This window comes from Haemaphysalis longicornis, unplaced genomic scaffold (assembly GCF_048455015.1).
Source record: "Haemaphysalis longicornis isolate Haplotype H1 unplaced genomic scaffold, Haemaphysalis longicornis Haplotype H1 scaffold_1, whole genome shotgun sequence".
Lineage (NCBI taxonomy): Eukaryota > Metazoa > Arthropoda > Arachnida > Ixodida > Ixodidae > Haemaphysalis > Haemaphysalis longicornis.
The window spans coordinates 82,084,402-82,156,490 of record NW_027526203.1 but is presented as its reverse complement, the minus strand read 5'-3'; the positions used below and the strand labels follow the sequence as shown (position 1 = coordinate 82,156,490).

At 48.6% G+C, this 72,089-nt stretch overlaps 1 long non-coding RNA gene and 1 pseudogene across 1 annotated transcript; both read right to left on the bottom strand.

Moving 5' to 3' along the window:
* Positions 1-39,038: 39,038 nt before the first annotated feature.
* LOC144138430 (E3 SUMO-protein ligase ZBED1-like) lies at positions 39,039-40,711 on the bottom strand (annotated as a pseudogene).
* Positions 40,712-57,850: 17,139 nt separating this feature from the next.
* Positions 57,851-66,714, bottom strand: LOC144177803 (uncharacterized). Its single transcript, XR_013323860.1, has 3 exons — positions 66,449-66,714; positions 65,611-65,730; positions 57,851-58,558 (listed from the first exon to the last, which is right to left on the bottom strand). It is a non-coding gene; the product is annotated as an uncharacterized LOC144177803 (long non-coding RNA).
* Positions 66,715-72,089: the final 5,375 nt, after the last annotated feature.

Here is a 72,089-nt window from a genome sequence, read left to right as displayed (position 1 = left end):
CCACCAGCTCAAGAAGCGTCTTCTTTGTCATCATTGCATCACACGGGATACCCTTTGAAATCAGCCAGGCTAGTATGTGAGGCTTGCGTGAGGGCATGTTCGGGACAGGCTCCAGGCGCCTGGAGTGGTAGGGCGCGTTATTCATGAGGACAACACTACCCTGGGGCAGCTTAGGGAGAGCAGAGTCAAACCAAGCTTCGAAATGCTCGCCGTCCATTTCCTCGTGATAGTCTCCCGACTTCGTTCTTTTGAAGACGGACAGACAGGGATCAACAAAGCCGTCCTCGTTGCCGATGTGGGTGACTATCAGCCGCGCTCCTCTTCCAGATGGCTGTTTGAGCCCAGTTGTGAAACCACGCTGGAAAGCGTCCTGAGGCGTTTTCACTGTCTCGTCCCTCCAAGCCTTCGTCACGGTGTGGCCAGAGTTTACGCAAGGTTCGTCTGTGTAGAACACCTTGCGGTGCTGCTGCCTGTACTTAGCGATCTGACGAAGGTACCTCTGCCGCCAAATCAGCACGTCCTGACACTCGATCATCATCGAGTTTTGTTCGCGTTTATCGAAGACGAATCCGATGTCACTCAGGAGGCGGCGGATGGTCCACGTTCGTAGGCTGGGGAGATGCTCACTCCTCCGAAATTCTTCCGCAATCTTCTGTGGAGTAGGAGGCTCGTTGCGCCGGAAGAGATAGTGCACAATGTTTCTCACCGAGCACTAAGTGAAGCCGTCATAAATCGCAGTGCGGCGTCTATGGTTCTCGCTTCCGGGCCTTTTCCGCGAAGGTGGTGTCAGCTTCCCGCCCGTCGCCTTCGCTTTGGATTTGATGTCCAAAATCTTCCAGAAACTGACACCGGTGTACTCACTTGTCGTGCGGCAGGTTTCTTTCACGCCAACGTGCGGGTGCTCCTCTCGCAGCTTCATGGAGACGTTCAAAACTGTATGCTGAAAGAACAATGCCGCTGCAGTTATACCTGTACAGATGCTTCGGCGTTGATGGGCTCTTTGGGGGAGGTGAACTCGCCCCAGACCGCAAACGCGACGAAGAATGGAGTCGAAGAAACAGTAACAAATGCGGCTGCAGGTGGCACTGCGTAGTCATGCCTCGTACGAGACGTCCATGTTGGAGAAAATGTTGGGACAAAAATACATTTCGCGAAGCAAAAAGGCCACTATACGCCATAGGTCGGCGTACTCACTCGTGAGTACACTCATTTGTACTCATTTGCACTCAAACGCACGAGTGAGTACACACCCAGATTAAAAAATTACGCCCACCTCCCCTTTTCTCCGGTGTGTGCAAGTTTGCCGCGCGTGTGGTGAACTTGGGCATCGCATGGACCTGTGTCCCCAACCTGAGGACTCCAAGTGTCCAGACTGTGGCCAATCCTCGCCAGCCAAGGACCACGCGTGCCAACCAACGTGCAAACTCTGCTCACAACCGCACACCACAGCAGGCAAGGACTGCCCGCGCCGCTTCCGGCCAACTGTGCCGACCAACAAGACACGTCCTCTCACCGACAACCAGGTAAGCTGGTCAGCTGTAGCTGCGCGCTCTCCCACCGCTCATTCCTCCCTCCAACGCGACACGCCCAATTTCCTCTCACTCCCTACCTCGTCTCACTCACTCCCACTCTCACTCCTCGTCCCACAACCACTCCGCGATCTCATCAAACAACTGCAGGAACAAAACGCTAAGCTTCTCAGCTGAGTGGAAGCAATGGAAGCAGAACGCGCTGCGCTACCTCATCCACCCCCGCCGGCTACCGAGGCTCCCACTCCCTTAACGAGAGCCCAAGTAGAAGAAATGGTGAACACGCAAATCACAGCTCACATCGTTCCATATGTCGAGCAGTATATAGAAAAATCCACGGCGTCCCTCACTAAAATGATCACGGAGGCGGCCGACGCCACCCTCCGTCTTCTCACGAAACGATTCTCCGCCCTGGAGCAAACTCTCCTCCTCGAACACCCACCCCAAGCCAAAAAACAAAAAGGACAAAATGACCCGTAGGCACACATTGCAACACCCTCTAACTATATACCAGTGGAACTGTCGATCATTTAAAAGCAAGAAAGCCTCCCTTGAACTCTACACAGCCACCAGCCCCGCGGACGTACTGGCGCTTCAAGAAACGGACACCCCATCACCCACGCTGCGCGACTACAACACCTACACCAACCCACCGCACCAACGCACGGCAATATTTGTCAAGCGTACCCTTCCGGCCCAAGTGATACCCACGGCATCCCCCATCGATCACGTTTTGGTCGAGCTCATCCCTCACGACAAGCGGGAAAAAAGTCTCTTTATCCTGAACCTGTACAGCCCCCCCCACCCAGCCTCTCACGGCCATAGAACAGCTACTTCATACAGTGGCCCGGCTCACCGGAAACAATCAGTGCATACTCCTCGGGGACTTTAACGCGCCGCATGTTACGTGGGGATATCCTCACGCATCCAAGAAAGGAACGGCCCTCCTTCATGCTACGCAAAATTACCATTTTATCCTGCAAAATGACCTCACCGAGGCCACCAGGCTCGGAAACAGCGTAACGCGAGATTCCATCCCCGATCTCACGTTTACACGACATGTCCCACAAATAGACTGGGAACGCAAGCCGGACACCTTGGGAAGCGACCACTTCATAATTGCACTATGTGTCTCCAGTCATGCGTCCCGCCACCGCACCGGAGTGGCACGACTAACCGATTGGGAGGCCCTCCGGAAAGCTCCCCTTCCTTCCATAAAACCTACGGAAGACATTGAAGAATGGAGTCAACAACTGGCCGGCCTGCAACAGACTTACACCAAGAACATCATACTCACACAGGATCTACCAGCAGCCGATACCCACCTTGACCACCTGTGGGAAGCCCGCCGTGGCTTACTGAATCGATGGCGTCGCAACAAGCACAACCGCTCACTCAAACGGCGCATCGCAAAACTTACACAAGAGGCGCTCACGTACGCCCAACATCTCCAAAACCAAAACTGGCGGACGTTTTGCGACCAACTGAGCGGATCCCTCACAACAAAGAAAGCATGGAATATATTTCGGCTCCTGTTGGGCAATACGCCATCCAAAACCGCCACTTCTCAATACATCACCCGCCTCATTCACAATCACTCTCAACCCCCGGACCAGTTGCTTTCCTCTCTTCAAAAGAAGCTTTTAGGCTCCTTGCTAACTCCGTCGTCTGCTTCCCACCCTAATTACCAAGGGGCTCCCAACCCCAACCTTGACGAGCCATACACACGCGAGGAACTCTTACAAGCACTGGCAAGGTTAACACGCAATTCGGTGCCGGGGCACGACCAAATTACATACAAGCTGCTTCGGAACCTGAACGACGAGCACTTGGATTCCCTCCTTGACTGCTACAACCGGCACTGGAAAGAAGGAACACTACCCTCGCAGTGGCGACACGCTGATATTACCTTACTGCCAAAACGAAACAAGTCCTTGGGGTTCGACAACCTACAACCCATTTCCTTAACCTCATGTGTGGGTAAACTATGCGAACATTTGGTCGCTCGACGCCTTACAGAACTCCTAGAAGATACTGGCTGCTTTCCCCACACCATGTTCGGCTTCCGGGCACATCTGTCTGCTCAAGACGCACACCTACAATTGAAAGAAACAATCATTGACCACCTCAGCAAAACGAGCCCAAGCTGCATCGTAGCCCTGGACATAGAAGGGGCTTTCGACAACGTAACCCACACCGCCATCCTACAACAACTCCAAACCACGGGATGTGGAAAGGCAACTTACAACTTTGTCCGCGCCTTCCTCACAAACCGGACGGCTACCTTACACCTCGGACCATGCAAGACAGAGAAATTCCATATCCCCGCCCGGGGAACGCCCCAAGGATCAGTAATCTCCCCTTTGCTATTCAACATCTCCCTATTAGGCCTTCCGGAACAACTTGCACAGATACCTGACCTACATCACGCTCTATATGCTGATGATCTCATGCTCTGGACCAACACAGGCTCCGCAGGTTACCAGCAAGACAATTTACAGCAAGCAGTCGACGTCATCTCGCATTACCTCCGTACGTGCGGTCTCTCATGTGCCCCATCTAAACCTGCCCTCCTCGTTCTCCGAAACAGGACCCGAGGACGACCACCGAACCCGACACCGGACCCCACAATATACATCGGCAGCCAACTGATCCCCACTGTCAAGACCCTGCGCATTCTGGGGGTTCACTACCACCACGACGGCTCCGGAGCTGCATATCTCCCCAGACTACAAACTACTGTGTCACAAATAACGCACCTGATTCGACGAACCTGTTCGAGAAGACACGGTCCCAGAGAAGCCGACACCTGCCGCATTCTCCAAGCAATGCTAACCAGTCGGATTACATACGGAGCTCCATACCTTCTCCTCAAACCGCGAGAACTGGCCAAAAGTGACATTCTAATTCGGAAATCCTACAAGACAGCGCTTGGCTTGCCCGTGTACACATCGACCGAACGGCTACTGCAGCTCGGTCTCCATAATACTCTCACCAAATTGATGGAGGCCCACATAAACAACCAGTTGCAACGACTGCAGCTCACCCCAACGGGCCGACACCTGCTGCATAAGCTCGGTCGACATGTAGAGCAGACTCCCGATACCCCCCAACGAATAACCACTGCTCAACGCGCGAACATACGGGTGCTTTCCATCCCACGTCATATGCACCCCACGTACAACACTGGACGACGACAGCATTGGACCCGTCTCCTTCTTCGAAAGTACGGAAGTGATTCAACTGCCCTTTACACCGACGCCACTCCCTACCCCCGACAACGAGCACACGTAGCTGCCGTAGTGCGCTCCGACGCCACCACCCTCGTTGCTTCCAGCCTGCAGACAGCATCAACGAGCACGGCAGAAGAAGCCGCTATAGCCCTCGTCATCGCTCACGCTACGACTCCAACTGTCACGGTGCTCACGGACTCTCAAGCTGCCTGCCGCCGCTACGCTCAAGGCAGAGTTTCCACCCTGGCACTCCACATCCTGTCCCAACGCCGCACTCTACCGTTAACCCGCATCGTGTGGACACCGAGCCACACATCCCTCCCTGGGAACGAAGTGGCTCACGCCACGGCCGGCGATCTTCTTACCCGGGCCCTCCCACACGAGGCCTGCCGCCCCAACCTAGACCATGGTCCCCCTGCTCTGACCCCTCTCCAACAAACCTACACCGACATCCTGTACCACTACAGGGCCTCCCGACGCACTTACCCCCCTCCTTACACTTCGCTCTCCGTTCCCGACGCCCGCATCTGGCGAAGACTTCAAACTGACACATACCACAACCACGTCGCCCTCCACCGCATCTCCCCCACCTGCTATGCACCCAACTGCTCACGCTGCGACACTCCCAACACGACCCTGCACCTTGTCTGGATGTGCCCACTGAACCCCTAACCACCCGATCCCCCTTCTGTAGAGCGATGGGAGAGCGCGTTGCGCAGTTGCCAGCTCGAGGACCAGGAAGCCCTGATCTCTCGGGCGAAGGCGGCGGCGACCCTCCGCGGCCTACCGGAATTGGCGGTGAGCGCGAACACTGGCGGCGCTGCGGAGCACGCCTCCGTGACGTCAGCTTAGGGATTTTCGCATTTGTCGTCTGCTTCAATCAGGCTCACTCTACCTGCTGTTTCTTTGCGCTCGGTCAACGTCCGATGCTTGACCGCACCAGAATTGGCGTGTGGGTAACATTTCATCATAATAATAGGCTTAAAGTGTGAGTTAAAGTATAGTTTTAGATACCGCTACGGAAGAAACATTGCCGGCGTCGCCCCCTTCCTTGCGAAGCCGGTCGTGTGCGTAGCGCGATGAGTCGGAGCTAGGCGTCAGCTTCTGTATTAAGCAATTTTTCGAAAAGGGAACAGTCAGCTGCAATAATAACCGACAGCAGCGAAAATGAAAGACCAAAACAAATTCTGGCCTTCAGGGCTATCGGCTTTGGCAGAAGGCATTATGATTTCCGGTAATCATATGTATGGAAAAACAGTTTTTGCGACCTTGCCGAACGCTCGAAAGTATCACGTCACATTGTATCACGTCACTTTAGTTTGTCATGACATAAAAGTTTGCCGACATGCACTATAGGCTGCAAAAACTATAGGTTGAGTTCCAAATAACCCAAACAGCGCTGGTTTTGTACGAGGCTTCTAACCAGTAGAAGGTTCATTGAGCAAAACGAGTCCCGTCTACGTTAAAGATGCAATAACACTCTGTTTGTTCAGACCTGGAGGGATATTTCGGTACATTTTCCACAGCCATATCCTCCCGATATTCGGATATGCGTTACAGGAAAACTGCACTCAAGAGGAGGAGGAGGAAGGCGAGGAGGAGAAAACTTTATCTAACAATGAAATCGAGCTGGTTAGTGGGCCGGGTCCTCAGTCAAGGACAGGAGAGTAAAAGCAATTTTCTTTAATTCTTAGAACGCCATCCCGAGTAGAATAGGATTTGTTCTTTGCGCCTGGAATGGTTGGAAAACAATAAAGACCTGCCTAGAAATATTCATCGGTTTCGATTCTTGTGTTATTTGCAGGTATACTATTTATTGCGTTAGTTAGCGAGTATATAATGCCTTCAACACCGTAATCATGTCATCATTGTTCGGGTTGAGAGTCAGTTCGTTATGATAACAATGGTATGATAACAAATTCTGGGCACAAAAGCCGCCTTCGAGTAATGTGGACAACGTTGTTTGGGGTGAGATCACGGTGGCGCAGCACAAACCTCCTCATTGTATTTCCATGTGAATAAACAAAGCACGCTGCGGATATGCGCATTCTTGTACGCAGCCGTAGTGAAAGCAAATTTGTGAAAAAGGGAATGTATGCCATACAACCTAAGCAAAATATACACAGTATCTTTGTGAGACTCCCAAACACCCCTAAACCTCCTGATAACACGTTTGGGATGGTGCAGAAAAACTAATGCGTCGGGCACAAAAAAAGAACAAGATACATACATCTGACACAAGAAAACAACAACAAAACAAATAGAAGACAGCCGTTTTATTTCCTGCTGTACGTGCGATGCGTGTGTAGGGGCCCGCGCGGCTTGGTAGGCAGCATTAGAGTGTTGGGTCTTCATATGAGCACCTCAAAAATTCTGCAGGGAAGCCTTCGCATTTTGAATTCTTATCGAGGGGCTCTGAGCGTTGATCCTCGCGAATAAGCTAGAAAGGATGAGTTACGCGCGATCTTCTGACCGATGCTAGCAAGAAAGTCGTTCTCTATCTCCTCATGTGTTGCAAACTTCTAGGGGATACAGCTTCAAATTATTCAGATGCGTCAGAAGCTGGCAAAATAACTGAAGCACTAGAAATGCAATTTTTAATGCACTACAGCAACAAAGCGGGAGGTTTCTAGCACAGACACTGCTGCCCCTCACAAGCGGAGTGTAGCAGACGACCGCGGCGCGAGTCCCTAAGCTGACGTCAGAACCAGGGGGCGCCACTCAAACATCACACCGCCAATAGGATGGCCACCCACCGCTCCTAACAATTTCTCTCCCCCTCCCCTCTCCCTTTTTCTGAATAAACGTTTTCCTCCTCCTCCTCCTCCCGCCTCCCCTCGCGGGAACCCTGGTGTGATGCGACGCTGAGGGGGGTTCAAGCGCAAGGGGAGAGCAACCGTCGACCGAAATGCCGCCGGAGAGCGGCACACCGGTTATATGCGCAGCGCGCCCGAAGGAGAGGTAACCGCGGAGAGAGCGAGTGCCGCGGCTATGGCGCAACACAATCCAACACAATCCACTTTAATCCAATCCAATTCAATACCAATCCAAGCCAAGCCAAGCCAATCGAATCCAATCCAATGCCCCTCACGAGAGAGTGTTCGCTATCGGAGAGGAGAGGGGGAGAGTGGCTGCGGACAACAACGGACGCACGCGGACAACAACGGACGCACGCAGGAAGGACAGGGCCACCGACAAGAGATGCTCTGAGCGACGCATCTAAAAGTGAGTACGATGACGAGTGAATACAGGGGTAAGTCCACTACTCGTGAGTACAGTACTCCTGCGTGCACTACTCACGAGTATGAGTACTCATGAGTACAGTATTCATGAGTATGAGTACTCATGAGCACATAGTATTCACTGGTGCAGTGTACTCATGACTACTAATCGTGAGTATACAGTACGCATGAGTACATAGTCCTCATTTGTACATAGTCCTCATGAAAACAGTACTCATGAGTACAATACTCATGAATACTGCATTTTCGAGTGCTTGCACTCGTGAGTACATGCACTCGTGAGTACAGTAGTGCAAACAAGTTCTATCACGAACTCGAGTCTGGACGCGGGTGTACGAGTCGCAAACATTTAGCGGTGCCGCTGTGCAGCTTAACTCTCAAGGATGGTAAAATCCGACAACGAATAGTGCGCCGCTCTCTTTTCCCCAGTACCTGTTTGACGCTTTTTATCGTTTTAAGTGCGAATGCACTTCTTAAGCGAGCCTGAATCGTCCGCCGCCGTAGTCCGCATAGCAACAGCCGCGGGTGCACGTGCTCCTCGTCTTCCTTAGCAACGGGGGGAGATGGGCGCGCGCTGCCTGGCCGCTGACATGGCACATACCCACGTTTGGGGATTGGCCAGGAATCGGGCGTGAGAAGGGCTAATGCACCCTCTTAAAGGGACACTGAAGTGAATTTGTCAAGCTCCCGTTTTTGCTTGCACTGCGTAGACTGGCTCAAATTAGCACACTTTTCATCGTTTATCCGGTTGACAAATCGGTAATTATTTTACAAAGCGCGAAAGAAGAAAAACTACCATGCGCGGTTTGCGGCGGCCACACCAACTAAGGCTGTGACGTTGGGAGGAGGGGCGCCGTGATTGGACGATGCCCAAGGTTAGCAATCACACAAGTTTCGGTTTCGGTTTCGGTTCTGTAAAACATGACCAATGGCTTTGTTGGATGGGCATTCTCAATATCTCAGTAATCACCGTACCACGCTTCTGCCATGTTGTCGGCTGTAAAATGCACAAGATAAGCCTCCCAGGACGGCTTGTAGTCGTAGCATTCACTAGCCGAGACCTACGCAGTGCATGAACGCCCTCCGCGTACCCGCAGATGCCCAAATGTCATGCGCTTTTCCCCCATATTTGGAGCTTGCCTCCCTCATGCCTGTATCGTAAAAAGCGTGTTCGCACCAGGCCAAGGGTCTGTTCATTCTGGCCTGTGCCCACTGCCTGCAAGCAGTCGGTGCTTATGGCAACAGCACGCCAACGAGAACTCGCTAGCGTGCCAGTGCCATCCTGCGCGCGTTTTGTGAACTAGTTCGTGTAGCCATGAATGTTGCGGCCCCAAAAAAGGTGAACTCAATATAGAAAACATCGGCGGAAAACAAAAAAGTTAACTTACAAAAAAAAAAAGCACGTACCCGCGGGGATTTGAACTCGTGACTCGCAAAACATTTGGGGTGAATTTCTAGCGCCCCAGACTACTAGGCCACGGAGCGGGAGGGGAATGCCTTGCTAATATAGGGTATATATTGTACAACCGGTTTACACTTTTATTTAGTTTTGGCATTTCAAGCCGCTTAGGTGACTATTTGTTATACTGCGATCGTGCAGTAAGCGTCGCCCGAGTTTCCACAGTAGCTCACGTCTAGCAATTGCATTTCGTAGGCGGAAAAGCGTTCGCAAATGCGTAGTCGTGCTGCTGACCGCTGTGCTTGTTCGCCCAGCGCAAAAAAGTGCTTCCCGCGCCCTAGTTTTACGCTGTACGGTAAAAATATCAGTTGATTTTATTTGCTTAGTACCTATATTGACTTCGCTGACTCTTCTCCCGCCTTCAAGAGGCCTTATATTTTCCTACTGGCGTACCAGTCAGCGAAGCGTCGCATGTGCAGCGCTTGTGTGAAGCGACCTTGACTTGGAGCTAGATGCAGTGTACAAACAAACCAAGTAAAGAAAGGCATATTCTTCCATTCACAAACGTGTCCTGGCTTCGTTTCAACTAAGCGAACGAATTGCGACCAAGCAATTTTTTTTTAACCTCCTTGATTGCGACGACCCGCCGGCGGCCGGCGGACGAAACGCTGGTTGGGCCGACTGACTCTGTCGGCCGGGGAGCCGTGCAGTAGCGCAGCCGTGGCGCAGCCAATTGCCAGCTCATCCCCTCCTGACGTCACACGAAAACGCCACAGAAAATGGGCGAGCGTAAAGAGAGGAGGACAGCGTTTTCGAATTAGTTTTTCTACTAAATAAAATCGCGTAAACGCGCCTAGAGTGGTCGAAACATGGCCTGGAGACTCCGGACTAGAATTTGCGCTAGTAATCCCGCAATGTTTACATATCACTTCAGTGTCCCTTTAAAGGAGTACTGACACGAAATTTCAAAGCTGAGATCCGCTCTATCAAGTACAACGACAACGCAAATAGGTGTCTGTGAATAAATGCATCTTTCTTTCTTTGTAGTTGTGTGTGTGTGTGTGTGTGATCTCTCTTTCGCGAACATTACCGAACCGCGCAAATTCAACTCGTGCATTCGCTCTTTCACATTCTTCCCCTCGGGGAAATGCGGGGAATTTTTTCGGTGGTCGCTCGTAGGCGTCGCGGTGAAAGGACAAAAACGAGGGGGTGCGGTCCTGGCGGGAAGCGCAGCCGCAGTTTCTCTGTTGCTACGGCCCACGTTGATCGGCGCCGTTATTTTTGTTTACAAATACGCGGCCTGGGAACGCGTAGCTGCTTCGTTTCGGTTGCTCCCTTCCTGTTGTTTTAGGGGAGGCGGTGGGGGCTGCTAAGAATGCATGCACTACACTCACCGAAGTCGCTCTTTTCCGGTCTTCAGTAGTTTCCGTAGACGCACGTCACGCTGTTTAGTCGTTTCGTGAGCCGAACATATCATTTCAACAGTCGCGGTTGATTTACGTTATTCACGTCAAATCGACTGCATGGTTTGTGTCACCGAAATTGTCCGCACCACGGCGCTGTGTCCATTCAAGCGATAATTTTGCTGGTGTACGTGCACCCATATGGTTTTATTAGGCTCCCGCTTTGAAACGTTTTGCTCAGGTTTGGTAGGGCTATGGCCTCGTGCAGTCCTTTACAAGTGAGCATATAGCCCCACTGTGCAGGCGCGGCGGTGGAATTTGCCCCTGCAATGGAAATACAATATCCGAGTACACCGAAGTACGTTTGTGGGTTGTTAATCGGACAATGCCCAATTTAACGAGTGCGACGCCTTGTTTCGACTCGCATATTTTTAGAAGAGCTCTGGCGCCTTGCCGCTGGAGGAGCGCTTTGCTTTCGAATGACTTTTCTTTCGAATGCCAACCTGATGCGCCGCTTCTCGTTTATGCCAATGTGTAATGGGGTATCTGACAACGATGACGGTGTATTTCGGTGCTTGTTCTTTTCTTACCTTCATCTGCTGTTTACTGGCGGAGCGACCACCCTTCGCTAGCAACTATTTCCGCGTTTAAGCTCGCACTGTGGAAGGCGTCGTGAAGGGGCCGTTTTTATATGATGAACGCCAACGCCAGACGTTGGATTTTTTGCTTCAGCTCGCGTCATGGAACGTCTTGTAAAACATGTTGCTTGCCCATAACGACGCCGCCGCACTTTTTGATCGGTCGCTGTTTGCTTCATCAGTGCTTCTCGAGACAAGAGCTGCAGATTTTCACTGTGCAAGAGAGAGAGAGACAATTAAACTTTATTGTGATACGTATTTAGGAGGGGGCGGTGACCGGTAGTTGCAGTTTGCCGGTGACCAAGGCAGCCCGTTCCGTCAGACTTGTTTGCATCTGCGGGTCGGAGCTACCCAGCGCCGCCTCCCATTGCTCGGTGGTACGGATTAATGGGAAGGGGTCATTGTTGCATGCCCACATGGTATGGATGATGGTGTCTTTCAAGCCACATGCGGAGCAGTTGGGGGACTGATACAGTGTGGGATGAATTAGGTGCAGTTTGGCGCGACAAGGCAAAGTATTTGTTTGAATGAGGCGCCATAAGCGTTCTTCAGAGTGAGAGAGGGTAGGATGAGCCGAAGGGAATATGCGGCGGGCGAGGCGGTAATGCTCAGTTATTTCCCGATAGCTAAGGAAGCTGTCTTGGGCTGATCGGGCTCCGTGTAAGGGTACGAGGCTTGGGCCTGCTCGGACAGTGGGTTCTTGAGCTGCTTTGTTGGCTGCCTCGTTGCCCCCCAGACCTGTATGTGCAGGAGTCCAGATCAGCTCCACGGGGTCGGTAGGGGGATTTTGAACAAGAATTGGTAGCGCCTGAGGAGAGATGGTAGCTCTGGCAAAGTTTTGAATGGCCGTTTTCGAATCAGAGATGATAATTGTGGTGGTTGGCCGTTGCGTTAGTGCTAGGGCGATTGCCGCTTCCTCCGTCGTTGCCGGATGACGGGTGCGTATTGTGAGGGAGGTGAGGGGTGGGTAGTTAGGGCTGAATATTGTTGTGACAGCGTACGCGTCGTGATGTCTATAGTCTGCTGCGTCTACGTAGAGGGTGCTCGGCTTAATGGGATATTTCTCAGTCATACCCCGTGCTCGCTGTTCTCTGCGTGTTTTGTTGTGCACTGGGTGCATATTGCGTGGGAGAGGGCGGATGCAGAGGTGCGCATGAATGCTTGGAGGAATGGGGACTTTGGGATCAGTGATTAGCGGAGCTCGCAGATTTAATCTATGCATGATCTGTCGACCAGTGGATGTTGTCGATAGGCGCTTAAGTTCATTGAGTTGATGGGCCTCGACTATTTCTTCTGCAGTGTTGTAAACGCCCAGCTGTTCTAATCTGGCAGTGGGAGTGCTGTGGGGTAACTGCAATGCCGTCTTGTATATCCGGCGAATCAGACAATTAATTTTTGCCAACTCTGCTTGAGAGGTATTGAGGTATGGCAGAGAATACGTAATACGGTTTATTACAAACGCCTGTATGAGGCAGATTCTCTCTGCTTCTTTAAGGCCTTTGTTGCGAGCGGAAATTCTGCGTAATATGCCCATGGTTGGAGTTACCTGGGATTTTAATTTTGTTATAAAGCAGGGGTTCGCGCGGTTGCGCTGGAGAGTAAGACCCAGAATTTTAATGCTTGGCACCTCCAACACTTCCACGTTCCCAACATGGGCTTTTATACTGGGAGGCGTTTTCGAACCCGATTTAGCTGGAAGGACAAGTAGTTGTGATTTATGTGAGGAGCATTCTAATCCGACCTTGCGAGCTTCGTCAGTGTACGATTCGGGCACCCGTTTGTAGGGTGTCTTCGATTTGGCATTCACTGCCCCCTGACGCCCACAGGGTAATATCGTCGGCGTAGATGCTGTGTCGTAAATTGGGAACCTGCGCAAGTTGCCGAGGGATGTTTAGCAGAGCAAGAGTGAACAGAAGTGGTGACAGAACTGCGCCTTTTGGCGTGCCTATAGAGGGAGGAGTTATGGCGTCCGAGGTGATGTCACCAATCTGGAATATTGCCGTTCGAGCCGTTAAGAAGTTTTTGATATAATTGTCAAGCGATTTCCGGGAGCTAGTGATTCCAAGTTGCTAAGTATAGCTAAATGGGATACTCTATCTAATGCTTTAGTGAGGTCTAGTGCGAGTATGGCCGCTGCATCGACCTTTGAAGGGGGGATGATTACGTCATGGAGCAATTGGAGATGCACATCTTGCGTGGAGAATCCTGCCCTAAAGCCAATCATGGTGTTGGGAAGTGCACCTGTTTGATCTATGTGTTTTATTAGTCGTGCGTGAATAATGTGTTCCAGCACTTTGCCCATACATGAAGTTAGAGAAATTGGCCGTAGGTGTTTTAGGCTGAGGGGCTTTCTCGGTTTAGGAATAAGGGATATTTTAGCATGTTCCCACGCGTGGAGTAGGCTTTTGGAGGAGGAGTAATGATTATAGTATCGGGTTAGCGTGGTAATTGAGTTGTCATTGAGGTTTCGTAACATCTTATTGGTCACGCCATCCATACCTGGCGCAGACCCTGGACGGAGACGAGTCAGGGCTGCTCTGACTTCAGCTTCAGTTATATCGACATCCAACGCGCTATTGTCTGGTCCTCGATAAGGAGGTAAGGGCTCAGATGATCCCTGGGCTATGTACACACAGGGTTTGGATTTCTTCTATTAGTTCTTGATTGGTGCCTGGGTAGTTTTGGGTTATTTGTGTTAGGCGATGGTGATGTGCCGTTTTTGACTGCTTAGGAGCGAGCATGTATCGGAGCATGTATGCATACGGAGCATACGGAGCATGTATGCGCCCATGTGCGACGCATGCCAAGATTACCCCACAGTTGGTCACAAAATTCACCCCACTGTGCTTTCGCCAGCTCTGCAGCGTGAGACTCAATCTTTTTGTGGAGCTCTCCTATTTTGAGATGAAGACGCCGATTTTGTTTCTGGCGTCGCCATCTGCGTTGCAAGCTTGTGTATGCCGCCCACAAATGGTGTAGGTGTGCGTCCACAGTTTCCGCTGGGATATCCGGGTCTAGTGGTTGGTCGTGGTGTCGTTTGGTTTCGACTATTTGGTTTACCCAGCTGTCCAGTGTTGCGGTATTGATTTCAGCGGGAGTATTTTGCTCGCATGTGCGTCTAAACGCATCCCAGTTGGTGATGTATTGTTGCCTTAAACGTGGTTTCAGGTTGGAAGAGAGGGAGATGTTTAGTTGGACTATGTAACGGTCGCTGCCCAAAGTGTGGGATATGCAACTCCATTTGGCGTTTTTGATTTTGTGTGTGAATGATAAGTCCGGGGAAGTGTCTTTCTGCGCGCTATTTCCAATTCTCGTGGGGATAGACGGATCGGACTCAATCGTGAGCCGTTGGGTCTGCGGCAGCTCCCATAAGGCGACCTTTTCGCGTAATTCTGGTATAACCCCACGCCGTGTGGGGAGCGTTGAAGTCTCCCAGGATGGCTAGGGGGTTGGGACCCGCTGTCTGCGTTGCTAGATTAAAGAGCTGAGAGAAATTGTGTGTATGAGCACGAGGGCTGCTGTATACGTTTAGTATGTACATTCGGGAAGCAGTGCGTTTAGGCGGATATAGCACGACAATATCGTGGGGTAGTTTTATGCTGTTGAAATGCATACATTCTGCAGGCATGTTTCTATGCACAAAAGTGGCTGTGAATGGGTTATAGGGACATTGAAATGTTTGATATCCTAACAGTTTGACATTAAGGCCTGGTTCTTGAAGAGCAATTAATAAAGGGGTATCTAATGTGTTCGATAGGAGCATTTGTAGGTGTGGTCGTTTTCTGGTGTATCCCCTGCAGTTACAATGCCAGATTGTAATCATTTCATTGAGCTTGACCATTGAGGAAGGCTAATGATGGGGGTGCGCTATTGGCAGGTGCACCGACGTTGGCAAACTGTTACATGCAATTGTGCATTTCGGCTCTAAGGTCTTGAATGGTAGCCTGAATTGTGTTCTGATTATTTAAGAGAATTTGGCGGAGTTGAATGTATTCGTGCTTCTGTTCGGCCAGAGCTTGTTTGCAGGCGTCTTCTACAGTGGCTATGCGACCCTCGACATGTATGGGAGATAGAGGAGCAGTCTCGTTAGACACTGCTTTCTTTTTGGTAGGTGGTGGTGGACGGGAACTTTCGTGAGCAGCTGCTCCTGTCGGTTCACTTTGAGGGGTAGTTTCTGTTATGCTAGCAGTAGTCTGTTTCTTCAAGGCTGCATTTTCGCGTTTGAGCGCTGCATTCTCCTGGCGTAACAGGGTGATTTCCGCGCGGATCGCTCGAAGCTCTTTGAGAAGGTCAGGATGAGGGGCGGAATGCAGCGTGGGGTGGATGGGAATTTGAAACTGTTGTGAGCTACTGGGAGGCGTGCGCGGGTAGCTCACCTGTTTTCTTTCGATGTCTTCTTGTTGGGGTAGTTCTCGTTGTGAAGTACCCATGGTTGCATTCCGCTTTCGGGGAGAGACGTCGGTAGGAGCCTGATGTGTCTTGCCCGGAAGAGGGGGGAAGGCGTCCTGAGTAGGTACTGCGTTGTGCCACGGCCGCTGGATGAGCCGTGGCCTTTCATCCAGTGGCCGTGGTTGTGCATTGCCGCCGCCTGTGCGTAGGTGAAGGGAAGGCGACGTGGTTGATAACGTTTTGGGCAGTCCACAGTTCCAGTGAGATGATGGCCTTTACAGATGATGCACCGAGGTACACATTTGTAGTTCTCAGGGGCAGGTTCCGCAGGTGGATCAGCGTGGAGGAGCCTGGGCGTTGGGGCACACGTCTCGGCGATGACCTGGCTGCCAGCATGCCGGGCAAGCTTCGGACTTTCTGCGAAATGGTTTGCAGCGATACGTTGCCACCCGGTAGCGGATCTAGTAGGAAACTTTGGTGCCATCGAACAGAATTTGGGCGATATTGGAGATATTTAGGCGTTTGGCATCCAGTATCCGGAGGTCAGGTTTGAACTGGCAAATACTGTTAAGTACTTGTTTCGGCGTGTTGTCTTCGGGGATATTGAAGATCACCCCGGTTACCGTGTTGGCTGGGGCCGTTACGTGTGTCGAGACCCCATATTGCTGCCCTTTCTGCGTGAGGGAAGCGATCTTCTCGCACTTTCTAGCACGTTCTTCGGAGGGCGTGCCAACGATGGCAAAGTTGGCTCTTGATTGTATGCGGACCTGGTCGTCGCTAGATGGATCAAGGCCCGCGTGCCTTTGAATGGTATCTGCCAACGTGGCTAGAGCAACTGTCTTGAGCGCAAGACCACCACGCGGGCGAAGGATTATTTTGATATGATTTTCAGGCAGTGGTTGAGCCTGTGGTTTGCGCCGGGCTGGTCGACGCCGTTGGTGTTGTGGGGAATTGGTGGGAACGCGGTTCGCACTTGCCTGCATGGCAGTTTGCTGTGCTTGGAGGGCTTGTTGCTCTCGGCGAACGGTAGCCCAGTCAGGGTGGGCCAGCTCCGCCGGGTCGATGTCTTCTCCTTCGACGATGCTTTCCATTGGGGGCTCACGCGGCAACTGCAGAAAGCTGCAGTTTTCGGTGCAGAAAGCTGCACCGAAAGCTGCCGGCTAAGTTCAGAGGCGCGCTAGGCCTGTTAGGCTTAGCTCACCGGAAAACGTGGCACGGTATTTGAGAAGCAATATCTCAGCATCAAATGGTCCGAAAGGTCAACGGTTGGTGGTCAGGGGGTTCGTGCACCTTGCTGTATCTTTTGGTACCACTCACGTTGTTGTGGGTAACGAATTCCTGCACTTGGAAGCGAAAAACACAGAGCCGACGTGGAACGCATGTGAGCGCCGCGGCACCCACAGTGACGTCAGCGCAAGCTATCACTACCCCGAAAAACGCGTCTGCAAACTTTGTTTTCGAGTTCATAAAGCAAGGCAGCGAAGTTGGGCAGTGCTGTAACGGCTGCCAAGCACCGGCAGAAACTGGGTGCACTGCAGCCCTCGACTGCGAGCGGTCCCCGCTCCACGCCCCCTCCCCCCCCACACACACCCACACCCACACCCACACCCACACACACACACCCACACACACACACACACACACACACACACACACACACACACACACACACACGCACGCACGCACGCACGCACGCACGCATACACGCACGCACACACACACACATACACACACACACGCAGACACGCACACGCACACGCACACGCACACACACACGCACACACACACACGCACACGCACACACGAACACGCACACACACACGCACGCACACACACACACACACGCACACACACGCACACGCACACACAGTTGGGACTGAGCCATCCCAGCTCAGTCACCACTGTTGCGACGTTGCCCTGCTCAGTCCGCTATCAACGCGGCGCAGAGCAGAGCGACGAAGTAGTCGAGCCGACTGTGATTTGAAGCTGCATTTATATATACAAAGGTAGCAAGAGCGTTAGATGGCTCAGACAAAGGCGATAGCACTTCTCAACTCAGTGCCTCCGAGGAGATGCCGCCGCACCACCGCTGCTTCCGGGCTGGTTTTATAGCCCCAGGGTTCCGCTGCAGCCGCGTGGAGTTCGAATGCCTCCAGTCGGGACTACCCAGACAAAAAGTCCAACAAGACTTTCCTGTTGGGCTGACAGCCCGCCTGTGGGGCCAATAAGAAATTCTGTCGGCACTCTATCGTCCCAGTAGCCCAGTCTTCCAACAGGGAGCTTAACCTTGATGGCGTTTGTGGGGCCAATAAGAAGCTCTGTCGGCACTCTATCGTCCCAACAGCGTAGTATTCCGACAGGGAGTTTAACCGTGATGACGTTTACCGGCTCGCCAACAGGATCAGTGAACGCCAACAGACGCCTTGTTGGTAATCAGCGGCGCGAGCGCGCCATCAGACAGATCCGACAGACGCCCTGAAGATGTTTTTAGGGCCTAAACAGCAGTGTCTATGTCTGGCATAGACGCTAGACGTCACCGTTTGTGTTCTGATTTTTCCCTTCAATAAGTAACAGTCAGACGTACGATAACATAACGATGTCAAGATATGCTTTGGCTCATACCACGGCAAGCACAATAGTTTGTTGCTGCAGCCTCGGTTGCTCTTCTTCAAGAACAAACTGAATCGGCTGTACAGCTTTCTTCGAGGGCGTGTATGCAGGGGTTCTATCTTCCTTTTTTGCGAAGGCCGCCGGGGGCGGCCCCTGTAAAATCTTTTTCGTTCGTCGCTGCCGTCCACAGTACCTGTTTGCTGTACCTATTAGGTCGCCGCCACCGCATGCTTCGGTCGCTTTCTAATATTGCCTTGCTTTATCCCCACTTGTTACAAACTCAGAGGTTTTCGCACTGTTAGCAGTCGTTTTACACGACGGGTTTGATGTGCCTGACATAAGATGAGATAAGAAGATAAGATAAGAAGTTTATTCGTCCAAATAAAAACATACATGTGCATATCCAGCCAGCATAAGCCCTGAAGCTTGTGTGCTAGGCTGGGCAGTCTCGGTTCAAAGCAGTTAAGCCAAAAGCCAGATAATCTACTGACAAGGAATGCAACCTACAACATAAGCATACAAGTACAAAAACCGTAGAACCAGAAGACAAAAAACACAACCTAGAACATACGCATGCAAATACAGCCTATAAAGGGAAGTGTTCTTTCTTTCAGAGAACACACAGTCAAAAGTAAACTACAATCTGATCTTATACAGGAGATAACAAATAACATGCCCGGAGTGACATCGCTTGTATTATTAGCGCGACGTTGCTTTTCTGCAAGACGGTGCCGGACAAACAAGCGTTATCAACGCCAGAATTCTAACGGCACATTCCATTTCATTCCTGGCTACCGTGGCTTGCGCAGAAAAGCTCGGGTTGACCTGCGATAGCTTTTCTCGAGTCAAATAAGGGAGCTTTGGCTCAATCGCTTGCAGCGCTAGCAATGTGGCCTCGTCTGCAAGATCGGTGCGTGAGAAACAATGATGATGATGGTTGGGTTTTTATGGCGCAAGGCCGACTAAGGGCAAAGAGCGCCAGAGAAAAGTTTATATAATTAAGTGGTTACCACAAAAATACAGGTTAAAAAAAAAGGTGTCATTCGAACATAGTAAAATGATGATGATGATGGTTGGATGTTTATGTCGCCAGGAAAACTGGGGCAAAGAGTGCCAAAACAAGTCATATATGAGGGGTGAAACCTTAAACAACAACTAAGTCAGCAAAACAAAGTAAAATCACAAGACGACAATGAGCATGGCTGGTGTAGAGGGCCAGATTTCATGATGCGTGATAGGAAATGAGGTTTAAAAACTTGACCTCTGACAAATACTCAAACACACGTTTCACAGAAACAATGGCATCGTCACCTAGAAAAAACAATGGATGTAGGGGAATATGTTGTCTGTAGAGTTCTCTGAAGTGTTTGTGTCGTGTTGTGTGAAGTGCCTTGCATGTGATTAGTATGTGCACTACGGATAGGGCCTCTCCGCCCCTGCTGCACTGGGGTCTAGAAGATACCGTCAGCAGATACGAGTGCGTCGCATGGGTGTGCCCTATCCGCAGCCTACCCAAAGTGACTTCCGTGTGTCTGTTGCGTGAGTCAGCTGTGTACCGTCCCAAGTGTGGCTTTATTACATGTAGTTTGTTGTCTGTCTGTTCGTCCCAGTGTGTTTGCCATGTTCTGCGCAGGTGTTGTCTTATGTGTGGCTTGAAGTCTCTGTAGGGTACGGTTGTTATGTCTACAGTGTTCCTGAGTGCAGCAGCAGCAGCCCTCTCGTCTGCCAACTCATTCCCAGCGATCCCAGCGTGTCCTGGAACCCAGCAGAGGAGCAGCTGATGCGTCTTTGCATACACAGACATGATAGTGTTAAATACAAGATTAACTATGTGGTTTTTGGGGGGGTGTATGCGATGACAGTGCGCGAACAACGCTCAAGGAATCTGTGTAGATGATAGACTTCGGAATTTGATTTTCAAGTATGTGTCGTACAATCAGCGAAATCCCATACGCTTCTGCTGAAAAAATTGTCGTGTGGACGCTCATGGTTCTGGCTGCACTGAAATTCGGACCATGAGCAGCGCAGGAGACCATAGTGGAGGTTTTAGACGCATCACTGTAAAATTCTGCAAGTGGGTATTTAAACTGCAGCGACAGAAAGTGCTGCAGTATTGCTTCTCGCGGTACACGATTTTTGTCAAGTTTCATAAAAGAAAGGTCGGAGGACACAGGACGAACTTTCCAAGGAGGTAAAATGTCTGAAAAGGATGATCTGTACACGTCTAAAAACGAAGCGCTCAGATCCGAGGCTCGCTCTCTCACTCTAAGTGAAAAGGGCAGATGAACGGATGGGCGATTTACAAAGAGCACAGATGTGGATGTGTCGTTAAAGACAGGATAAAAAGGATGGTTATTCAGCTATGAAATTTTAAAAGAATAAAGTAAGTCCATATACGTCCGTTGGTTCTCAAGGCTCCATACAGGCTCACGACAGGGCTAGTGCGAAAAGCACCCGTGCAAGCCGTAGCCCCAAGTGTAGCACTGGGTCAAGCATTCGCAATGCTGTTTTAGTCGCCGACCCATATACCACACTGCCATAGTCTAAACGAGACCCAACCAAAGCAGTATAGAGCCGTAGTAGGAGTTCTTTGTCGGATCCATACGATTGATGGGAGAGAACCTTAAGTATATTCATTGTTTTCAGACATTTATGTTTAAGTTCCTTGATGTGTGGAATGAATGTGAGTTTCTGGTCAAACACAACACCTAAGAACTTGTGCTCCTTGTTCACAGGAAGCGACACGCCATTGAGAGTAATGTCTGGTCCGGATGGACCCCGCGCTTCCTGGAGAACACAACACAGGAGCTTTTTGCAGGATTCAATTTAAACCCATTCCTGTCTGCCCAGCCGGCAAGCTTCTTGACACCAAGCTGGACTTGACGTTCGCATATTGACATATTACATGATTTAAAAGATATTTGCACGTCGTCTACATACATAGAATAAGAGATTGTTGGTGGCAGTGCCTTTCCAAGAGAGTTCATCTTGACTATGAAGAGAGTGCAACTCAACACGCCACCTTGCGGCACGCCATTTTCTTGGACATGAACCTTTGAAAGTGCACAACCAACTCTTACTCTGAACGTTCTCTCTGACAAATAACTAACAAGGGTGTTCAACATATTACCCGAAACACCGAATGACCTGGGGTCACTAAGGATCCCATAACGCCAAGCCGTGTCGTAGGCCTTCTCGAGGTCGAAAAAGACAGTTAAACAGTACTGCTTATGTACGAAGGCATCCTTGATGTATGAGTCAAGTGCAACCAGTTGATCGTTCGTGGATCGCCCCACCCTGAAGCCTGCCTGGCAGCTCTCAAGAAGACCGTTGTACTCGAGGAAGTACACGAGCCTGCGATTTATCATCTTCTCGAAGAGCTTGCACAGGCAACTCGTCAGGGCTATTGGACGGTAACTTGAGGGGGACGACGGGTCCTTTCCCTTCTTCAAGAAAGCCACTACAATGGCCTCCCTCCAAGAGTGTGGAATGTGCCCCGAAAGCCATATTTTATTGTATAGATGTAGAAGTGCTTCAAGTGTGTCTGCGTGTAGATGTTGTATCATTGTATATGTGATGTTGTCTGGGCCTGGAGCTGAGGGTTTACACGTGCTCAGAGCAGCACTCAGCTCATGTAGTGAAAACAGGGAGTTGTAAGAAGTCTGTGATTTGTTGTTGTCGTGTAGGGACTTCTTTTTACAAGAGGCTTTATGTTTCAGGAAAGTGTTCGTGTAGTGCGCTGAACTGGACACGTGTTGGAAGTGTTGTGCGAGTGTGTCAACCTGCTCTTCCAGTGTGTCCCCTGTTGTACTGACCAGGGGCAGGCTGTGTGTCTGTTGTCCTTTGAGCTTGCGTATACGTGTCCATACCTTGCGTGTGTCTGTGTACGAGTTTATAGATGTTATGTATGAGCGCCAACTATCTCTTTTTGCCTCACGGCGCACACGTTTTCCGAATGCCTTGGCCCGTTTGAACAAGAGGAGGTTTCCCGACGTGGGGTACCGACGGAGGATACCCCACGCCTTGTTCTGGGCCTCTCGCGCCCGCCTACAGTCCTCATTCCACCACGGCCTCCGCAGGTTGCGCGGGGCACCAGAGGCGTGGGGAATGGACTTTTCGGCGGCGTCGAGGATGTGCGCCGTGAGGAGTTGTGCGGCTTCATAAACGTGTAGGTGTCTTATAGTTGTGTAGTGTAGTTTCGATGTCTCGGTAAATGTGTTCCAGTTAGCTCGTGCTTCATTGAACCTATTATGGGAAGATGAACTGCTTGGGCCTTTACCTATGTATGTAAGTGAGGTGGGGAAATGGTCACTGCCATATGGGTCAGTTCCCACACCCCACTCGAGAAGAGGAAAGAGAACTGCGGAGCCAATAGCCAAGTCAAGACATGAGTATGTGTTGTGTCCTATGTTTTGATATGTAGGCTGTTTATTGTTGAAAAGGCATGCTCCAGAGGATGTAAGAAACCTCTCTATCAGGCGACCCCGGGCATCCGTACGAGAAGAGCCCCAAAGAGAATTGTGAGCATTAAGGTCGCATGTTAGAATGTATGGTTCGGGGAGGTGGTCAACCAGCGCTTCGATGTCAGAGCTCGAAAGTGTACCATCAGGAGGAATGTATATGGAGCATACCGTTATCAACCTATTAAATATTATTAAGCGTATTGCTACAGCCTCAAGGATAGTGTTTAAAGTGACAGGGTGGCATGCTGAGGATTTCCGGACGATTATGGCCACACCGCCAGAAGAGTGTGTGCAGCCATCCCTGTCCTTTCTGAAGACCATGTAACTGTTCAAGAAATTTGTGTGCTTGGAATTCAAATGTGTTTCCTGAACACACATTACACTTGGCTGATTAGCATGCAGTATTTCATACACATCGTCAAGATTTTTAAGAAGGCCTCTACAGTTCCATTGAATTATGTTTTCTCTTCCTATTATTTAGTGTGAGAGCTATTGGAGTGTGTGCGTTTGTTTATGTGTCGTCTTTCGGGGCTGTGACTCTCGCCTTTTTTGGCTTGTCGGGAGGCTTTGGCGTCGGGACGCGTTCCTTGCGGTGCACCGCAGGCAAGAACGGCACGACATCCATCTCATCGTCCGATGACCTGGGTGTGCCCGTCGAATCGGGCCCCCCGGACCTGGCCCCCCCTCGGGAGCCCTTCGTTTGAGCCGCCACCGCCGAGGGCGTCCGGGGCGCCAGAGGTGGCACGGGCGGTGCGGTGGCGGTGGGAGCCGGTGCGGGGCCCGTGGTGTCCATGGCACTCTCCAACGCACTGGAGGACGGGGAGGCAGGGACGGGAGCGGCACCGGTCCCGACGGAAGAGGTTGCCACCACAACCGCTGCTGCCTCAGCAAGCGGCGTGGTGGTGGGTTGGGCTGCCAGAGGCAACCCAGGGGGTGGGGGGGGGGGGCGGGGGAGGGACCAGGTCAGACTCGCTGAACTGGGTCCCTGTGGAAACCAGACGCCGCTCCGCCCCCCGGCGAGCTGCGTCGGCGTACCTCCCCAGAGGGAAAGAGGCGAACCTCTTCCGCGCCTCTGGGAAGGTGATGTTTTCTGTGACCTTGAGATTGAATATTTTCTTTTCTATTTGGAACTTTTCGCATTTCCTGGAGTAGGCCGCATGTGGGCCCCTGCAGTTTGCACAAGTGAGGATGTCAGAATTACAGTTGTCGGTGGGGTGGTCCTGCGCGGCGAATTTCGCACACGTTGTTTTGCCGCGGCAAGAGGTTGTACTGTGCCCGAACCGCTGGCACTTGAAGCAACGGCGCGAGTTCGGAATGTAAGGACGAATGGAGCATCGAATGAAGCCTGCATTTATATATTGTGGAAGTGCCGAGCGGTCAAAGGTCAGGATAATGTGTTTGGTGGGAATTATCTTGTCGTCCCTGCGCATAGTGATGCGCCGCACAGCTGTGACGCCCTGATCCTTTAGACCTTCGAGAAGGTCGGCATCTGTTTCCGTCAGGAGATCTGTCTCAGAAATCACACCCTGGAAGCTGTTTAGGCTCCTGTGGGGCGTGACCCTGATGTCCAGATCATGGATGCGGGTTTGTGCAAGAAGAGTGCGGGCTTGTTGTTCAGCATTGAGTTCTACAAGGATTTCTCCGGTCCTGAGCTTTTTAGCTCGATATTTGCCACCTATGGTGCCTTGCAGAAATTTAGAGATCAAGAATACGGACATGGAAGCGACAGGTCTTGCTGAGTCAGCTGACTCAATCACAAGAAAACGAGCATAGTTATTCACGGTTGTTGACAAGACAGTTGTTGAAAGAGGTGGGAACGAAACTTCGGTGTGGCCCCTTTTCGGGGGCCGATCACGTTTGGGGGGGCGGGTTTGGAAAATGCCATATGATACATTGGAAAGCAGGGAGACGGGTTATACTTTCTTCTTTGACCTTACCCTGGTAGTCAAAGAGGTCCCGGAGCTCCTTGCCTGGTAGACAGACAGGGAGCCCATCCGCCGGAGCTTGACCTGGGCTCCTACTGCCACCGTTCATGGTTTCTAACCCTCCACCTATAAACACATCACCACGGTTGGATCCAGCTTATGTTTGGGGGCTCGGGGTCCGCGGTATCGCCAGTACCGTCACCAAGATTGCTCAAGGTGCCCCGTGCGGGGCGCGTGAGAAACAAGCATTAGGACAGCCAGAAGTTCAGAAATGCAGCATAAACTAGACACAAACAAGATTCATTGACACCTTACGTAAGTATAGAATTGTTTTAGGCACTCCCCAAGCGCCCGCTGCATAAAGTATGAGCAAAACATGAAGGAAACGACGCTACGAGCAACATTGAACAAGCTGACGGAGCAAGAAAGCTCAGCACCAGGTGTGTTCAAAGACGACATTAGGCAAATTAAACAAAAACTGGAGGTTAAGGAACGCTATCACGGAGCACTCGTACGTGCAAGAGTTGACCAAAGGAAGGTCGGTGAACGGCTAATAAGAGGGCCTTGGGACTCGAAAAAGCACATGCTAGGCGAAATAATATAGCCGAAATAGAATGGAACGGCATAACATCTGGAGATAACAAGCACATCAAACGTGCTTTCTGCGAGTATCATCAAACGCTCTTTTCTTTTCGGCCTGTCAACAGTGAAACCTTTAAGAAAGAATTTTTAGACAACATGCCGAGGCTCGACAATGAGACGAAGGAACGATTGGAGCAGTCAATAACATCAAAAGAAGTAGGAGCAATCGACAATCTAAACCCAGGGAAGTCTCCCGGCCCAGATGGTTTAAGGGCGGCATTCTACAAGGCGTTTAAAAGTGAAATAGCGCCGTTGTTAGCGGCGGTTTTCAACGAGGCTTATGATTTGAACTTTCTGCCAACGTCCTGTGGATCAGCTCACACAGTTTTAATTCCAAAAACAGAAGATATAGGAAAACTTAAGAAAGTCACAGCATATAGACCTATCTCGCTTACCAATGTCGATTATAAAGCATTTATGAAAATTCTTGCCAATAGGCTTCAAGGTGTGATACATGAAATAGTAGGCCCTCATCAAACATGCGGCATACGAGGACGGTCCATATGCACTAACATTCATAAGGCTAGGTGCGTGCTTGAGTGTAGTGACGCCACGCGAGTGCCTGTCGCTATGCTTCAGCTCAACCTTGAAAAGGCATTTGACTGCGTGTCACATGAATTGTTATTCAGTATTCTGGATCATATTAATGTTGGTTCTGTTATCAAGGAGGGGGGGCGCTCCCGTACCAGAATTGCAGTACGCGGTTGATTGTGAACAAGATATTGGGAGCGCCCATTAAAGGGGCACTGAAGTGAATTTGTCAAGCTCCCGTTTTTGCTTGCACTGTGTAGACTGGCTCAAATTAGCACACTTTTCATCGTTTATCCGGTTGACAAATCGGTAATTATTTTACAAAGCGCGAAAGAAGAAAAACTACCATGCGCGGTTTGCGGCGGCCGCACAAACTAAGCTGTGACGTTAGGAGGAGGGGGCGCCGTGATTGGACGATGCCCAAGGTTAACAATCAAACAAGTTTCGGTTTCGGTTTGGGTCTGTAAAACAACATGTTTGACATTCGATGGCGTCGTTGGAAGGGCATTCTCAATATCCCAGTTATCGTAGTACCGCGCTTCTGCCATGTTGTCGGCTGTAAAATGCATAAGATAAGCCTCCCAGGACGGATTGGAATCGTATCATTCACTATCTGAGGCCTACGCAGTGCACTGAACGCCCTCCGCGTCCCCGCAGACGCTCAAATGCATGCGCTTTTCCCCCATATTTGGAGCTTGCCTCGCTCATGCCTGTATCGTAAAAAGCGTGTTCGCACCAGGCCAAGGGTCTGTTGATTCTGGCCTGTGCCCACTGCCCGCAAGCAGTCGGTGCTTATGGCAACAGCACGCCAACGAGAACTCGCTAGCGCGGCAGTGCCAGCCTGCGCGAGTTCTGTGGACTAGTTCGTGGAGCAATGAACGTTGCGGCCCAAAAAAAGGTGAACTCAGTATAGAAAACTTTGGCGAAAAACGAAAAAGTTAACCCATAAAAAAAAGCATGTACCCGCGGCGATTCGAACTTGTGACTGGCAAAACAATTGCGGTGACATACCTAGCGCACCAGACGACTAGGCCACAGAGGGCCGCTGGCGGCAATGGAAAATATCAGGTACATAATGTATAACCAGTTTACACTTTTATTTAGTTTTAGTATTTCAAGCAGCTTAGGTGACCATTTGTTGTATTGCGCTCGTGCAGTAAGCGTCCCCCGAGTTTCCACAATAGCTCACGTCTAGCAATTGCATTTCGTAGACGGGAAAGCGTTTGCAGATGCGTAGTCGTGCTCCTGACCGCTCTGCTTGCTCGCCCAGCGCAAAAAAGTGCTTCCCGCACCCTAGTTTTACGCTGTACGGTAAAAATATTAGTTGATTTTATTTTCTTAGTACCTATATTGACTTCGCTCACTCTTCTCCCCCTTCAAGAGGCCTTATATTTTCCTACTGGCGTACCAGTCAGCGAAGCGTCGCATGTACGCTTGTGCAGCGCTTGTGTGAAGCGACCTTGACTTGGAGGTAGATACAGTGTACAAACTAACGAAGTAAAGAAAGGCGCATTCTTCCATTCCCAAACGTGTTGTGGCTTAGTTTCAACTGATCGAACGAATTGCGACGACCCGTCGGCGGCCGGTGGACTAAACGGTGGGCCGACTGACTCGGTCGCGGAAGGTCGGCGAGCCGTGCAGTAGCGCAGCCAATTGTCAGCTCCTCTCCTGCTGACGTCACACGAAAACGCCACAGAAAATGGGCGAGCGTAAAGAGAGGAGGACAGCATTTTCGAATTGATTTTTCTATAAATAAATTCGCGTAAACGCGCACAGAGTGGTCGAAACAGGGCCCAGGGACTCCGGACTACAGTTTGCGCTCGTAATCCCGCATTGTTTACAAATCACTTCAGTATCCCTTTAACGTGCAACGCTCTGTGCGCCAGGGCTGCCCGCTCAGTCCACTATTGTTCTGCATTTACATTGAGACGTTATGTTTGCGAGTTTTAAAAGATGTTGATATTCGGGGGTTCCGCCTTCATGAGTCAGAAGTCAAGCTTTTGGCGTATGCAGACGACATTGCTGTTCTCTGCGAAGACAAGTTCAGTATTATCAGAGTAGTGGACATAACAAAGCTATTTAGTGCAGTTACCGGGAGCTCAGTCAATTGGGGAAAGGGCCTAGGATTTTGGCACGGCGAATGGCAGTCAACCCCCGGCACTTTTGCCAACGTCAGCTGGGTAACGACCCCAGTGAAGTACCTCGGTGCCCGTTTGCAGTTCTATAGGGACCGTGAGCCGTATTGGCGTGAACAAACCCAAGAGATTCGCGCAAAGGCGGATAAGTGGAAGGGGGCTTTTTTGTCAACATTTGCTAGGGCAACGGTGTGCAACTTGTTTTTCATTTGTAAATTGTGGTATGTAATGCAGGTACTGCATTGCTCTCGTGCGAATGTGCAAAAGCTGCATCGGGTGTTTGCGGTTTTTGTGTGGGACTCAACCTGGGAGGGGTGCAGCCGCACCAACCTGTTTAGGAGAGTGAAAGATGGGGGACTGGGGCTGGCGCATTTATTTGTGCACCAGCTGGTCAACAGATTTCTTTTCTTAAGGGATGTAAGAGACCCCTTTCTTCGAACAGTATGTCAACTGAGGCTGGGCAGGGTACTTCCTGACTATGTTGTCACCACCGAGTACCTGGCGGGGGGTATTTTTGGATTTTTTAAAAAAGTAGTTGGGATTGTGAACTTTTCGAGTGCACGTTTCTCTCAAGATTATTTAAGCACAGTGAAGCGGAAAACCTTGTACAATGATATTGTGGATGTTGTCTTCCCTGTGCCCTTGTACAGCGCTATGTACATACTGTGGAGGACCCGGCCAGGATGTGCTCAAAAGGGTGAAAAGAATGCAAGTACAGCCTGGAGTAAAGTGTTTGTTCTTTCGGCTACACACGGGAACATTATTAGTCCGGACTTTTATGGAAGAAAGGGGACTTTTTGTGCCATGGGGGACAGATTGCTTTAGCTGCAAATCGCCGGAGACGATAGACCACGTTTTTTTGCATTGTTGGGAGGGCGTATATTTTTGGGATGTTTCACAGAGGACACTTTGCAAAGACTTCCCGCTAAACCCTCATGGCATACGGTATCTCTCCGTAGACAAAGAGGGTGGAATGCCTTATGACTTAGTCATGGCGCTGGGCCTCCACAGCATATGGCGCTCACGCACAGCCCGTTCCGCAAAGCAGTACTTCAGAGAAAGTGTAGGTCGTTATGCGGAGGTAATTAAATCTCAAGAGGTATCGCCTGTGTGGCTGCCAAAGATTGAGCAGCTTACGTCATTGAAAGAGTTTTAAAGGACATCATTAGGCTTAAGTCGGGCCACCTCACCACGTGTTTGTCGTATATTATTTACGCTGTTGATCTGTGATGTGTTGTGAATTGTCGAATCCAGGCAATAAAGAAAAAAAAAAGCTGTGATAGCTGAGTGGTAACGCGTCCGCTTACTGTTTTGGAGGACCATGGTTCGATTCCTCGTCGAACCTCGCTTTTTTCTTTTCTTTTCGGCGAGGGTTTTATTAGCTCCTTTTTTTAAGACCAGGGTAAGCGCCTGTTCTTTGCTTTCGATCACGCCGACATTTACCACCATCTTCCTAAACCCAATTTAGCTTGCGTTCTCGCCGCTTCTCTCTTGAGAAGCCCGCCGTGAAAACAAAACCAAAACAAACGTAAACTTCTTTACAATATCAGTATATATGTCAGTTACTTTATGTGTGTTCACTTTTGCGTTTAAAAACCTCAAATTCAAGTTATAAACACCTTTCAGACTTTGAAATCAGAAAGATAGTTACCAATATTACAGCACTTACACAATTTCTGTCAAACATGGAGGCAATAGAGGTGCTGCTATTGAAGTCTGGCAACTATCTCTCACTTTTTGTGTGTTTGTTCATGGCGTTTTGTGCCGAGTGGTTGCTGGCGCAATTGGTTCAGTTTTATCTCTTTCAAGCTTAAATCATAGGTATAAAAGCTTTATGGGTGATGTCTACCCTTCCAACCTACGCGTGTGTTGAACATGGGGACCCGGGAAGAACGATCATCGCCGCATAAAATACTGCGCGTCAAAAGGGGATGACATTGCGTCCGAACAAAGCGTGGTGTTTCTCCGCGAGATGAAGACGACAGTGAAGGAGAATTGTACGTTGGAAACATCGTTTTTGCTAGGGTGAGTACGCATTTTTTATTATGCTGTATTTGGTTGGAACGAGTTCTGGTGTTTATGGGTCAGTGGTTCACTAGACCCCCATCTCATTTGCTCTGAGAGCGTTCGTGATTAAGTATACTTGTTTGGCGCCCAGTCCACCGTTTCCGCAGAAGTCAGCATCAATTTACGCTGAAGCTAGACCTCGGCTACGATGCTCGCGCTGTAGTATACGGCTGCTAAAAAAAAAGCGTACGCTTGATTCCTTAACTGGCGTCTCGTAGGTGTTGTGAAGTCTCCCCTCCTACCCGAATTCCGTGCAGTGCGCTTCGCAGCTATTGCGCTCGCGAGACCGGCTGCCGCCGTTGCGACCTCGCGGTCTTCGGGCCGCGATATGCGTGCCGTTTTTGTGACGCTCGGCAACAGCGTCGTGAAATTGCCGTACTCGCTCGCCAACGCGCCCCGACAGCGTACGCGTCGACCGGGTGCTGGCGGAGTTGTGGTGGAAGAAAAGCAGGAAAGAGATGAGGACGCAGGAGGTGTTGTTAAACAGATGAAAATTTGCAAAGTGCAAGGGGAAGAAAATAGTATGCAATGGCAGCAAACGGTGACAGAGTTCGGGCCGCGCGCCAGCGAGCGAGTGCGGCGATTTCACGACGCCTGAAGTTGCCGAGCTTCACTAGTCCGGCACGAATATGACGACGCCCGTCTGAGAGTTCATAGAGGTATAGAATTCGCATACGTGGAAATTGAAGGTGAAATGCGTGCATGTGGCCTCGCAGGGAATTAGCATAGTCTGGGGGTAGTGGGGGAGATTTCACAACGCCTACGAGGCGCCTGCCGATTTCGTCAGAGTAGCTCGCGGGAAGTCTGGGGCTCGATATCAGAGGCATATGTATTGTTTAAATTATTGCAGAAAATTGAGCGAATTCGCAAGTTTCCATTTTCGCAAAACCGCAGGCCATAAGAGACTAGCAAGAAAGCTGTAGGCACTCACTCAGCTCGATTTATATTGGAGAATTGAACATGCAGAAACAAGCCAGACATTGAAGTGTAGGAGCCCAAACTATCACACACCAGTTCCGATTGAAAGCAAGGGATACAGATGGGCTGCTAGCATGCGTTCCTGGCAAATTAGCTTAACAGTGAACTTTGCATATATCATGCACACCCCACTCACAGTACCTGCGGGTCTAATAAATACATTCTTACTGCGACCTATATTTCACTTTGGGCGTTACGGGAATGTTCTTAATTAGTGCCTTGGAGGTTACTGTCTTTAAACGATTAAATATCTACTTGATGTAAGCATTCGTGCTTTGTGTGTGCTCTTCTTGAACAATTGTCAGCACACTCACAGATTATGCACCTTCAGGTGCTGCTGCTGGCTGTACTGGGTCGGCTGCCTTTCAGTCCAGTTTCAAAGGCTTTGCCAGGGCCTCCCCTGGCCAACCGACACTGCACCTGCTGTACCCAAGTACTGCCTGGCCTTTCGTTGGTGCTCCGTACACTTTACCGCCAGGAATAGTCATTCCTTCATCCATCATCTGGCCGCTTGGACCATCCGTTCAGAAGCCAGCGCATTTGCTCGACACATCGGTCCAGGCACTGCTGCCATATCGGTGCACCCACCGATTATGTACTTTCAGGTTAGTTATTGCATGTTGTGGAATCTGCCATGATGTATACCTGTTAGCAGTGCTGTGGCGTCTGATTATTTGAAACATTTTCATGAAGCAGTGCTGTGCGTTTGAAGCGTGTCATTGCTTAGCAGAGATATTGAAGATAATCTGGGGCCGTTGACTAAAGGGCAAGAAGAGAAATTGAACTGACTTTGAAGGAATCATTCGTATGTAATCAAGCCAAGCAAACATTTAGGATCTTTCGATATGGTTTTGAACTTTCAATACAAACTGGTGTGGAACTACTTTCTATTTTAAGTAAGCTTACAATTTTATCTACTTCAGATCACACTGGTATTAATCACACTATACCGAAAAGTACATCCCGCAGTCTGTAGAATTCCGACAGCACTTTTTTCGCAGTCTCTCATGACAGGCACTATTCTCAATGAGTGGAGGATAGTCGAGGTAGCACTAATTTTTAAATCAGGAGTCGGTACTTCACCATTAAATTTCCCTAACAAGCACCATATGCAAGGTCGGGAAACATTTCATCCACTCCCAGGTCGCTAATTATTTATAAAATCACAATATCACATTCGAATATCACCACGGTTTTCACAAGGGTTACTTGAGAAACACAACTTTCAGGATTTGTTCACGATCTGCATTGATCCATTGACACAGGCTTACAAACTGCGGTAGTTTTTCTCGATTTTTCTAAGGCATTCAATCGCATTGCACACCAGACTACTTCTCAAACTTCACCCTAATGTCCTCACTTGAGCGAGAGATTTTCATTCTTATCGAATGCAGTTTACTTCTCCTAATAACTATATACTTCTTTTGCTCGTGCGACTTTTTTTGTCCCCCCAGGCAGTTTGCTTGATCCTGTCTATCTTCCATGTTGCATATCCTCCCATGTAGTTCTATTTGCAGACAATGTTGTAATTTATCACACAATTTCTTTCAACTACTACCGTCAATGCTTTCAATCTGATCTTAACACAATTAACTCCTGTGCTGACAATGTCTAATGTCGGTTATCTCTAAAACAAAGTGCATGACTTTAACGGTGGCAAGTCTCGAATTGTAAATACTTCCTTCATTAACAACAGCCTGATTACCCCTTGAGACAAAGGTGTTTTGGTAGGCCGGTAGGGGAGGGGGGATTGCATGGTAGATTTGAAAAGGTAGATCGATTGGGAAAATAAGACGTGTGATTAATATTTTTATGTGTACTCCAAAACTCGCTTTATTTCATATATTTAACCCAGTGCAGTGGCTAGGGTGGTGTGGTGTGGAGGCAAATGTCGGTTAGATACCGCTTGGTGTGGCCGCTTTTCAGATGGAGGCAACACGTGAAGACGCCTGTGGGTCGAGATTTCGGTGTGCACAAAAAATACCGAGGTGTTCAAAATTAATGCGAAGCCTTTTCCTACAGTGCTCCCCATATCCCAAGTGTAGCTTTGGCATGTTAAACTGCCATTTTTTTTTCATGTCTTTGGAATATTACCTGCTGCTGTAGCAGGTGCAACATAAAGGTGAAATGATACATAACAGCCATACAATATGTTTCCAAGAGCTAAATAAAAAGGCCATATTGAAGTGCGCTTATGGGTCTATCTGATAGCAGTAGTGAAAGGTTATATACTCTGGTGCAGGTTAAGAACGGCAATGGCTCATGTAGTGTAGTCCAGTGTTTGATTGAATGCCGTGTAGGCAGGTAAAAGCATTATTGGAATGATGAAACGTAGGTCACTGACCAAGTCAAGACAGCCATTTAACGTTTCGGTGCTTGTTCACGGTGAGCATGTGCCGTGGAAAACGGAGCTATATATTGGGCATTACGTGGCGCAATGAGTTCGCATAGATATGGTACAGATTGCCATCCATTATGTTGATACTGTTGGGCGTCGCCTGAACGATGAGGGACTCGAGCAGTAATCGAGAAGATAGATTGCACTCAGTTGTCAGTAATTTCGCCTTGTTCCATTCGAGCACGTGTCCCGTCCTCTCACAGTGCTCTGCCAGTGCACTTGTTTTTGCATGGCCCTTGTTCACTTCGTTACAGTGCTGCGTTAATATTCTGTGCAGATTGCCCGTTTCGCCAATGTACACTGATTTGCATTCGGTGCACGGAATCTAATTAACAACACCTGGAAGCTTGGAGCGTGAGGGGGGGTCTTTCACGCTGACAATGTCAGAACGCAGCTTGCTAGTGGGCACATGCAGGATGTATGCACTGCGTTTCTTGAAAATGTGTGCGAGAGCTTCGCTAATGTGTGGGACATATGTAATTGCTGCAGGTTTTGATGCAGTCCTTGTGGCTGCCTAAAGCATTGTATTCAAAAAGAAGCGAAGAAGGCGATTAGCAGGAATCCGCATTGACATTAGCAGGCAGAAGCGTCCACAAGGCCTGCGTCAAAACGTGCTGCAGTTCTCGTCTTTCACATCAATGAAGGTTTTGCACGCATTTTCAAGAAACACTGGGTGCACATCGTGCACGTGCCCACTAGCAAGCTACGTTCAGGCATTGTCAGCGTGAAAGACCCTCTCTCACGCTCCAAGCTTCCAGGTGTTGTTTATTAGATACCGTGCGCCGAATGCAAATCAGTGTACATTGGCGAAACAGGCAATCTGCACAGAAGATTAATGCAGCACCGGAACGAAGTGAACAAGGGTCATGCAAAAACGAGCGCACTGGCAGAGCATTGTGAGAAGATGGAACACTTGGTCGCATGCGACGAGGCGAAAGTACTGAAAACCAAGGGCGATCTTTCTTCTCGATGGCTGCTTGAGTCCCTCATCATTGAGACGATGCCCGACACTATCAACAGAACGGGCGGCTACTTGCAGCATATCTATGCGAACTCATTGCACCGCCTAATGACCAATATATAGCTTCGTATAGCTACAGCACATGCCCATTGTGAACACGGTACCCGTATAGGTACAGAAATGTCAAACGGCTTTTTTGACTTGGTCAGTGGCCTATGTTTCATTGTTGCAACAGCTCATACAGTGTATCACTCCACCGAAGCGACATACCCGGAAAAGGAGATTGCACTTATGCGTGACATTGTCTTTTTTTGTCATGTAGTGCTCGGGTGAGCACGTGCACCTGAGGCCCATTTCACGGAAACCAGCTTACGCTACTACAGGCTAAAGCCTGGGTGAGGGTGTGCTAATGTGTTCTGTTGGCCCATTAGCATTTATGGATTAGCTCGTGCTATTTGTCAGCTTCATGGAATGCTCTACAGGCACCCTTGCAACGTTGCACTTAACTGTAGACCAGGGTGCACAGCTTTCCATCATTGCATACATTTCACACCAACCTCACAAATTGGACCATTTTTCTAAAATCTTTTGTGTTGGAATGGATACAGGCATAAATATGAAGTAGCTACTTCAATTTTCTGCTCCAGTATTTGTAGATAGCTACATGTCATTGCTGCCTTTTTTTTCTTTTTGGGTCGCAGCTGTATGCAGGTTGCGACACTTGGCTGTGCAAGGATGCCTGGGGCACAATGTTCCGAGCTTCAACTGATTCGATGTTTTTCCGGCTTGCGGCAAATACGTTTTGGACGGTGGAGCAGATGCGAGACAGGAGCGTGACTGGGACGCTCTCCAACAAGAGCAAGTCACAAGGGGAAACGAAGCCCAAACCAGCCCTGACACCAGAGAAGGTCGCATCCCTGAAAGGTATTGCATGTGATATCTGACATTAGAACTCATAGCTAACTCATAATTTAGCAAAAGCAAGCATCCCCTAATATGAAACTTCTGGCACAATAAATGGTCTCACATTGTGCCTGAATGCTAGTCATAAATAATGGTTTGCTGCGGGCCCAGTATGTGTTAGCTTACAAGAAAAAAAGCTGCAGGGTATTAGTTTATTCCCCAGAGTGTTGCTTTTTACTGGCAACCTGTTTGGCAATATTTGTTACCCTTTTACCACATTGTCTTTTGTTCACAAGGTCATTGAACCCTTAATTATTTTATCTACAGCTCTTTTTCAGATCTATGTGGCCAGGACTGCGTCTGCGGAGCCCTCTGAAGCCAGGCTAAAGGTGGTGCGAAAGCACCTTTCGCAAAAGCTCGGCAACATGCAGCGCAAATAAATGAGTGAGCAGCACAAAATGAACTTCTCTATTTTTATTTTACTAAAAGGCCTACATGCTTGCCAAACTTGTAAACCAGTTCCACACCTCACAGCATCTGTCCTAAGTCATTCTCGTCATCGGACCTATAGCTTCACCAACAGACTGCATTTAAACCAACAGACTGCCATCAGACCGACAGACTGCCATCAAGCCGACAGGCTGCCTTCAAACCGACAGGCTGCCATCAGACCAACAGGCTGCCATCAGACCAACAGGCTGCCATCAGACCAATAGACCGATATGCCGAATTTCCGGATTGGCTGTCGGTCCAACAGCCTGAATGTCTGTTGGGATTTATCTTGGGGTATCACTGGCTGCAGTTTGAATCCGGCCAAATGGAGGCGAAGTGATTGTGTTAGCCGAGCCGCCACGACAGGGAAAGAGAAGGCGACTCAGCGGTGCCGTTTGCACGCGCTACTCGCTGCTTGTCTGCCGGGGTTCGTTCGTCCCAGGCATGATCTGGTCCAACCGTCGCAATGGGAAATGCGGAGCAGACTCGGTGGCGCCCTTCCGCCAGCTTGCACGTCTGCCGCGGGCCGTTTGACCTAGGAGTGATTCAACCCCGCCATCGGCACGTCACCAGGTGCAGCGAATTTGTGTCGGGCGCTCTGGCACAACAAACACACGCATACAAATATGAGTGGTTAAAGTCAGACCCGTGTGGGTTCTGCCCGAGCTCGCAACGGAAATAAACATAACGACGCGTAGCGCCCCTCTCCTGTCCTTTTCTCGCGGCGGGACCTCCCTCTTGGGCTTTTCGCGTGATAGCCGGTTTTAGTCTTTGTGTTTATCTGTTATTTTGCAGACTGGCGGCAGCAGCGAGGGGTACGGTTGCGAAATGTTCGCAGCATGCGCAACAGTGGCGGCAGCGTCTGATAATTTTAAAGACGATAGTAGAAAGTTTTAGTATAGCGTATTAGCTGTGTCGTTAACGTTTGCGCGCCGCAATCGCAAACGGATAGCGCCTCGTTACGCGACGGTTAGCGTGCCCGCTAACGCTATGGGCGCGCTAAAGTGGTGCTTTCCGCTATACTAAAACTCTCTAGTCTTTCTTTGTCTACTCGAGCGCGTCAATGTTGGCGGGTCTGTCTGTCTGTCTCTCTGTGTCTGTCATAAAGTTAATTTTTTATTGCAACATATCACGCCCCGCTGTGTACATGGGAGCTTCCTGCCCCACACGTCTTTTCTTGCAGTACTCGCAGTGATAAGTCAGGTTGCAAAAATCCATATTAGTGCCCATGTAATCATAGTGATCCTTCAAACTCTGTGGCATACTGAAACCTTGCGCTATGACTAGGTCGTCCGCTTAGTGCGTGCTGCAGGCAGCCATAGCTGGGCTTACAAATACTCGTCAGTAAAACACATTTTCACTGACCTCCACTGTCCGTATATGCATACTGCGCATACATCTAATTTCCGGCATTTTATACCCTGGTGACCGCTCTTTCTTTTAAATGCAGAGCATTTGAGTAACTCTCGATGTCACCCGTGTTGACGTCCGTAGTCCGCATCGCTCCCCCTACACTATATAAAAAAATAATACCGGCGCCAGGTTTCGATCCCCCGACTCTGCGGGCGGAACGCAAGGTAGATGGTGCTCTACCCACTGCGCCACAAAGCCGACACAGAATGGAAGGTTATGAATGCGCCTATATCCTTGACTCATTCAACCGCCGGCCACAGGTGCGCCCTCTCCCCCGCGCCCTCCTCGCCTTCTCTCCGCTCACAACACCCTATCTCGCCGCGTTCGGTTCGGGCGCACAACAGGTGGGGACGTGCGCAACACCCTCTCTCGCCGCGTTGGGTTCGCGCTGAGCAACAGTCGGTTCGCGCGCAAGAACAGGTGGGGGCGCTCCCATCGCGCTCTCTCGCCGCGGTCGGTTCGCGCTTAAACCACATATGTCCTTCGCGCGCGCTCCGGTCGCTAACATCTGTGGCGTGATCGTTACGTCAACATCACGCGTTCGTGTGGTGGCGCGATTTCGGTGCTATAACACTCTCTCGCGAGGGGCGTTGGTTTGGATTCGATTGGATTGGCTTGGCTTGGCTTGGCTTGGATTGGTTTCGCGCCTTCCCCACCTAACGGACACTCGCTAGGACTGAGCCTCCCCAGAAATAGAAGTTTTTTTTTCTTTTTGTTCCAACTCCTCCTCCAAAAATTTGTTCCGTCTCTTCCTCCCGTGCAAAAGAAGAACACCAAATAGAACACAAGGCGACGTTAATCGTACAATGATCACTTATCGTTTTCGGCTTCAATAATGCCATTGAATGGCAGTGGTCATGTTCTACAGGTGGTCAGAGGAGTAATTTTGAAGTGGCAAAAAGAATGCTCACCAATGAGTCACTCGGAAGGACTACTTGGCCAGCAGGTGTTGCGAAGAGCCACCCAGGATGACGCAACATTGCATGATGCAACATTGCGTCAGCTTTACCACTTCACATGATGCAACATTGCGTTAAACGTAATTGAGGCTATTGGTTGGATGTAGCCGATACGGCTGGACGAAACATTCGGGTCCTACTACATTTATTCCTTACAGCGTCCACCCAGGCTTGCTTCGTTGACCTCGCAAGAGAGATGAAAACTTATTCGCACTAAGAAAGGAAATTTCTACATGATATGGAAATCAAATGCAAACAATGACAATCGCCGAAAGAAACACGGTCTGGTCGTCCATCAAAAATTTTAATCCGATTAACCATCTGCCTTTATTTGGTTATTTAATCGATTAATCGTATGTGTATATTTATATTAATCAGGCTTAAAAGGCAAAGAATGAACAGTTTTTCTGTATGGTTGTTTTTACCCGCCGCGGTGGCTCAGGGGCTAAGGCGTTGCGCTGCTGAGCACGAGGTTGCGGGTTCGATTCCCGGCCGCGGCGGCCGCTTTTCTGATGGAGGCGAAAAGCAAAAACGCCCGTGTGTACGAGATTTCGGCGGACGTTAAAGATCCCCAGGTGGTCAAAATTAATCCGGAGCCCTCCACTACGGCGCGCCTCATCGCCTGCGCTGCGTCCGCGCGTTAAACCCCTACTATCAACCACAATCAATCTATGGTTGTTTTTAGTTTCACAGTCTCGATGCTAGTTTGCACAGATCGTTTTAGACAATCAATGATAATTCATCCAGTTGCGGAGGCGAAGAAGCTTGTTAACATTTTCAGGCAGCAGAGAGTTTCTTTTCTTGGTGACAGTCATCCCGGCTGTGCTGAACACAAGCTTGAATGGCGTTGAGGTTACCGGAACACAAAAGAGCACTTTTACAACCGGTGCTAGTTCCGAAAGGAGTGAGCTCTGCACTATCCACCACTCCAAAGGATCCAGATCGTCGTCGGCTACTTCTGCCATAGAGGGGTATAACGACACCTGGCAAGGTGTGCTTTGCTCTTCACTTTCGGCTACAAAATGGTACTTTCGCTTTTTGCTGGGGGCATTTTCAGGGGGCGTGGCGGACGGCTTAGTGGTTGGCTGAGAAAGCCTTTCCCACACATGTTCGCGGCGATCTCTGTCGATGCAAGCGAGGCTCTTGAATCGCCGATCAAGAGATGTCGCCACCTTGTAATCACTGTAATGCGGCCACGCAATGAGCCTTTCTTCGACGGAATACACCAGCAAGGCCTTTAAGCGGCAGATAAAAGCGGGGTCACAGTCATTCGTCGTCATGGCATTCTTAGTAGCTTCAAGGCAGGGATGAGCATAGACCGCGTTACGTACTTGTCTCCTCTTAGGAGTTCGGTCACATCAAGCAGCGGGTAGAGCGTATCCCGAAGCTGCTCCAACATGTCCCATTCGACACCTGGGATGTGCGGAGTGAGTGTCTTGCTGCCAGTCGCGTCCTCCATGGCGCGGCGCAAAGGTTCCTTGAGCTCAGACTGTTTATCATCACGTATGTGCTGTTCCAGCGCGTAGCGATGTCTTTCTGCAGCTTCTTTCTGGGCATAGCAAGGTCACTTGCATGCTTTGAAAGAATCGCAAGAAGCCGTTCCACGCCAGTTACGCTGAGCGCCTTCTGTACGCAGAGCTGCAAAGTATGAGCTCCGCACTTCAAGTTGTGAAAGTTCGCTTTCTCCACCCCAAGACAGATGTTTCGGGCATTATCCGTGCACACAGCTACCACTTCATTATCTATTCCCCAGTCTATCGCAGCTTCCAATATTTCACTGGCACACTGATCCGTGTGCCGCTCCGGAACGTGTCTCACCTGTAGCGTTGCGGATCGGAGCACCCAGTCATCGTCTATCCAATGAGCCCTCACACGAAGGTAGGCATTGTTGGCCACAGAAGTCCAGAAGTCAGCCGTTAAGCTGATGAAACTGGCAGTATAAAGTTCTGCTTGAACGTCGGATTTCTTACTGTTGTATAAGGCGTCCGTCCACCCTAGCACCCACTGCATGACGTGACGGAGGCTGGTAGCATGGTGAACCTGAGGCAGTCCTTAGAACGTTCGCTAATCCGTCATCTTCAACAATGCTCAGAGGACGGCTAGAAGACACAATCCCGGTAACAAGGGCTTGCGCAATTTCTTCCTTCGTCGTTGAAAGGGGCCTTGTGGTGTAGGCGTCGATTGTGGTCTGCGTTTTCTGCGAGGATTACTGCTGCTGTGGCTGCCCTGGGTGCTTCGCTCGCAAGTGGTATTGAAGCGAGCTGACGCTTCCACAGTAGGTAAAGACCTTTTTGCACTGTCGGCAATGAACTTGCTTCGGATTGCCAACTTCGCCCCTACAATTTACCATAAATCCAAATTTCCCTGCGAGTTTGCCTTTGATGCTAGTATAGCCGTCCATGTCGGTATTGGCCGAACACTAAAAGGAGACTGCCTCCAGAAGCTGAGCGCAACCAGGAAAGCGCATGCGCGAAAGGCATCAAAGGCAGCTCTGTTGCCGGGAGGTCCATGGATAATTGACAAGGCGCAAAAACACGTCACAAGAAAACGTTCAAAGGCGCCAATGCACAGCGCATAGCAACATCTCGACTCTCGACATATGTGAGTCCCCAATAGCGCGGGCTGTTGTCGGCAAGCGCATCTCACAGCTTCCTCGTTGGGAGACGGCGATCGTCGCGGGCGGTCTTTTTGGGACGACATCTTGGGACGCAGGGTTCGTTGTCCAGTGTACAATAGTCCTGTACAATCTACTGAATGGCTTTGAGAGTCTAAATTCTTCAAACAGCCGTCGCCGATAGCTTTCGGTGGGGAGGTTCCGGGATGCGGAAGCATGTTGTTTCGGTTAAACGGGCCCTCAAAGAGCATTTTCTGCTCAGAGCTGCACGGTGTGAACAGCACGGCGTTCGCCCTTCGCCTGCGGACTCGACGTCAATAGATCGTTTAAACCGACAGCGACGATCTCGACAAAAGCAACGCGCAAGTTGAGGGTGGCGGCCGCTAAGGAAAGGAGAAGGCTGGTACGTGGGACGTAAAAACGAAAAAAAAAAAACCGCGGAGTCGCACGCATGGTTCAAAATAGCAGGCTTTCCTCCCGTGGCGCACTACACTTCAACTGATTAACCGTTTAAAAAAATTAATCGCGACTAAAGCATTAATCGATTAATCGGAAGGTTAATCGAACAATCGCCCACCCCCTAATATTGACAAAAGTTCAGCGACACAATGTGCCTTGAGAGCGCTAAAATATTTGGCAACTTTGGTCCCCTGTTCAAGGTTACCGTTGTCTAAATAAGCATTGGTGGAGTGTATTTGCACTGCACCAAACGGTAACGATCATTTTGTAACGATTATATTTAATAATGATAACGATGATATCTGTATAACGATCATAGTTACCACTTTGCATAATTGGAAGCTGGGACGAATTTATATAATATACTCGGAGGCGCCATGCGAAGGTAGAACAAAAATAGAGGAGGGAATACGTGTTCCCCCCTCCAAACTCTTCAACCGTGTCCGCCAGTCGTACTTCCCACTCCAGACTGTTTATCAGGCCCGTAGCCCCCGCCCATGTTTTCAATGAGTTGCTGTTGTCACCCCTTATCAGACATCGTGAACGTATAGCAGATGAGGCTTGTAAAAGCACAGTTACGGCAGCGAATGGCCCGGGGCACCGTTTCATCTGGCGGGCTGGTACGTGCATGTACGTGCATGTACATGCTGGTACGATTGCACTCCACACGTTCGCTAGAACTAAGATTACGTAGCTACAGTTGCACTGCGTACACACGAGGGCAACAGTACGAGCGAAGTTAGTGAGAGCGCACGCGATATCATACAGGCCATCTCTGTTTGCATACCTCAATACTTAGTGAGCCTTATCGATGGCCCTGACAATTATGCTTCTGCGCGTAAGATATGGATAATTCGACAAACTTCTACAGCACCTGATACTCCAAAGCATCACTTCTCGCATCAAACACATCGTCATGCTTGGCACGCGGACGTCCGTGGCTAGCCAACCCATACAAAAATATTGTATGGTCGGCTATAGAAAATCCTTTTTATGGTCGTCTTTAGCTATTTGGCCCAATAATCTTTAGACTTTTCTATGGCTGTCTTTAGCGATTCGTATCGCCATTCCTATGGGTGTCTTTAGCTTCTTCTATAACCGGTTCTACGGCTGTCTTTAGCTATTCTTATCGACATTCCTATGGGTGTCTTTAGGTTCTTCTATAGCCGGTTGTATGGTTGTCTTTAGCTATTCGTATTGAAATCCCTATGGGTGTCTTTAGCTGCTTCTATAGCCGGTTCTATGGCTGTCTTAGGTCTTCTTTGGATATCGCTATGGCTATAGAAGAATCTAAAGACACCCATAGGAATGTCGATAGGAATGGCTAAAGACAGCCATAGAAATGTCTAAAGATAATTGGGCCAAATAGCTAAAGACAACCATAAGAAGGTTTGTCAATAGCCGACCATACAATATTTTTGCATGAGCTGCAGCCAGAAGAGAATCACCACTACTTGAAACACAGCGACAGCAGCAGCCGCTGAGAAATTATTAGCACGCTGCCATGCCAGCATAGAGCCTTGCAGATCTCTAGAACTTGTCCTGTGGCACTTAGGTGCATTCTGTAATATAAGCTCCGTGAACACTTCAGCGATATAGGGGGAGCGCGAGGTTGCGATTGCAAACACTTCGCCAGTTTTCATTCACAAAAGGCTTAAACACAGGCATTCAAGGAAAGCAGAATCAAGGGGTTTATTCATTCCATTCATCACATAAATGGCTACTATCTACGCTACTTCACCACCAGTAAACAGTTGTTCACATACGCCGATCGAAAAACACAGCACACGCATTCCAACACCCTGGCTCACGCTTAAGTGACTCCCTCGACAGCCACACTACGCGGCACGTTCCCCGCGAACGTCCGCCGAGACACAAATACCTACAGGTGCTGGGTAGTCCATAGAAAAGAAAGCACTCAGAAGTCGTTCATTACACTCAGTACTCAACGCACACAGCTGCAAGTTCGGTGGCTAAAATGGAAATGCACTCTCAATAAAACAATGAAGATGGTCGCACACAATGCAATGATAAAAAAACGTTTTTCCAAGTTCACTCAATTAGTTCCTAGTAAGTTTTCTCAGTTCGCGAAAAAATTATTTTTGTCACATCACCGCGGCCATATCTTCACTTCTGTCTACGTTGCAGTGCCCATGTGGTGCAGGGTAGTTTAGAAAAGTATTCGTGAACACCAAAAAAAGTCCTGCATTTCTCGTACTATAGAGTCTCTTCCGTTCGTAAGATCACTCACCCTAGAGTTTTGCGTACGATGAAATTCCTGTCACAGTACCGCAGGTATCCATTTTCGCATGACTTGAAGTTGATGTTGAATTAATCGTAACACTGTCACCGTAAACACCGAAATTCACGACACCAAAAAGCGACACATTTGCTTGGCATCACACCATCTACACGTGCACATTGCCGTCGAGTCGAAATTCCCAGCACCAGGCAACACGTGCCATGCCCGCGCACATGAACAAGGAGACGAAATGTGGCTGACTGAGTACATCCAGGTATAAGCAGGTCCATCGCGATAGCAAATAGTGCGGAGATACATGCCCATCTTTCGATCTTTTTCTAACTTGTTTGCTGGTAATTTTTTTTTGTAAGTACAAGATCGCTTAACGTTTTGTTTTCTTCATCCGAAAAAAGTTGTACCTGTTCTCAGTACTCAGGGAACATTGTCTGTCACTAGCATTGCTGCGCGCAGGAATACTTACACAGCGCGGGCCGCACGGCCGTGTCCTTCGGTACCCATCGCCAAAACCAGTATGTCAAACAAACAAAAGAAAATAAAACAGGAAGCAGGGGTGTCCCCTCTACCCTTTCATCGCTTCCCAGAATTTCTTCACCGCGACTCCATCGCCCGGCGTGGGTCGCTCTCCCCCTTTCTCAATGACTAATCTGGAAGTGGGGTCCGCGGGAGAAAGAATGCGGTTGTTCGCAGCTTCCACCATATTTCTGAGAGAGCGTACCCTGGGCCGCGAAAGTTATTTCCAATCTGCTTCGACGCTGTGAGGGCCGTTTTCAGAGAAGCCCGCTTTTTCACTTGACCGCGGCAGCGAAGGGCCACAGAGGAATAATTCTACGAAATTGTACGTCTTTCGGTCAACGTTCATTTGCAAGCTTTGCGGACGCGCAGTATCCAAAGTTGCAACCTGAATTTGAGCGTTAATCAGTAGCTTCTTTTAATTGTACTTTTCCCGTATTGTTGGTATAATAAGTACCTAACCTTATTGAACAAATACGTAAATATAACCGGCCGATCAACCTCATCATCGTTATCCAATCTGTGTTGTAGATGTAGCTAGGTAAATCATGAGTATATGAATTTCGCGTCATAAGTCATATTGAAACCAGCAGAATAGGATTTAATGGTTGCTCGAATTATACCTTTATAGGCGAACACTTTTCAATTAGCGGCTGGAAACTTGGAGCCGTATGTTACTATGTAGTTAGTTAAAGAAGTCTTTATGGATGCAGGCTTGTCAGTTCTGCGCCAAACGCTTTCTTAATGCCGGCAAAATGTTGCTTAATTATCACACATCTAAAGGTTTACAGTTATATATTGTACTGTACCCAGCAGAAGAAGCTTTTATGGCTGCCTCACTTTAGCTTTAAAGCAAATTCTCTCCAATAGCTGGCAGAAGACATCCGTATGGTTCCAAGTTTGTAGACTTAGAGCTAAACAACGGCCCATAGCCAGCCAAATGAGCTTTTATGGCTTTCTCTCTATAGCTTTAGGACGAACTCTTTTCAATAGCTGGCAAAAGACAGCTGAATGGCTTGAAGTCTGTAGACTTAGAGCGAAACAACGGCCTATAGCCAGCCGAATGAGCGTTTATGGCTTTCTCTCTATAGCTTTAGGACGAACTCTTTTCAATAGCTGGCAAAAGACAGCTGAATGGTTTTGAGTCTGTAGACTTCAAGCTAAAAAATGGTCTATAGCCAGCCAAAAGAGCTTTGCCGCGGCTGGTCTATAGAACTAAAGCCATACATATTTCTTTAGCTGGCTACAGTTACCTGAATAGCTGTGACTCTATAGACTAAACACATTAGGATGTTCTATAATCGTCTAAAGAGAATTGTATGGTTTACAGTCTTTAGTGCAGGATCTATAAAAACTTCAATAGCTGGCTATAGCCTAATTTATGCCTTTTTATGGGTGACCATAGAGACCCATAGGCGGCCATAGCTCACCATACATTTTTCAATAGACGCCCATAAGGCATTTTTGTATGGGAAGCGCAGTCGTTTTGTGACGTGGTCACTGTGAAGATTACGGCAGATATCCGTTTTGAGCTGAGAATCTTATTGACAGTTACCTAGATATTAGTAGCTCATACACAAGGAGGCATGCACATAACGCGCACATTTTTATTTTTCCGTCGCGGATTTCTAAAAAGGCGCTTTTCATAACTAATCTACTCTGAATGCGCGTGGGAGTGATGAGGCTTGTGTAAGCTCTGAGTCTGTTTTGATCTTGCAAATGGTGCCTATCGCTAACCAATGCACTCAAGATACGTATCCATGTGGTGAGGCGTATAAGCTTTAGGTAAAAATCATGTTTTGTACGCCGTCCGACTTTGGTGGTGACTCTGTGCCAGTACCACACACCGGAACGTTCCTTTTCTAATTTTTGAGGCTACAGAATTCATCACGCTTCGAAACACGTGGAGCCTCGGGAGTTCTTATTTTCAGGCATGAAATATACACGGAACCGTAGCCATACAAGCTTGGATTAAAGGCGCGCGCGTTCAGACGCTAGCGGCATCGACATTGCATTGTTTATATGGACAGAGGAGCGCACAACGGTTAAAACGTGGCCGCGCTTTCGAGTTATTACGGTAACGGCAGTTTATGAAAGAAAAATAAACAAAAAGGCTCCAATCAACGCTATGAAGGTAGTTGGAAAGCAAAGCTTTGAACGACACCCACAACAATTGTCCATGCGACGTCAATTGAATTCACAAACGTGGCTCTACAAAGTGAATCCACAGATTCTGCCAGCCGTTACTTGGAATTCCCGGGGGCGGCATCCCGAACGCACCAGTAGCGTCGACCACGGCCAGGCCAGAGCGGCGGACGCCTCTGTATCCAGACATAGGCAGCATGCACAACGGCACGCACACGAACGAGACGACACATGTAAAAATGTGATTGCCTGCTCACCCGACCTCTCCGAGGTAATCGCCATGATTATAAAAAACGCATGCGAATCTCAGTGCATTTCTGGGGAGATGACGAACATACGCTGCTCTGACACCGGGTCGATCGACGAGCTACATCGCCCGCGCGCAGGTCATTCCAGCAACTAGCAACGAGGCGCGCAACGTACACAGCGCGCACGAGCCAGGAAGCACCCCGTGCCTGGCACTCGTTCTAGACGTACACGAACGAAACGTTGAGAGCGCAGAACGCAACGGAGCCAGTGCGTACATTTTCCGCACGTGTTGTCTCGGCCCCTGTCCGCGCAACCAACGACATCGCATCCAGATTGGTGGGTAGGCCATGACGAGCGAAACGCGTGGCGCACGGGACGCACCATACGTGGCGACAAATGACAGCACACCAATGTTAAGGGAGTTTCCAGGAAAAACGAGACGCACAGCGTACGAAACGCACCAGAGGTGACGAAGACATCCAACTTGGACCGGGTGGAGCTGACCACGGCGAACAAAATGCAAATTGCACGGAACGTGACCAAGCCAGCCCACACGTAGGAAACCGATATTTACAACAACCTCCGCTCCCGATCATGCTTTTTGGACTTGGCCAGCGAATGTCACAACCGCAGAATCAGCCTTGCCACAAGCAACAAATAACCCAGCGGACGTGGTTTATTCCTACCGCAACGTACGAGCTCTCTCGCACCCGCTGCTCCATCCCGAGTCCAGCGAACGAACGACATTACACTCGTGCAGGTAGGTACGTCAACGAGTGACGACACGGCCAGCACTTGCGGCACGTGCGAGCCGGAGCGTACAAGATGACCGGCACCCGCTTCTCCGACAGAGACTCACACGACAAAGCCCGTTCCGTACAAGATGACGTAACCGCGAGCAAGCGGACTCGGGACGAACGGATCGCTTTCGAGCCTGCTTGTACAGGGCGATAGCGATTTTAGCATTCTAGAAACAACGAGCAAAAGACAAGAGCTTGAGCAACGACACGGACACCGCAAGAACGGCAATGAATGAGCCCGATCCAGACGAAGGCATCGAATGCCCTACCGATGAAGTGCGGCTTACGACGCCAAGGAATGTGGGCCAAACAGACGAGACGCACTACGCCCGCTTCCCCACCACAATGGTTTCACTCCCGAATCCATCACGGCGAAAGTGCGCAACGAGTTTGACCGATACACCACGCCACCCTACGACAACGCCACGCAACCCCACGATAAAAGAAAAGCCAACCGGCTTCCGCACGATGACCTCAATCGAAGCAACGTCCCCAACGCACTGAACTATGCCATCCCTGCACACTAAAGCTCGCCAGCGGACAAAACGGACGTCTACGCTCCCACATTCATCAAGCACGCGACGATCTACAGGAACACGATCGCCGATGGAAGCGACGCGACTAACGCAACGCCATAAACGCTGTCAAGTTCAAGTCTGACGAAGTGAATACCACGGCACATGCATAAAAAAATAAGCCGATTTGATATTCACCGAACCTTACCGGGACAAACGCGCTGTAACGGAGTTTCTAGTATCCAAAACAACAAAAAACAAACGCCAGCATCGAGCAACTGCGAATAAGCGGACAGCAATCTGGATACGAACGGACGTCGAACTACGTGGACACTTAATTGTGCCTGCGAGTATTGAGTATTGATTTGAGTATTCGTAATACAAATTGAGTACTCATGAATACAAATTGAGTACTCAAGAGTACTCATGAGTACAGAATATTGAGTACTCATGAGTACAGATTGAGTGCTCATGAGTACAGATTGAGTACGAATACTCGTGAGGACAAATGAGTTTGAGTATAAGTAAGTGAGTACCATTACAAATGAGTATCTGATGAGTGAGTATGAGTGATTTTGAGAACAGACGAGATTTTGAGTCTGAGTCTGATTGAGTACAGCGTGAATGAAAAAAATTGCGACTGTGTTTCAGTGAGTTCTTTCTGTTTTGCCGACCTATGCTATACGATATTACTTCGTAATTTCAAAGCTAGTTAATAATGCATACTTGTGTAAAATACAACACGTAAGTCATAAAACGTAAGCTGAACTTTGTTATCTTTTCTTAATAAGGTTCTGTTTTGTCATTTTTGCACTGGGTTTTGATTGGGAATGGCAATTTTTTATGATATCTTTACGTTTTGATACACGTTAGTTGTGGTAATGTATCTCACATTCAAATGTTAAAATTCCAAGAACATTAGGTTTATTTTTGTTTTTGGGGGTCCTTTTATTTTGTGCTTCCAAAAACATTCGCAGTAACGCACTCTTTGCGGCGAGCGGAGGAACAGCCGGTTGCGGTGATGAGGCGCAAGGCAACTTCCGGTGGCTTTCTTAAAGGGGCACTGACACAAAATTTTGAAGGCGAGATAACTTCGGAGATAGATTGGTGGGAACACATATACATCATCTGCAATATATCAGCGGTGAATACAGCCTAGAACATATTTAAAATCAATTTTGAAGTGTGCGAAACGCAACCGAGCGGCCAGCAGATCCACCCGCGCAAGTGTAAATAAACAACATCCACACACGTCACGAGTTTGTGTTTGCCGCTTCCGCACTGCCGGCTCGCCGCTCCAATCGGAGGGCCGGAGGGCGGAGCTTCTGCTCTCGAGAACGAACGGCCCGATCGTTGGCGGCGGAGGCGCCGTGATTTCGTCAGCTAGCTGGCCGCGACCAAAGTTCTACAGCGATTCCAGGCACTCTGTTTCAATTACTGTTTATTACCATTGGATGCGGAAACGCGCCGGAGGCACGAAAAGCCCACTGAGCAAGCCGCACGGTCGCTGTGCAGGCGGCGGCCACGGCCGCGAAGTGGCCCACGCCGGCGCAGGTAGCTCGAGTGATAGCTTGTTACCGCTGCACGAAATTGTCCCCAAGTCCCGACCATGGTGGCTTACATGAGAAAGGAGTTAATGATGCCATGGCGGGTTGCATTAAAAATTGTCATCTGCACCGCTTACGAGAGCGGCACTCGAATATCCGCCGCAGTGCTAAGCCGAACACATCTGTAGGCGGACCTGTAGGCAGACCGGCCGGCTGCTCCCAGCGCGCGTCTTGCCACCCACCGTCTCGAGCGTCGCGCGTCGTTCGTTAGCCGCGGTAGCATTTGCACTCGCAGCGCCTGCGTCACATCCACGGTCGCTTTTTAATTAGGCGCCTCACGAGATCAGTACGGGGGGGCATTCGCAGAAACTGCCGTCGATGCGGATTCGACAGTGCTACGGCGGCTGTGCTCTGTAACTGTGATATCCCTCCGACGGTCACGTGGTCAGCTTTGTTCACACAAAATCCACAAAATCCATCGTTTCGCGGCACTCGCTGAAACCGAAACTGCGACTGGCCGCATTGAAAATGCCTCTAATTAAACAACCGTCGCACGCTGAAGCAAATGAGGTTTGTACAGGTTATAAGTAGGTCACTAGCTACTTATCGCAACAAAAAAAACAAGATGCAAAATTTTTGTGTCAGTGCCCCTTTAAGTTGTAACCGAGTATAGTCTTGATGCGACCGCTCTTGGTAACAGCTCTGGACGAACTCGTTGAAGGATGCGCCAGTGGTCGTAAGCGAAGCCGCCTCCCCACAGCAGCCCACGTATCAATTAGGGTTTTGCCCTACGATACCCCCCTGTCCGTCCCCGAAGGTCAGGAGGAGGACAGGAAAGCTTTCCCCGAAGCCGTGTAAAAAGCCACCGGCTAGGCCCATACCAGAGTCCTTCAATGCTTTTCTGGTCACGAAACTTCACCTGCCCTTCAGGAGAGGAATTAACCAACCTCTTGGGCGGGTGAGGAGCATCGCTAGGCGGATGTGACGTCACGTTTGCTCGCAGCGTTCCCGCGCGGTATGTTTACATTGTTCCGAGTGCTGCCTACACGGCGTACGTGCCGTAGCGATTCAAGTAGTCGCGTTCGACAACGCAAGAATTCATAAACTGGCGATGGTTGTCGCCCTGTCAGTCGTCGTTCAACAGCTCCAGCATCTTCTGGCACAACAGCTTTGCAGTTATCTGTTACCATCGGCCAGTTACCATCGGCCGACCAGGTGAGTGTTTTTTGGCGGGTTTGCAATCAGTTCGCATATCTCCTACTGCAAAGCGTGCTGTTTGCGGCAGTTATATTAGCGACGTTAACGAAATTGTTAACGGCGCGTTCTCACCGTCTTGCATTATTGTTGCTGTTTATGCTGCTCTGTTCGCGTCTGTCGGCGATCGCAAGCTGTTGGCGGTTTGTTGCACGGCGCGGAAACCCGTCTCGCCCGTGGCGCTTCTTTGTCTCTTCTTCAATGTGGCGTCATTAACATCGCTTGTTATCCTATACGATTTTTCTAAGCAACGTGCCTTGTGCTAACCTCTCTTAATGTTGTAACGAAAATGAACTTGCTGTGCGATCTATACGTGAAGTTAGAGCGTGACAGAACGCTGTTGGCAAGGTTTTCGTGTGCGCGTGTGGTTCGTGAGGGCGTTGTGACACGCTGCTTTAGCCTCTTGCACCTCTTTCCTGCATCTAGTACTCTTGCTTGCCAGGAGTGCCTGCCAAGGGATGGTTACTTCGTTATGTGTTTTCATATTTAATAGTGAACCACTCAGCGTTCTATAACTGATGCAAATGCAGGCGGAACGACCCCGATAACTACGCAGGGCAGGGGCAGTGCTTGTGTGGTCTTCTCTGTCGTTTGCCCTTCTTTTCAGTCGTCGTAGATTATTTACTGTTGCGTGAACGTTGTTTGATTCTTCACGTTTCATTTTTCTCTTGCAGCATCTCCTGACTGCAGTCACGGTGCCCCTAGCCTGCGTGCAGCACTCATCCTGCCATTCTAGTGGGAACTGTTGTTCGCAGGCCACTTGTCACGACCTAACGGGTTCCCGCCCTTGCCTGGCTTATAATTGATGGTATACTTCAGATACACTGCTGCGTTCTCTCTCTGCATACATTTAAAGCGAGTGTTTACACTAACACAGCAGTGGATAGCCATGAAGACAGCAGCGTGTGTACTGGTAATGCCAGTGAAAACAAAACCAAACGATCTACAGATCTATGCCAGCTTGACCATTACAAATCTTTCAGCGAGTGTCAAAGCAATGGACAGCTGGGGATATCTCGTGCGCTAAATTGTGTTCTTCTTTCTGTTTGTTTTCTATTTGCTGGTATAAATTTACGAATTGATAGTACGAGTAAAGTAGACAGAGAACAAAGTGATTGCGTTGCTCTTAGAAATGCCTTACACGAAATAAAACTGCTTCCTGCGAGTTCGCACTGCTCAGTGCGGGGAAAAAAGGTTCCGTATAACAAATAATTTGGTGCACCCAAAGCCATCTGTGATGAACATATGTCATGCATGGATTATTTAAGGGCATGTTATTAGCTTTGGAAAAACAAGAAAGTGACCTCTTTCTTGTGCAGAAAACTAGTTTAGTTGTGATTTTGGCTCTTATCTGTCCAGTGTCAACAGGAATAGTAGCCTTGATGCGCGACTTTGCGGACACTTTCCTGTCACCTTCCTTCAATGTCAACACAGTGGTGGTGAAGACTCCTGGGCAGTCGAAATCGCATGATGACAGGCAGTTATATTCTACCACGAGAAGCACCCTCCATAAGCCGTGAGGCCTTGATCTGTTTTCAGTTGGGGCTCCTTTTGTTGCCAAGTGCCTTGGTCTTATTGGGTAAAGCTCCCAAAACAAGGTGGTCTTGTCCCTGTTGGAATTGTCATGTTGTTCATACCTTTCACCCACAGCTTTCCAGTTCATTTCACTTTTCTAACCCAATTCTAATGTTATTAGTGTAGGGAAATCTGGTGTCCAGCAGCTTGCATTTCAAAGGGAATAGATGTAGCAACTACATCAAGCACTAGCTGATTCTGATGCTTAGTGGACTTTGCTGTGAGCCGTCCAAAGCACCACAAGGGGAAGCAGTGCTGGTCTTATGTAGTTTAGTACTTTGGAGCTGCAAAATTACAATGCACCTTTTATTACAATGCACCTTTTTTACCTCAATTTTTTTATGCTGCAGTGGAAATCATGCGAATGCATGTTTGTAAATGTCCATTCCACCAACAAATTCACGGCATGCCTTGACAGTAGGTGCAGTTTTATGCATCTAGATAATCACCTGAACCCATTTATCACAGGCCTGCAATTTGCACATGGTCGGATTTAAGCACCCTAAATGTGGCAAGTGTAACCGACCGTAACACACAATCTTGAAAACTGTACCTTATCAACGCGAAAGCAATAAGTGGCCCATTGACTAAGAAGCCACTATCCGCTGTCTGTACTAGCACAACAGCTCCTAAATCGGCCGGCAGTGCAAAGAGAGCAAAGAGTGGATTGAGTTCAAAACTTTGGGAAGAGTTCAAACCACATGGGAATCAAACCCAGGACATCCCTAGTGCAAGTCCAGCACTACATCCTTGACACCACTATAGCTCAGTGGGTCTAGCTGACTAAAGGTGGACCCAGGGAGCGCATTATGCCCTTAAACTGAAAAAAGTCCACAGGTACAAGCAACCCGACATACAATGAGTTTTAAATTTCTTGGCAATTCATTCCGTGGATATGGCGTGATTTTTTTTCCACCAGAATAACTGCCGGAGTGGCGATTCTTGGCATTGCGAGTAAAAAAGTGGACCCTGATTTACAAGGCTACCTGCTTCTACGATATCGAAAAGTAGCTTTCGTTAGCCGGCGCCTCGGAAATCACATCGCTCAGTTTGAAGAGAACAAACTGCAAGCAGGCGGAGATCAATCCCTATTTCTACAATACATTAGGTACAAACAGCTTCGTGAATATCGGCCCAGTATTTTTCACCTTGCTGCACATCGAGAATCGAATTTAAGAAGTGGTCTGAAACTATAAGCCAGCTTCCACATCTAAATGATGTACTAAAACACAAAAAAGTTTCCTATATGTGGCACTGTTTTCTACTTTCACCAGAGGCATGTGCTGCTGAAAACACTTTACTTTCAAGTGAACTATATCTAACGCTCTACCACTAGTAAATACTTCCCTTGAGAATTGAACAAAAAATCTAGTTTATTGTTTAGGAGAAAAGCAGTTTCGTTAGCTTTCGCACTCCACGAGGAGGACGGCCGATATTTGTGCGGATGTATTTGTTACTATGAGAAAGGCTGATTTTGGTTCACTTAGCGAGTGAGGCAAAAGACGCCAAAATGTTTATACCTGCGTGTACAGCAACTCTAGTTAGGTCGTGAAACTTTTGGAAAGGTCTAAAAGGTGGCGTTGGGGCAGCCCAAATATGGCCGATATTGGACGGGGAAGTGCAAATGGTCAAGAATTTATAATATATCTTTCTGTGGTAGGTGCAAAAGAAGTGACAAATGTAGGGCAACTGCTCGTTTTGCGCTTTGTTTTCCCTTGAGTAAAAATATTATTTTCAAGTAAAAATAGTTTGTAGGCTTCTAACCTCTTTCATTGCATTGAAAAAAAAGGCGGACATTGCTACCTATGCGGTTAGTTTTAAACATGTGATGATGACGGCAGTACAGCGTGCTGGTGTAGCAGAGAAATCCCGGCCGAACGCATCCCTGCAGCCGGCGCAGCGCCATGCAAGTCGCCAGAGAAGCGCGAGCTTCACGGACAGGTTCCCCAACCTCCGTCACAAGGCCGCTCGGAACTGGTTTCGGCGACTCTCCGCCAGGTGCATACGTCGTCTGCTCGGGGGTGCTTTGAACGAAGGTACCTGGCGTGCTCTGTAATACCGGAGCTAAGGATTTCGCCATGGTGACTTCAAGAGCATAGACTACTTATCTGGATTAAATTTGGACAAACAAAAATTTGAGTGCAGTTGGCCTTTAAGCTACAGCACATAGCCGTGACATCCCCACTCAGGTGAATTGGCCAGTCACGATGATAGCTGCTGTCAGAAGCTTATGGCTATTTCACCAATTTCCGTTTGTCTTAAAACAATGCTGCTTAAATTACACACTGACCAACTGCACCTCATCGAGTATATTTTACGCTCCTAGCATTCTGCAGTAGCCTTGTTTAGTGTTAAAGAACTACGTATTTGATCACATGTGAAGACTGCGATTTCTGTTAAAGCATTTTGTGCTTTCAACCTGAATTGGTTGACGCTCGTCAATTCAACACTGGCTGCAAACTGATTGTGGTGTAATAAACATAAAACCTGGATAGAGTAAAAATACTGAAGAGTAAATTATGCTAGGCTTATACATTGCACAGCGTAGCTGTAAGCATCAAAATTCAACTTTTATGTTTCACGAGGAAAAGCTCAGCATAACTTGGGCCAGCTATGAAGGTTAACTGCAGTGGAGGGCTATAGGTTAAGTCAGGCCACCTATAAATCTTTGACATACTTCGAAATCTTGGCACACAGGCATTTTTTTTTCTGTTCTACCTAAACCAATGCGTTGGACTTTGGCCAAATGTTTTGTACGGGTTAAACTGCACAATGCAATTCCAAATAAGAATTGAACAAACGTACTGTTGTGTCCATTCGAGAATCCAGTGCTTGCCCAATATCGAAAATTGCCTCCAGCAATCGATTCAAGAAATGTACTTGTATGTCCAAGAGACAAGCTCAAATAAAAAGTTACCCTACTTCAACTGCATTCCTTGCATATTTATTTATTTGAAAATATTTAGCACGAAAACAACAGAATGGTACAAACAGGCAGTGCTGTCACTTTTCGTGCTCTCTCTCTCGTGCTGTGTTGTTTTTCCACCGTTTATTAATTTTAAAAATATGCCACATTTGCCATTTTAGTTGTTTTTATTTGTTTTGATGTTATGCTGTGTTGCCAACGAAACTTTGTAAATGTCTTCCCAAGAAAAAATATGAATACCTAGCATTTGTAAGTGTATGCTTCTTGATGGATAGCAACTCTCACTATATGAAAGTGAAGCCAAGAAAACACCAAAGTCATCACAAACACTGAAGAATGTTTATTGACATGGCATCACATCACTTGCTGGACAAGCAACAAGGCACCATAATGCTGCTCACACAAGAGTGCGAAGCATGCTCCGCGGCTAAAACCACTTGATAAAAATACAAGCAGGCGCTTATCTGCCCCAAGGTGACCCTGAATGAAAATGTGACATGCGCAACACTGGAAATCAACAAAAGTTATTGGGTCAGGCATAAGTGAAAAGTGCGGGCAAAAGTCGAGGGCACTTTCATGTGTTGGATGACGAGACTGCTGGCACAAGACGGGAAGGATCGAAGGGTGGTAACTCAGTATTGTATGGTTACAAATACGTGCAGATTGCTACTCACTGGACCAAAAGTGCTTGAAGACCCTGATTTTAAAGCAAAACTTTCTATGACTCACCAGTGGAATATGCCGTGCCAAAAAGGCATTGCAGAAAAGCCAACTTTTTCTGACAATGATAATGATCGTGGGTAAAGAAGTGCTGAAAGAAAAAAACGCTTCCTGCAGTCAGAAACAAATCAGGACCCTCGCGGTGTGAAACCAACATCTATACCGTGACACCATTGCAACATGGTCAAAGTAGTTTGAATCTGGATAGCGGTGCATCGAGATGCAAAATTAGACAAAAATGGTGCACCTCACATTCTAATGACGACGACAGTTGAACACGAAGCTTTCGTCAAGCAAAATCAAGCGGCGAAGTTTCAAAGCCACTGCGATCAAAAGTCCAAACAGCATGCAAGTAAAAGTGATAGCTCAAACAGGCAACGTCCAAGCTCAGATGACAATCAAGCAAGGAATCCCTTACGAGAAAACTGAGTTAAACTGAAAGGCAGGTTCTCCTAGACACCCTTCCCACTAACTTATAACCAAATTCCTTAAATGATCTCTTGCGTCCCTCGTACCCACCTAATTTAGCGGAGGCAGTGTGGGACACACTCCTGCATTTCATATACCGACCCACTATTTTTCCCTTGCTATTTCCCACCCATACCCGTCGTGAACTTTAACTAATCGCTACTTCTAAGGGGGTCTGATGCACTAGCAAGAGGCCCCCGGGTGTTTTTTTTTTACATTTCAATAAACGTTAATAAAAAAAATCCATTATTGTCGTAAGACAAAAGCGTGCACGTTTTTTTTTCCTTGCAATTACAGCAACTAATGAACACATGACAGAACAAGTAACAGAGAGCAATGATGAAAGTGACAACCACAGATTTGCATATAACTGTGGAGAGGAACTCTCTGGATAGAAGACTGAGCAATAGCAGAGCACAGCAGCTGCGGCTGAACCTTCCCACGCAGCTGAACAGAGACGAAGAATACGGCAAATGGACAAAATTAAGGGTTGGGAGTCTTAGTAGCCACTGTACTTTCTTATCAACCAGGCGTATGGCTGGATGGTATAGATGAACAGCAACGTGGGAGCTAGAGGACTGCTTGCTGGCGACACTACTACCACCCAGTAGTCTTTACTCCACAGTACACAGTAGGAGGAAACAAACTGGAAGTGGGACTGCGAATTGCCATGATGTTACAAATGAAAAAAGTGCTGCATGGCTGTCACAAGTCAAGGTCAATCACCCTTAAGGGGAGGTGCCAAAACCCCTTAGAGAGGGGATGAAGACTTAGAGAGAGGATGAAGACATGACATTTGAATCTAGTGGCTAAAAATGAACCATTCATGTAGCACCCCACCACAAAAAGGGGATTGATCTTCACTCATTTCCTGAAATAAAGTTTAAAAGCAATTCATCCAGGGCAGTTGCCACCAGCACCCTAGAGTAGTATGGTGGAAACACACCACAATCTTTGCTTTTGGGGTCTTTTACCGGGCTGTCTACCAAAAAACTCAAATTCTTTTTTTCTAAGGGGGCACCCTGGTCTTAAACAAAAAAACAACATGGTTTTTACAGTTAGGACGATAAAAATTGGGTGATGCATGTGGTTTTTCATTGAAATTGTAGATATGAAGTTTGTTTCTGTGTAAAACAACTATATTCAACTTTATTTGGCTTTTATGTTTGATTTTTTGACAGCCTTTGTAAAAAAACTGCTTGAGGGATGCAGCTGAACAAGGTACCGGTGAACTGTGCACAAATCAAGGACTGACTGCCATAAGACTAACATTATCATTATATATGGTCTGTAGCAGAAATGACAGCTGTTTGAAGTTTGGGCCTGGATGGCAACATCAGTTTTCCTGGTTCCCATTTTCTAGGCCCAAACTTCACATGGCTGTAACTTCTGGTACAGACCAGATAGAATGATAATGCTAGTATTATTGCACTCCTTGACTTGTGCACAGTTAACTGGTACTTTATTCAGCAGCGCCCCTCAGTTAACTGGTACTTTATTCAGCAGCGCCCCTCCAGCAGTTTTTTTATAAAGGCTGTCTTAACATCAAACATACAAATCCAAATAAATGTGAATAGAGTCGTATTACACAGAAACAAATTTCATATCTACAGTTTCAATGAAAAACCACATGCATCCCCCGATTCTTATCATCATAACTGTAAAAATAAAGTTTTTGATCAAAAACTGATGTTCCTTTTTAACTCGAAGCTTTCTGGCCAGCTCCGGCCTCAAAGGTCAGCTGCGCCTGATCAAAAGGACTGTCAACGCGGCTTGAGCTCAAGGCATCCTGGAATGAGGACACCTCTCTGAAGCATTTTGCGCATTTAATTAAAGTTTATTCTCTCTCTCTCTCTTGCGACTTGAGCCAAAGTCCAAAATCTAAACTGCTTCGACCGTATCAGAAGGGTGCAGTCTGACAGACAATGGTTTCATAATGCAAGGGACACTGGTTCCATTATGACCATGGAAAGCGTTTTTTTCTTGAGGTGCTTGATGTGCTTTTGCTTATCCTCATCGCTTTGTGAAACTCACTGTGTAAAGTTAGCTTTCCTGCAGTGCATTATGTAGCCACATTGAATGTAATCAGTGAGGTCCTGAAAGCTTCACTTTAACAACAGGAGTTACGTGCTTGTCAAGACCCTCGTCTCACAGCAAACTTCTCTTCACCAGCAGGCACAGGCTAGAGCCCAGTCAGCAGGTGCTGCAAAGACATGATGAGAGTATTTAAGCACGAACCTCAAGATGGAAAGGAGGTGGAGCAAAGAGCAAGAAAAATGCATCAGGAGGAGACTGCAAGCTCTGGGATGAGCAAGCTAGGTGTGGTGCTGTCAGGACACTGATGTCATAACCCAAGCCTGGGAACAAGCGGAGCAATAGCGCAGTTGTTCCAGCCTCCCCTGGAACAGCGATTCAGCTTCTCATGACTACCATCTTAGCGACCATGACTGCTCTAAAAAACTTGACACAATAGCAGAGAACCTTTCAGAAATACTGGACTGCAACCCAATAGATGGTATTCACTGAAAATTTCAGAGGGAGATTTCTTCACCCGACAACACTGGAAACCACCACGTCTGTGCCTGCGCATTGTGCCCACACCTCGCAGAAAAAAGAAAACCTCGGTGCATATCGTCTGCACCACTTCAACCTGATTGTCGGCCTTAGTATTAAGAGAAGACCTATTAATTGCACTCAAATTACGTGGTGGTGCTCTCCTTGCCCTCAAGAACTTTGCATCACTGTAGAGTGAAACTGCGGCTATGAACGAAAGCGACACGGCATGCCAGAGGCAACGCTGCAGTCGCCTGCGACTACCGATGTTGACACAAGTGCCATTTAATGAACAGTTGAAAACAAAAACCAAATATTGCTTTCGAAGAAATGCTTTATGCACACGCCGGTTTATATTTATATTCTATATTTATATTAAATGAAGCCAGTGCACGTGATGCCATCTCCCGAGTTGTGCCATGCTTGCACCGCTCACCCCCTTGCTGGTAGCCATGTGCTCGTACCGTGGTCAACCTCAAGTCTTCACCCCTTTCCTTTGAAATCCTTTGTGTACACGCACAACTCACCACATGCTATCAAAAAAGAAGAAATAAAAACGTGCATCACTAGAAAGCATAGCTGCTACCCCAGCAACAAGTGGAGGGGGCACCCTTTTGTTTGTTTTGCCCGAGACGACTGCCTAGAATGGCGGATTACCAGCCCGCGCATGTGCAGATTGGTAATAGAAAAAGGTCCATTACTGCAATCTCATGGAGTCCGACGTATCACAGACGCTGCGGCACATACATGGCGGCGCACACACAGGGTCGCCCACTTGTGGGCCACACCAGTGAATACAACCTATGAAGTGCTATACCCACCACCGATATAGCATTATCTAGGTGCAGTCAGAAACACTTTTTTATATGTTTACACGTACTTTCAAGCGTTCGGAGGGTCAACATGGCTGCTTGTCACTGCTTCTGACCGATCATCCATGGGTCGATCCCACCAATCTGGCTGCCACAAATCACGGTAATAACGCGGAAGTCTTCAATTGTGGGCCGGACTGACACACACGATTCGCGCCAGGGCTGTCAAGCTGGTGTGGCAACTTTCTGATCGCGGCGTTAACACGCCACAGTGGTTCGAACACTTTCCCAGTATGAAGGTAGCTATTTCTGTCGTCGTTGGTTTGTCGCATAATGCATGCTTTATTGATGTTTAAGTTCAAGACCTGGCAAGCTTCTCTAGCTCGCCCAGAATTTCTCGATACGCAACTCTGAGCTGACGTGTGAGCACGTCTGTTTGTCGTGTGGTTCCTTGTTTATGAGCCAGACCATGCAACTGAACGGTGCGAATGCAGATTTGATGCTTTCAGCACGTTTCACTTTTTTCTTCGATCAACAAGAGAGAAACTGTCAGTAATGCTCGTAGAAAGACGGGGCGAGTCAGAAATGCTGCTTGGACACTTCCTAGTACCATATAAATAGTGTACTTAATCTTCCCGAGAGCCAAAGCACCATTTTAGGTTGTAGTGAAACAGACCAGAAAACACCCCTGCCCTTTTTCTTGTCCGTTCTCTTTCTCTTTGAAGCACTCCTTTGTTTATGTATTGAAAACCAATTTGTGCAGCGGCACACTTCATTAGTTATTTGTGTATATGGCTAATTTTTCACATTTTAACATTTATATGTTCTCATTGTAGTATGATACTAATCTTGATCAGTGCATTTTTGAAGCAGAGGTGTTTTCTTCAGGTGGCAGTTCCTTTTCTCTACAAAAAAGTGCTTGCTGTAAACAGCATCAAACAACAAAAAAGGAAATCTGTTTTAAGTAAGGAGGAAAAAGGTTTCACGTCAATTTATAAGGCTGAGACAAAGATTATGGCACTCACTACACGTTTTGCGGTTCCCGCAGGGCTAACAAGCGATTTGCAAAAAACTGGACAACACTTCCCATGGTGCGGAAACCGAAGATGTACTCCTGCAATTAAAACACGGAATTATCGCTGCCCCTTCAAAGGTAGATAATTGAACCATTTTGGCACTTGATCTTTAGAAAGCTTTGATCGCGTATCACACCAGGCTATTTTGTGTAACGTTGCCACTTTCACTCCGGGTCGTTGCACATACAACTATATCCGTAACTTCCTTTCGGACCACACGGCTGTTATTCAGCTCGGTGACCTACAATCCGACACTATCCATTTCCCAACCATTGGCACGCCTCAAGGCGCAGTATTATCCCCACTCCTATTTAACATTGCCCTAATCCACCTTCCCAGTAAGCTCGCCGCGATCCCTCGCTTACTCCACAGCATATACGCCGATAATATTACGCTGTGGACCACCAGAGGCAGCGACTTTCAAATCGAGGAGGTTCTCTAACAGGGAGCTGACTTAGTTACCGCCGCCGCGCAAGTTGGGCTTGGATGCTCACCTGAAAAATCTGAGCTTTTAATCCTCCCTGCCAAATCAACCGGCAACCCAGCCCAGACACCCACCATTGAGGTCCGGATTGATGGTAGAGATGTTCCCCAAGTGGTAGTCCTGAAAATACTTGGGCTCTGCATACAGCGCAATTGTGCAAACATTAAGTACCTAGCACAGCTGACTTCTCAGGTGAATCAGACGATCGCCCTCATCCGCAGGATTGCTGCCCGCTACAAGGGGTTCAAAGAAACGGAGCGTATCCGGCTGATACAGGCATTTGGGCTCAGCCTTCTCACTTACTCTCTCCCGTATCTCTTGCCCTTGCGTACCGAACTCTCTAAAGTCAACTGCCTCATTCGAAAGACCTAAAAAACGGCGCTACAAATCCCTCAGAGCACTACCACTGCCAGACTCGAGAAACTCGGCATTTACAATACTGCGGAGGAACTCATTGAAGCCCACCTTATCGGTCAGCTAAATAGGCTCTCATCCACCCCCACCGGTCACACTCTCCTTGTTACTCTTAACCTTAAAGCCCCTATCCTCTGCGATGACAGGCTCCCGGTACCAGCCGACATTCATGGCTCCCTCACTATTTACCCTTTACCGCGCAATATCACCCTGTTTTCAACAAGCAGCGTAGGGAACTACGAGCACAAGCACTTACAGAGAAATACCCCGTCCACCCCACTACAGTTTACGTGGACGCAGCTTGCTATCGATGGCAGGATGCATACGCTGTCGCAGTAGTAATCAACTATCCCAACACTCCTCCTCTTAAATCCCAAACAGACCGCACCAACTGACCCGCTGAGGCGGAAGAGGCGGCAATAGGTGACCGGTAAAAAGCGCAAATGCTCATGGGTGCATTGTCTGCTCCCGCGGAGTTCTGTTACTTCCGGTTCGAGAGCTCTCCTGGCCTCCCATACGCCGACGGCTTTCACGCGCGCTTGTGCTTGTTGTTTATCTGTTTCCACTGAAAAAAAAAAAACCGCTCATGCTTCGCACATTCAAGGTGTAACAACAATGAATTCTACTAGGGGCTTCTCTGAAAGGTTAGCACTCTGTGATAAATAAACAACACGCACACACGCACGTGAAAGCCGCCGGCGTACGGGAGACCAGGCGAGATCTCGAACCGGAAGTGGCTGGAGCAGACAACGTACCCATGAGCCTTTGCGCTTTTTATCGGTCACCCATTGCGCTAGCCCTTACACATAGGCCGCCCCCTATCACTATCATCTCGGATTCGAAAACGGCCATTCGAAATTACGCCAGAGGCATGATCTCGCCCCTGGCGCTCGGAATTCTCCTCAAAAATCCTCCTACCATACAAATAAAGCTGATCTGGACTCCGGCCCACATGGGTGTGGGGGGAAATGAGGCAGCACATAGGGCCGCTCGAGAGCTCACCGTCCGAGCAGGCCCTAGCCTCGAACCCTTTCACGAAGCCCTATCAGCTCGGGACAGTCTCTTGACCTTCCAAGACATTACGGCACATTACCGCCTCTCACGCCGCCAGCTCCCCCCCACACACCCGGATTTATCCAACAGGGAAGAACGGCTATGGCGACTGGTGCAAACCCATACCCTCCCATGTCGCTACCACCTGCACCATATTTATCCTTCCGTCTACCCCTCCACCAACTGCACGGCCTGTGGAGCAGTGGAAACACTGGACCATCTTCTTTGGAACTGTCCCCACAACCCCTATCCTCTCTTAGCAGACGGTGGGCACTGGGCTGAGGCACTGGGCAGCTCCGACCTGTCTACCCAACGGGTGTTCACGGCGAGGGCTGCTGCGGACACCGGTACGCCGGTCACCACGTCCCCTAAGGGGCCTTTAAAGGCTCAATAAAATGTTTGTCCTCCTCCTCCCATGGTGCGGTCACATGCGGTTCTGCACAGATGGCATCTGGCCCCATTTTGTCTGACTGGCAATGAAAACTGCCTGCTTCAAAATAACAAAGACATTTTTAAGCCACATTTATATTCAGGCAAAAAGTGTTGTGCAGCCATTGCATGTAATGTTGCCTAGTATGAAAAATTGTGCTCAATAGGTTTCTGAGGAAAGCTGGTTTCGAGAATTGCATTGTGCCATAGGACAAAACAAAATTAACTATAAATGAAAAACAACACAACAAAAGTCCTGAGTTTTGCCATGCATATTTTTGTGCTCCTTTTCTATCATGTTTACAACCAACATAGCCATACTGTTAATTACATTGCACCTTTGGTCTCATAGGTCACCCAGAAAGGAAATCAACTGAAGTCGAGGAAGTAGTGTAAGGAAAATTCACTTTATATTGTAAAACAACAACAGTATTAATGTATTCTTGAAAGCGTAAGAAACAACAGCCTCGCCTGGACCTTTTTCAAATGTAAAATAGTTTCTTCTTGTCTTCTTTTTATTTTATGGTGAAGGAATGGGGCTGCTTCTTTTCCTGCAGCTTGTTAAGTTGGCCATTTTTTATGTGATCAGGTATTTAAGCATTCAGGAGTAGACGTGTCCTGATCAGGTATATCTTGAGTCCAACTGAGTAAAGCGTATTCTGATTTTTATCATGCTAAGGGTCATATTCCGAATGCTCCCCATGAGCACAAACGAGTTGCAGTGAATGAATGAAGATAGCACGGAATTCTTTTATCAACACGTAAATGCCTAAGACTAGTTCACATACTTGAACAAATCACAAGCACACCATAAATTTAATGCGGTTGCCCAGCAGTTGGGCAACACGCCACTATTTAAACTAAATGCATATGTTACTCGATAGTTTCCCTCCAGCTTAGAGACTGCCTTTTCCATGTATTTTCTAGTTCATAAATATACCATAGAATGCTTGGCTGCAGCAGCTCTCATAAATTACAAAATGACAAGAATAAGATGGGCATTGCTTCCAGCGATGATCCCTTTGTATCATTCCTGACATGAAATAGCCAAGTGAATCTTTTGACCTTGGTAACAAATTGTTTCAAAGCACAGTGCGAACCGTGATGAACAAACAGCATTGCGTCAGGTGCATAGCCTGCGACACTGTCCAGCTGAAAAAAATATCTAATGTCTTTCTGCTTTATTTTCCCGTGTCTACATATGCAAAGTGCCTTTATTAACAATAAAAGCAGGGCGGTAGGAGGGGTGTAAAACGTTTAAAGAGCGCACTGCAAAATAATGTGACACGGTTTTTTAAACATTATGTATGAGCTGTCTCACGTAAGAGGCATTTCTTACAACATTCTTAGCCCTGTATGGCTTTCTCACACAGCTTAGATGTCGTGCGAAAAAGGCAACTTAGTCTAACAGCTCAAGGCGAGGTAGGTGCACCTTCTCCCGTTTGCACTCAAGAGTTTACATGAAAAGGCATTAAGTAATTGCATCATAATCGAGTAAACTGAGGTCACTTCACACTATGAGGCACAGGGCAGTGTGGTAGAACTCTCACTCAAGGATCTTTAGCGTAAACCAAGACATCGTGTACAGAAGGTTAATTTTTTTGGCTTTATAAATTCAATGCAGCCCCGGCAGCCAAGAATCGAACCCAAGACATTGTACATCCCTGCAGCCATAGGAAACAATGTGAGATCTGAGCAATCTGGCACCTGAGAAATCTCATTAAGACGAATAAAGCTACCGTGCGATATTACTTAGTGTTTACAAAAACCAAGGATAGACAGCATAGGGGCACTAGATACATCCTTGCTTACACAAAACTCAAGAGTAAAATTAAAAAATATATATATATGACGCGGGCATCCGAGGCACGGTATATCTATGGTGTTGACTAACACCATGTACTGTGCCCTGGCCGACCACATAATTTATGTTCCTGCCTCCACTGGAAGCTGGAAAGCACTGTAAACGGCCCTGTGGTCAGCCATAACCCATTACACGCCCAAGACTACAGTGCAAACTGTCGTGACGGAAACCACGTACGGTGCTGTTTGCACGAAGGTCACGCCAGCCCACCTCATAGATTGTGCTATATCGGTAGTGCATATAACAATTTCTGGTGGGACTTCACTAGGTGGTACATATAGCATCATCCATAAATTTTCAACAGTAAAAAAATGAAGGTAGTAATTAAGCAGTGCATGTGCTATCCCTACCTCTTCATTGTTTCACTAGTTACTGAAAGACTTGTATTTGAAAATGTCAGGCTGGAATGGATGCATAGACCAGGTTGGTTTTTTGACATTGGCATAAATAACTAAACTTGATTTTTAGTACACACGCTGCTGTCTTCATGGCTATCAACTACCGTGTTACTGTAAACCCTCGCTTGAAATGTACACGGAGTGAGAACGCACTGGTGGATCTAAAGTATACCATCAAATAGAAGCCAGGAAAAGTCGGGAACCCGTTTGGTTGTGAGAAGTGGCCTGCACTAGAATGGCAGGATGAGTGCTGCAGGCAGGCTAGGGGCACCGTGACTGCAGTCAGGAGATGCTGCAAGAGAAATAAATGGAACATGAGGAATGAAGCACCGTTGAGGCAGCAGTAAGTAAACAATCTAGGATGACTAAAAAAAGGGCAAACGAAAGCGAAGACCACACAAGCAGTGCTCTTGCCCGCCCTGCGTTATCCAGGTCGTTCCCGCTGAATTTCCATCGGTTATTGAACGCCGATTGGCCCCACTATTAAAGATGAAAACACATAACGACGTAAGCATCCCTTGGCAGGCACTCCGGGCAGCAAAAGTGCTGGATGCAGCAACGAGTGCAACAGGCTAAAGTAGCGTGTTACAACGCCCTCACGAACAACACGCACACACGAAAACCTTGCCAACAGGGGCCTGTCACGCTCCTAACTTCACCAACAGATCGTACTGCAAGTTCATTTTTGTTACAATATTAAGATCGGTTAGCACAAGGCACGTTGTCTAGAAAAAGCGTCTAGGAAAACAAGTGATGTTAATGACGCCACATTAAAGAGACAAGGAAACGTCATGATCGAGACGGGTTTGCAATGCGAGCGAGTTCCCGCGCCGTGCAACAAACCGTCAACAGCTCGCGATCGCCGACAGACGCGAACAGAGAATGCAAGACGGTGAGAACGCGCCGTTAAGAATTTCGTAAACGACGCTAATATAACTGCCGCGAGCAGAAAGCAAGCTTCGCAGTAGGAGATATGCGAACTGATTGCAAACCCGCCAAAAAACACTCACCTGGTCGGCCGATGGTAACTGGCCGATGGTAACAGATAACTGCAAAGCTGTTGTGCCAGAAGATGCTGGAGCTGTTGAACGACGACTGACAGGGCGACAACCATCGCCAGTTTATGAATTCTTGCGTTGTCGAACGCGACTACTTGAATCGCTACGGCACGTACGCCGTGTAGGCAGCACTCGGAAAAATGTAAACATACCGCGCGGGAACGCTGCGAGCAAACGTGACGTCACATCCGCCTAGCAATGCTCCTCACCCGCCCAAAAGGTCGGTTAATTCCTCTCCTGAAGGGCAGGTCGAAACTTCTCCGTAACGCTATGGGAGAGCTTCATATGGGGACCAACGCTCCCGCGCGGTGGCGCTACGAGTCTGTTGAAGGTAAGGTCCCTGAAATTACTAAGGTAGCGCCATCTTTAGATCTCGCCGCCTTTCGCCCTCGCCCGCGCTCTTTTCCTACTTCGTTTTTTGCCATTTTCTTTTTCGCCGGCGAACGCCGCGCGCCATTGGCCAAGGGAAAAGTCACGTGGTTTTTTTTTTTTTTTTTTTTTGCTCCGCCGCCGGGTCGCCTCACCGGCTGGGACATTGCGCAACGCCGCCGCTGCGACGCCATTGCTGGCTTCCGAGCCACCGAGCTTCAGTACCGGCTTTATCGTAGGTGCCAGCTAATAGCAAAGTAAGAATTAGCTGCTCGTTTCGAAAAAACGTCGCACCGGTGTCGTTTTATGTTGCTTCTCGGTGCCTATGTGTTGTGCCTTAGGCAGCGCGAATATCGTCAGGCAGGGCCCAAGACTTCGTTATTCCGTCCGGGAAACGCGACGCAGAAAGGAGAAAAGTTTGGTTGCATAGATTTGAACAGGCATACTTCAGGCCGACGCTGCCATCACTCTTTAGCGAGGTAAGTTTCTGATTGTTTGTTCTTTCTCTGTTAAATTCTACGCGAGCTTGAGCGGTCACTTACGAAGAAATGCGTATTCCCTTCGCGACCGTCGTCCACGCTTTGTTCTGAGTAGGCATTGCGCGCAGCGCCGAGTTCGTCCCGTCGTAAGCTTTGCTTTGGATAAGAGGCCGTGTATTTGTCATGCGCGCGCTTAACTTCCAGCATCAACATCAGCGGCGTAGCATGTTCAGTCAGTTGTCGTAAGGTTTCCGTGACGCGAGAATTGTTCACCTGAATTCATGCTTGTTTTGGCCGACGGCAGCTTGCGTCTGACCATGTATCGTGTGCGTTCCGAGTGCGTGTACGCTCTTTTTGGTGTGAAGTCATGTTTTGTGTGTTAGCGACCCGGGTGGTATTATAATCCCGTTGTTATGACATTGGAGTGATTTGCTGCGTAATATGGGCTTGGTCGGTGCGGCGCAAATTGAGGCTGTTGCGAGAAAAAAAAATTGCGGCTAGGTAAAACAATTTAAGGCCAGCTAATATAGTGACTGCGCCGTTGACGTACGTTTGATTCGCAATTTCTGTTATCGCTTTATTAAATTCGCGCACGTTTGAATAAGCACTTCAAATGCATATTCGCACCGTAACGGCTGTACGCCCTTTCTTCCGTGTATGCACAGAGGAACGTTAATTACAACTTGCGTTTGCATTACACGTGATGCCGTACATTTGCAGTGTGCGCGCTTACTTCATCTTAGTAGTCAATGGCGCAGCGTATCCAGTCATTGCGATTTGAACCAAAACACACTGGGCGACTAAATTATTTTCAGCAGACGTATTTTTGTCCAGCAAAGCGCTTGCTAAACGGGTTTAATGTAGCGAGTTGAGCGGACGCGGCACTGCGCAGATGCGCGAACACGAATTTGACCATGCTACGGTAGAACGGTCACTAACTCCCTTCTGCAATGCATTATTGCCTATATTTGCGGAGTGTTTGTGGCGCATCTCAAACTCGGTGGCGACATTTTTTTCCCTTCTCAATAGGATTATTTCACGGATCAATTTGAGCAACGGATATTGGAGAGGCTTGGCGTTAAAAAAACTAAACCCAAATGCCACTCCCAACATTTTTTTCTCACGGGAAGCCACGTCAGCAGCACAAGCCACCTGCACGACGTCATTACGGACGTTTGTTCCAATAAAATATCTGTTTGGTGGCACCAATTCATTTTTGTGATTTATTGTTTTCTCTTGATAATCATAGTGACATTGGTCCTCTTCTGAATTTCTTTCGGGTGTATCCCAGTGTTAGTGCAATGTACAAATATGCCAGAATATATCCCAGCACAAAACAATTCTGTCCAGGCGCCTCCATTAATAACGGCTGTAAACGACCGCGCCCGGTGAAAAAACGTATTGCATGATTAATTAACTGCAGTAACTAGTTACATAATTTGTACCTAGAGGGACTCGATCTCTGGTTCGTATGAGAAATAAGAGGCCACAAATCTGTAATTTCAGTTTACCCGATCGATTGATCGCAGTCTTCTCTGGCGCGTATTCCCAGAATTACAAGTGTGCGTGTTTCACTCGGTTCGCACATGAACGTACGGCCGCGAGTGCAGTTTAGTGTATCCGGCTGCGAAGTTGGGGAAGCAGGGGCTTTTCACGTCGCTGTACGTGCACACACGCACAACAGCATGTGTATCTTTTTAATCTACTCACAGGAGCCTATAACGACATGAAGGTGAAGGAAACATTTCTACAAAAACGGCAAAGCACTCTAAACTGCGCAAATTAAGGTGGATGTAGGTCGTTAGTAAAAGCGGGCGCAGAGTGAACGCCGCTGAGGATTCACAATTATCGCAAGAAAGGCGAGTGCAAGGACGCCAGCGCAGCGCTCGAACTACGGCATTTGCGAATGAAGCGCTCTGTATACTGCCGCGAACCGTGCGCAAGACCTCTGTGCAGTGATTGCACGACCACAGTCACGCAAATGCAAGAACGGAACTACCGTAACAGAGCAGTTTGAAATGTCCACGCTCGATCCTTTCGCATTCAGGAGCTATCCTGAGGTGTTACAGAATGCCGCACACGTAAACAAAAACCGCGCTGTGCGTATGCGCCAGCGGCATCCGCCCCGCAAATATCCAATTGTAGACAAAAATATAAAACAAAACACTATCACTCAGTGCGTGTTGGTAAAACGGGGCTCTATAAATCCTATAAATGCTACCAAAGAGCGATTTCGGCGCGAAAACAAGAGCAAACTGCAGCGAGCGCCCTGAAGCGTAGCGAGGGCGTCTGCTCTCAAGTGGCCAACAAATATGGCGGCACCGGCACGGAGTTAAAGGTACCGCGGCGCCGCGGGTGAGGGGAAAGAAAAAAGAGGAGGGCAGCGGAGAAGGAGGGAGCAGTTGGCGCTACCTTAGTAATTTTAGGGACCTTAGTTGAAGGCGGCTTGGACGGCGGCGGCCGTATTTGCCGTGCGTTGGAGCGCGAGCTTGTTGGTGTTTGTTGTGTGATATAGCTTTCTAAACTCATCACGATGGGCAAACTATGTGAACTACCATGCCTCTGACGTGCTGTGTACCTGGTTGCCGCTCTGGCTATCGGAATACAACGGAAAAGGCTTCGTTGTTCTGCCTCCCAAGCGACCGCGAACAACCCGACAGGTGGAAGCGAGCGATTCCACGACAGGAGACGGACGCTTTCAGCTTCGAGTGGAAGGCCGTTCGTGTGTTCGGGGAACATTTCGACCCCACGGACATTATTCGAGCCGATGAGTTCAAAATAAGTGGACAACCTGTGCTCCTGCAGCGAGAAGCTCAAGCTCCGCGTTGCCCCGGATATTTGAAAACCTGCCGGCGTATCTTACGAAGCCCAAGCCACGATCGCGCTCACAACGAGAAAATCCGTCTGCTAAACGTCGTCGCGTTTCGTCGCCGCACAAAGATCGGACTGCGGCTACTGTGATTTTAAATATCCAACCAGATATTTTGAATTTGGAAAGTGGAGCATGGCTATCTTTGCCTGCATATATTTTTTTTACTTGCCCGCCGCGCTTGCCCAGGGGCTAAGGCGTTGTGCTGATAAGCCCAAGGACGCGGGTTCCCAGCCGCTTTTCTAATGGAGGCGAAAAGAGAAAACGCTTGTGTGTTCGAGATTTCGGCGCAAGTTAAAGATACCTGAGTGGTTAAAATTAATCCGGAGCGCTACACTACGGCTCGCGCCCCATTGCCTGTGTAGCGTCGGCACGTTAAACATCATAATCAATCAATCAATGTTTTTTAACTTGCCGTTTGGGTGGGAGGGGTGTGACAGGCACTGAGCGGGCGAGTTTTTATCTGTTGATACCCTATGCCTATGAGAACAGCCGAGAAAGTAGCTCAAAACTGTAGCATTTACTCCTACCCTGGCCCCTCCGCGCGCCCATTATTGTGCTTCCATTTCGTGAGCGTTTTTTTTCCTGCTGTCCACGCTAACTTTCCGAATCTCGATTATAGTTTTACATTATTAGCGCGCTATAAAAAAGCGCAAACACAGCGCTAACCCAACGTGCTGTAAGTTTGCACACCTATTTGTTCAGCGCAGCCTGTCGCGCCCAGGGCTGAATACAGATTTAATTCTGGCGCTAGTTCACTCAAATCATGCAGGCGGCTGCAAAGGCTAGTCAAAAATTGAAAACGCCAGATGTCCTCCTTTTCGCAGCGAGGACGTAGCGGTGCTTGCCGGAATGAACGAACACTGCAAAATATGCGCCTCAGTAACACCCGTGGTCTTTCCTCAGTTTCACAGCTGAGCTACGGGACAACAAATTACTCAAAAACAACAACTGACTGACTCAAAAACTGACTCAAAAACTTCGCTCGCATTTTTACTGGTGGAAATCAAGAGCAGATGAAAGTAGGCGCGTGCCGACGGAGAAACAGCCGGCCAGCAAGCGTCGTCGACCGCCGGCGAAGCCTTCACGTTAACAGGGGCGATCCTAGCGGCAGGTTTTGTCCCTGAATGAAACTTCGGCCGGAGTTTCGTGACCAGAAAAGCATTGAAGGACTCTGCCCATACAAAGGGTGGCGACTCGCTGGCGTCGGCGGAGGCCACACCTCGCTCCCGCCAGATTACGAGTCAACACATCCAACGAGCCAGTACATCCAACGTGCCATTACATCCAACGTTGGATGTGTAGGCTCGTTGGTCGTAATGGCACGATGAATGTGTTGACATGCTTTTGGATGTAGCTGCTCATTGGATGTAGTTGCTCGCTGTATGTGGTGGCGCGTTGCATGTAATGGCACGTTGGATGCAGTTGCTCACCCTTCTGAAGAGGGAAGGTGTGATGACAGCAGCGTCCATAGACCCTGTCCGGACGATGACCCCCTTCCCTTTTCGTGGCTTTGTTGTGTCCCCTCCGTCGGCGGGAGCGAGGTGTGGCCTCCGGCGACGCCAGCGAGTCGATTACGAGCTAAAACGAGCCAGTACATTCAACGTGCCATTACATCCAACGTTGGATGTGTTGGCTCGTTGGATGTAATGGCACGATGGATGTATTGACATGCTTTTGGATGTAGCTGCTCGTTGGATGTAGTTTCTCGGTGGATGTGTTGGTGCATTGGATGTAATGGCACGTTGGATGTAGTTGCTCGCCCTTCTGATGAGGGAAGGTGTAATGATGGCAGCGTCGATAGACCCTGTCGGGACGATGACCCCTTTCCCTTTTTGTGGCTTTGCTGTGTCCTCCTCCGTCGGTGGGAGTGAGG